The following is a 67,925-nucleotide window of genomic DNA, read 5'->3' as shown; positions in this document are numbered from 1 at the left end:
GGGGTTTTCCAGATAAAGGAGTCTTTCTGTAATTTGGGTTCGTAGACTTTTAAGTCTACTAAAAATCATTTAAACATTAAATAAACCCAATAGGAGTGTTTAACACCAAAAAGGATTAATTATTTTCTTAGTTGGGATCAAGTACAAGGTTGGGCCCCTCCAAAGATATTTTTGCAGGGGGGCCCAGCGAAAGCTTGTTACACCACTGACCACCAATGTTATCACTTTTATCATATAAGAAAAACTCTCAACATATGATATCACACTTGATATCACACTAAGGGGCACATTTACTTACCCATGAACGTTCCGACGGCGTCCGAATGCATTTTTTTTCGTAATGATCGGTATTTTGCGATTTTTCGGAAAGTTGTCGCGACTTTTTCGTAGCCATTCCAAATGTTTCGCAAAATGTCGCGACTTTTTTCGTTGTCGCGTAATTCAGAATTCAGAACTTTCTGGATAATGGCTCCCCTACCTAACTACTGGGCTGGATGGATTTTTAGCAAGTGAGGGAGTACAGGGGTAGGGGAGATAGCTCTCAGTACAAGTGAGGGAATACAGGGGTAGGGGAGATAGCTCTTAGTACAAGTGAGGGAATACAGGGTTATGGGAGATAGCTCTTAGTACAAGTGAGGGAATACAGGGGTATGGGAGATAGCTCTCAGTACAAGTGAGGGAATACAGGGGTATGGGAGATAGCTCTTAGTACAAGTGAGGGAATACAGGGGTAGGGGAGATAGCTCTCAGTACAAGTGAGGGAATACAGGGGTAGGGGAGATAGCTCTCAGTACAAGTGAGGGAATACAGGGGTAGCTCTCAGTACAAGTGAGGGAATACAGGGGTAGGGGAGATAGCTCTCAGTACAAGTGAGGGAATACAGGGGTAGGGGAGATAGCTCTCAGTACAAGTGAGGGAATACAGGGGTAGGGGGGATAGCTCTCAGTACAAGTGAGGGAATACAGGGGTAGGGGGGATAGCTCTCAGTACAAGTGAGGGAATACAGGGTTATGGGAGATAGCTCTCAGTACAAGTGAGGGAATACAGGGGTAGGGGAGATAGCTCTCAGTACAAGTGAGGGAATACAGGGGTAGGGGAGATAGCTCTCAGTACAAGTGAGGGAATACAGGGGTAGGGGAGATAGCTCTCAGTACAAGTGAGGGAATACAGGGGTAGGGGGGATAGCTCTCAGTACAAGTGAGGGAATACAGGGGTAGGGGGGATAGCTCTCAGTACAAGTGAGGGAATACAGGGGTAGGGGAGATAGCTCTCAGTACAAGTGAGGGAATACAGGGGTAGGGGAGATAGCTCTCAGTACAAGTGAGGGAATACAGGGGTAGGGGTATGGGAGATAGCTCTCAGTACAAGTGAGGGAATACAGGGGTAGGGGAGATAGCTCTCAGTACAAGTGAGGGAATACAGGGGTAGGGGAGATAGCTCTCAGTACAAGTTGATCCAGGGACTGGTCCGATTGCCATCTTGGAGTCAGGAAGGAATTTTTTCCCATCTGCGGAAAATTAGAGAGGCTTCAGATGGGGTTTTTTGCCTTCCTCTGGATCAACTAGTAGTTAGGCAGGTTATATATAGGCATTAAGGTTGGACGTATGTATTTTTTCAACCTAACTTACTATGTTACTGAGTGTTACTGAGCATTAATCGTTCTTTGTGAGATTAGGGGAGAACGAAATGTAAATTAAAAGAGTAGCTGGGGAGTGAGTACAAGGGGAAAAGACTGACTAGAAAAATGTTACACAGGCAAGAGAATTTGAGATTTAACATTAAGACAGGTTACATGTAGAGCATTAGTGATGAGTGAATCTGTCCCATTTCACTTCACCGAAAAATTAGCAAAACTGCGAAATAAATTTGCAAGATGGCAAATAATTTGCTTAACTCAACTTTTTTTATTTGCATGACTTTTTTGACGTGTGCAACTTTTTTTTTTTTTTTTTACCAGCTCCCAGTAGGTATCAGAATAGCACTCAACAGTAAGAAATTCAAGTCAATAGTAAGAAATCCAAGTCTGGCTTGGGACTCCTCCAGTTACATGGGAGTAGGAGAAACAATAGGTTAGCTGAAAGCAATTCTAATGTGTAGCGCTGGCTCCTTCTGAAAGCTCAGACTCAGGCACAATGCACTGCACACCAATATTACTAATTATTATTAATATCCCATATATCTGGAGGAGTCCCAAGCTGGACTTGTATTTCTTACTATTGAGTGCTATTCTGATACCTACTGGGAGCTGCTATCTTGCTCCCTTCCCATTGTTCTGCTGATCGGCTGCTGGGAGGGGGGCGATATCACTCCAACTTGCAGCGCAGCAGTAAAGTGTGACTGAAATTTATAATCGCGCAGGTAGCATGACTGTGGCAACCTGGGAAATGAAGAATATGGCTAGCCCCATGTGAAATTTCAAAATTAAACCAAAAAATAATCTGCATTGAAATCTGAAGTTTTATTAACTGATGGGTTTGTGCTTTTCATAATCAGATTTTTTTAATAAATCAGTATCCATTTGTACTTCTTTAATTTGCGAATTATTTTGTTTGTAGAATAAAAACCACGAAAATGACACAAATATGAATTTTGATCAATTGGCCTTTCTATGAATGAAATATATTTATGAATGAAAAAGAAATGCTTCTCATAGGACTGATATATATATATCAAGTTTGCAATTTTATTTTTTGACAATTACTTTTTTCCCTTTGTTCAGGTTTTCTCTTTTCATAACCGCTTTTTTTCCTTGATTACAATTTTTAAAAAGTTAAAATGACAAAAAAAACCCTATATTTGCATGAATTGATTTATGTGTGCTGCAGAATGTCAGAGGAATACAAGTAAAGTACAATAATAATGATAAAAGAACCTTTCATACAGAATTATAATACAAACCTAAAGATGGGAAACATTAGTTTGTATCCACTAGATGTCACTAACAGGCTGCCTATAGCATCCATAGAGGCGGTATATGAAATACACAGTTCATTGTGTATTTAGAGAGGACTTATAAATGCCTATGAAATTAAGAACGAAGTACAAACTACAAGATATACAACAAAATTAAAAGGACTATAGGGAAGCAGGGATATAATTTTTTTCTCAGCAAAAAATAAAAATGTTCTCTAGTGGTCTGTAGAGCCTTGATACCAGGTTTTATAATGGGCCCTTGATCAGTTCTGTCCATAAATGACCCAACCACTTACTGATGTTCTTCCTTCTGTTTCTCTTAACTTGTGGGGGTGCAAGTTTATTTTATATTACTGAGGTGCTTGTCCCCATGTTTGTACTATTACAGGTAAACAAATTATTACGCACAATGCTTGGGACCATGGAATTTCTGGGATTTAGTCTGCCAAAAACCACTTAAACATTAAACAAACCCAGGAAATCTAGTTACATTTACTAAAATATGGTCCATATGGCTGGCTATGGATGATAACCCTTTAAAACAGGATTAGGTCCATATTACTTTGCAAATTAATTTGTTTAGCATGAATTATATGACCTTTATTTATAGTTGAACAGGTGACCAGCACTTACTACATGCTGATTGGCTGCTACGGGTTGCTAGACCAGGTTCCAACTTTGGGACTTTTATTTCACTACTGCAGTATTTACATTTATATTGGTGGATGATGCCAAAGGGAAAGGTCCCCCGCAGTTATTATTATTTCCTCTTGTTTAACCCCTATTAAACTGCTTATAGTGATGATACAGGGCCAATTCCAATTCAGCCTTTGGGGAATCTTCTGACCCCTGAACTGCTTTTGGCAATTGTACATAAAACCTACTTTCCATGGAATGTTTATCTTTAGTATGTACATTTTATTTTAGCTGGGAGCCACTGCTTGTTTTGCTTTTCCTGAAGCGCCCTTTCATCTAACGCTTTACAAAAATAAAACCAGAAATTAACATTATAGTCATGGATTTAAAGAAAGATACTCACTATGGCTGAATGGGTAAGGAAGGTATGCCAATATCTTGGCACTGTGGCTGAATGGGTAAGGAAGGTATGCCAATATCTTGGCACTGTGGCTGAATGGGTAAGGAAGGTATGCCAATATCTTGCCCCTATGGCTGAATGGGTAAGGAAGGTATGCCAATATCTTGGCACTGTGGCTGAATGGGTAAGGAAGTTATGCCAATATCCTGGCACTATGGTTCAATGGGTAAGGACAGTATGCCAATATCTTGCCACTATGGCTGAATGAGTATGGTATGCCAATATCATGGCACTATGGCTGAATGAGTATGGTATGCCAATATCTTGGCACTATGGCTGAATGAGTATGGTATGCCAATATCTTGCCACTATGGTTGAATGACTACCACACTGATAATTTTTTTATATCTGTAAAGTTGATATGAGCCAAAAGTGTCCCTGAACCACTGCCCTAAAGTGTTTATAAAATAATACACAGACTGTCATATTGAATTCTTACTTAGATGACAGAAGTAGAGGTGTTGAACACCCAACCATCCTGCAAACCATGGACAAAAGAGGTTATACAGGTATGGGATCTGTCAAAGATGTGGTAACAACCAATACCAGACGCACAGTTCTCAGTATTGTCTGGCTAAGGCCATTATTGGTGACCATGTGACATTGAAATATTTTGGACTAAGGTAATGGCAGGGAAATATTGAGATTTGTTTCTCTGTGATGTAAATAACATTTTCTAATTAGTCATTAGATGTCTCTTCTCTACTTTAAGAAGAATTTCTTCTTCTTTTAAAAACTTCTCCCTTCTCTCAGGCCGTTTAGATGAACTGGCGGTGCTGTTGTTTTCAATTAATTACTTTAGCGGCATACAAATTGCCAATAAATCAAAATTAAGGAAAAAAACAATTTTCATTTAGGACTTAGTGATAGCTGAAGAATATGACATGGGCAAGCCCTTGGACATTGCCTTGGTTGCCCATTATTTAGCTATCTGGTTGCTAGGGTCCAAATTAACCTAGAAACCATGCACTGATTTGAATGGGAGACTGGATTATGAATAGAAGAGGGCCTGAAGAGAAATATAAGTAATCAAAAATGGCAATAACAATATAAAATTGTAGCCTCACAGAGAGCAGCAAAGCCCTTTGATTTTTTGAGCGCTAGGCATCAACTAGTCTTAGTGGGCAAACCCCTAAGTTCACTCATAGCTTGTACTGCACAGATGTAAAACAAAACATATAACAGAAGAGTTCGCTTATACTGAAACCAATTATTCAATTTCACACGTGTGTTTATTGCCCCATTACATCAAACTATTTGCACAGCCAAGGCAAACTCAGCCTCTGGATAGCTTTCATTTCCCTTTGAGGCACTGATGAGCTGTTAAGGTCATGAAAGGGTTTTGCATGTAAATCCAATCTTGCTACATATACTAGAAAGCTAAATCAATATACACATAAGGCGCAAGCCTCTTATCATTCCCCGGTGTTTTGCAGGTGATTCACTCAGCTCATTTAGAAATTAAACCATATTCCAATTTCCTGTACCAGTTCCATTGCTGTTTGCTTATTGCTACACCAGGAAATCTGCACCCTCTTGTGCCTCTCTTTGTCTGAAAGTGGTTAAACCACCTTGTAAAAATAGGACATTCATATCCCAGACTATAAATCAGTATTAGTTGTTGACCTTCCATGATACAGATAATGAATGTTCTTGTTTACTAACTTCCAAATGTTCTGTTACAGTTACTATCACAATTATTATTTTTATAGCCCTATTTTTTCCCATATATTTTAGCATGGGGTGAGGTGATCAAATCACAAAAAGAGCTATGGTTCTACTGAACCAGCCCAATAAAGGAGGAGATTGCGATGTTACTTTGAGTAGAACAATATGGAAGGAGTGCCCATGGCCAGCCTGTGACTGCATAGGGTGTAACTTGCCCTGTTTCGGGACATTATGACAAGGGGCACATCTATTTGTAGCATGTACTAGACTGTAGGTATCTCTAAAACCCAAAATGCAAAGGTCTATTTGACCACTACAATATTCCTCAAGGGAAAAAATTGCAGATGACATTCATTAGGAAACCATTAAATCAATATTCAGTATTGCAGAAGGTACTATAAAGTGAGAAGCATCATCCCCCCCCCCCATGTACTCTTACCTTCCAATTTGTGCCTGTATGTTACCCAACCACTTAGATTGTAAGCTCTACGGGGCAGGGACCTCCTTCCTACTGTGTCTCATACCACATGGCACTTATTCCCTATGCATTTATATATATTTTTTGTATTTATTTATTTATTTATTATAACACTTGTCCTCCCTGTGTGTAATTTTGTAAGATTGTACAGCGCTGCGTACCCTTGTGGCACTTTATAAATAAAGTTATACATACATACATGTACCATATCCTGCATCAGCCTTCCTGCCATTATTGATACCACAAACCAAGTCTTCACCCCATTTTCCCTTACTATACCCCACTACCCCATCCAAACTATTTTCCACAGATACTCATTGCACCCCTCCCCCCATGTTTAGTATAAAACCCTCTAGCCATGCTCTCCCCCCAAGCAACTAAACCATCATTGAGGTGCAGCCCATCCCTGGCAAAGAGCCTGTAGCCAACTGAAAAAAAGAGCCCAGTTCTCCAGTAACCCAAAGCCTTTATCCTTGCACCAATCTCACAGCCATGCATAAATCTCCTGCTGTCTTTTTAATGTTTCTTATGGCACAGGTAATATCTCTGATATAATTACCTTGGAAGTTCTAGCCCTCTTCTACTTTTTAAAAATCATTCTTATGGGCTTCCCCCCTACTCTAACTTTGTTATTGGTACCTATATGTACCTAGACTGGCAGGTCTTCCCCAGACCCTCCCAATAATCTGTAACAGAAAGTTAAGTATGTAGGGTTCTTGCAACATATTACCCTATCCACCTTCTTAATATCTTTATCCCCCTATAACTATAACCTGCCTTCCCATCCTAGTACTCTTCCACCCACTTATATTAGAGGTGCTGCCACCCAGGGTCAGGCCTGGATTTGTGGAGAGGCCACAAAGGCCCTGGCCTAGGGTGGCAGAAACTTAGTGGCGGCATGCCGCCCTGGCGCAACTAAATTTTGAAATTTTGCTCCCATACGGAGCAATGGGGACCTCGGGGAAACGGGGGCGGCCTCGGGGCTGATTTACAGTTTCCTATTGGTTCTCTGCCCAATCGCTGATCAAACTTTACTATTGGTCCTCTGTCCTGGTCCCACCTCCCAAACCCATTAAGTTCTTCTATACAGCAGGTACAGTTTTAGCTAGAAGGAAGAGGACCTACCAGTCTAGTTTTTCTGGTGCAATTTCCATTAAAATGAACAGACTGGCCATGACCAATTGATTCTTTAGAATCAATCCTGAGTGGTAAGTCTATGATGTAGGCTTTTTAACTGAGACTCCATTTACTATCAGGTCTCTTCAAGTCAAGTCAAGTCAAGTCAATAACAGCCCTAGCTGATCCATTTTTGTGTCCCGTACTTTATCCTGGGAAACCTGCAAAATGTGAACGAGGGCTTTCTTCATCCCTGGTATAATCACTGAGTCCCAGACATGCTCTTTTCCGATTGTACGAAGGTACGCCTTGAATTCGTTACTGTGCCACATGTTCTCTTCAGGCAGGTCAGGGTTCCGATTTGGTGCATTCTCTAAGGTACTCTGTAAGGCATTGTTACACACATGGATGGAGCTGGAAAGACAAACACAATAGGACAGCGATAAAACAATGAGCACCCAGGTTCTATTAACTGACCAACATCTTAATTAAAGAGGACCTGTCACCCAGACATAAACAGCTGTATAGTAAAAAGCCCTTTTCAAATTAAACTTGTAACCCAAAGTTATTTTTTTATTAATACATCCATACCCATTATAGAAGCATTTAAAAGTCCCAGCTGCTAATCATATATTGCCTGACCCGCCTCTATGATTAGGCATAGAGGTGGGGCAGACAGTTAATTTCACTTTCAGCTCAGAACTTCTTAGATGTCATTGCACTTCTCACATCCCCCCCCCCCCCTCCTCACCATCTAATTGTGTAACCAGTGCATGGATATGGGCCTCGGGTCCCCCCATACTGGCACAGAAACAAGATTTTGTCAGGATACACCGCTTGCCTTAATAACAGTGTCCACAAAATGGAGCCTGCCTGTTTTCTGCAATGGTGAATTCCAGTGCTGAAGGAAATAAGTTTAAAAAAAATTTATATAGTGTAATTGAAGTTTATTTTGCTTGACAAACACAATAGAAAACAATTTGTAATTATTCCTTAGGGTGAGAGGTCCCCTTTAAATGAGATAAATAGAATGCAAGACATTACACCATCTACATACTGGTCTAAACTATCCAACGAGAAGGGTTATGAATATATTTGTTCTTGTAGAACCAGATGGTTAAGGGGTTCCAGTCCATTATGAAGAAATGCTGTTGGAGGTCAATTTTGGTGCCATATACAAGAAGTGGCCTCTCTCCATACCTTTGTACCACCCATTTCTCCTCCATAGCAGGTTTGGAATCACTTTCCACTAACCGGAGTATGCTTTCCAGGTAATTTCTGTAATGTATACCTGTAGTAACATGTAATTTAATATTACTTTCTATGACAACCATTTCTGTTCTGTGTTTTTATCAGAAAACAAAATGCCCCAATCTATGTTCTTTAGTCCTGCACTTAAGGAGCTTGTTTTTTGCAAATTTTGCACATTTGCTATATGTTCTGGGTCCCAGCAAAGCATGATTTCTGGTTGGCTCCTCAACCACGTCACATAAAATTGTCATGTGAAAAGTTTGTAAACCTGTTCCCATTAACTTACTTGGCAGCACTGTTGCGAACAGCTCCACTTATAAAGATTCAGCTCTTTTATTTTCCATCATAACATCTTCCTTTACATTGGTTTTTAAATCTCGCTTAACAAACAGATAAACCCCTCTTCACCCCAAAAGTAAACCCCCTATATTTACTGCCCTGCCCCATAATTATGTTCAGGCCTGGATTTATGGAGAGGCCACAAAGGCCCGGCCTAGGGCGGCAGAAACCTGGGGGGCGGCATGCCGCCCCGCCGCACCAAAATTTAAAAATGTGTGTTCCCATACGGAGCAATGGGGACTTCTCCCCACTGCTCCGTATGCTAGTTTGGCCTACGGCGCATGCCCGCTTGGATCCCCAACCCCTACCCCCCACCCCCGCTGTTCGCGCCCCCTAAACACCCCGCCCCCCGTTCGGGCATGCGCACTCCCGCTGTTCACGCACGCATGCGCACTGGGGGGGGGCTTGCGACCGGGGGCGGCCTCGGGGCGGCTGGTTTTGAAATCCAGCCCTGATTATGTTACAGCAATACCAATTTCATCATATTTCTCAGCAACTACAGCTCACATATTTCTCGCAATTGTTAACATACATTTAGTACTAGTACCAACAACTGCATTGAAATGCTCCAATAAACTCCTTGAGCCATTAGTCTATTAATGATATGGAAGAGTTAAGGAAGAACAAACTGATGAAGAACAGCTAATGAAGAATCACCTGATGAGCGCAATTAGCCTAATAAAACAAAAACGCTGCAGTCAGTGGTGACGTTGTTCCTCAGAAAGGTGTAAGTTGTAATTACATTGCTCCGAAGCCAATAGTGAGACACAGAAACTAGTAACCTTGCTTTTTGGTGAACATGAGGGATAAGCTGACCTCGAGGACATGGCAATGACTACAACCAAGAGAAAGCATGCATTACAGCATTAGGATGATATGAAAGGGAAAGGACAGCACAAGTGGCTAGGTGAGAATATAGGACATTTTTTATCATTCCCCATATGCGGTTTCTGTTAAAAATAATACGAGCCAAAGTAAATTGTATACAGGCTTTGGGCACTGCTTAGGTCCTATTTAAAACCATTAATATACCAGTGATGGCTACTTCAATGCATTTTTAAGGTTGTTGTCTAAGTAGGAATGGCCTGCTATTAAAGTGTTGATATGTATGTGCTGAAATGGAAGTAGCTCCTGATAACATAACTTCATAGAAATGTAAAAGGATACCCCATATTTTTGGTTTAAAACAGGAATCCTATACATAAGAGAAGCTGGAAAAATTGTGAGAATATTTTCCAGTTGTGGCTGAGTACTTTCAGGGCATGGTTTTTGAAGGCAGATTTACAGAGAGCAGTCTGGACTATCCGACTAGTGAGCCATAACATTACTGGCCTTTGATGATACCTCTAACGTTCCCGGATAAAGGTGAATTCAGGAAACTGACCTAAGAATCTGCAGTATGGCCATCGCTCTCCTCCGACAGTTTAATACAATATTTGTGTTGTTTTTGTGTATGCATTAGATTAGAGGAACAGAGCTTCCATTTGAAGCAGCGTAGGTGGTTTTTCACGGTGAGGGCAGTGAGGTTGGGGAATGCCCTTCCTAGAGATGGGGTAATGGCAGATTCTGTTAATGCCTTTAAGAGGGGCCTGGATGAGTTCTTGATCAATCAGAATATCCAAGGCTATTGTGATACTAATATCTACAGTTAGTATTACTGGTTGTATATATATAGTTTATGTATGTGAGTGTATAGATTGGTTAGTATAGGTTGTGTGCTGGGTTTACTTGGATGGGTTGAACTTGATGGACAATGGTCTTTTTTCAACCCTATGTAACTATGTAACTATGCATGAACAAATAATTATCCAAACTGGAATTAGGAAGCCAACTCCAATTTGAAGCTATTTGCTCTAAACGTTGGTCATATTATACTTCTCTTCAGGACTAAAGTGCACAGAGCTTTTTGCCACTCGCACTTAATCTCTTCTAGTCCAAGGTCCACTTTTCTCCAGTATTAATGTAAATGATCAGTGCGAAAACATGTATAGTGAGGCAACATCTTCGGGCTACTGTGGGTAGAATTTGGGATGCATATGGTTTCCCACCGTAAAGTCCCAGGGAAGTTTGGACTCTGAGACTTCTTGCTTACGCTTGAGGAGAATATGCATAGGTGACAAAACGTCCAGCCCTAAGGGACAGCAATTAGTACCCACAGTGCACCTGCCCTAACCCAAGGTACTCCTACTGCAAATGTTTGTAGTTCCAGGATGGCGTGGCAGGATGTGGGCGTACCCTTCCATGAATGAATTGCAAAGAGCTCTAGAGCCCTTTGTTTAATATTTGCTTGGGGCAAGAATTGATAACAGGGCTGCCTTGTGGATATAGGCACCGCACTCTGCTCCTTGAACCAGGCCCAAACATTAAAGGAGAAGGAAAGTCATTTTGGCATTTTACTACAGGTATAGGACCCGTTATCCAGAATGTTTGGGACCAAGGGTATTCTGGATAAGAAGTCTTTACGTAATTTGGATCTCCATACCATAAGTCTTCTAAAAAATCAATAAAACATTAATTAACCCCCATATGATTGTTTTGCATCCAATAAGGATTATTTATATCTTAGTTGGGATCAGTTACAAGGTACTGTTTTATTTCTACAGAGAAAAAGGAAATCAGTTTTAAAATTCTGAATAATTTGATTAAAATGGAGTCTATGGGAGACAGACTTTCTGTAATTTGGAGCTTTCTGGATAATGGGTTTCCGGATAAGGGGTCCGATACCTGTATCAATAGATTTGCCACATTAGTGCCACCTAGAACATTATATTTATTCTGCAGAAACCATTACCATACCTGAGTAAACAGCTTTAGAAGCTTTCTCTGTTTGCTTAAAACAGCAGCTGCCATTTTAAGTTGCTTCCTTCCTGCAGTCTAGCTGTTCTAGCTGAGATCACACATTCCTAAGGGAGAGGGGAGGGAGTTCTTAGCATTCTGGTGGGAGGGGGAGCAGGAGATGGGAGAGAGGAGAGAACTGTGCAGACTCTGGCCCCGGAGGGAGGAAGTCAGACACTGGAACATCATGTTTACAAAAAAAGAGACAAGAAATCCTGTTTCTTTTGATAGAGGACTCAGTGCAGCATTACTGTAAGTGCTTCTGGCTGTATTTACGTACCTTTCTGATAAAGCTTACTTTAAAGGAACAGTTATAAAAGTACTCTAAAATATTACAATATAATGTACTGTTGCCCTGTGCTGGTAAAACCAGCGTGTTTGCCTTAGAAAGACTACTATAGTTTACATAAATGAGCTGCTGTAGCCACAGGGGCATTACTGGCTAAAAAAAAGCATCAAGCTTAAGGGAACAAAGTTTTTGGCCAGACTGCAGTAAAAACCACTTTCTGTATATGGCAGGATCCCTTGGGGGGTACAGGCCCCCTGAAGGCCCTGCACCCCCAAATCTGACCCTGTAGTAAAGTGCAAATATTTCTGTGCTTAGACTGGACTAGACTTAGATTATTCCAGCCTATTGTATCCTTGGGCTGCCCCAGTCCTAAATGAAAGCTGTAAGCTCAGTGCAGCCTCTGAACCAGAAGGAACATGTCTTTAAAGTATAATTGACCTTTTTATAATAAAAAATGCTGTATCACTTTGCTGCACTGTATAATGGCAGAACTACAATGTACGTAAACCTCATTTATTATAATGGCATATACCACCTGAGGGCACAAGCTTGCATTTGTCAACTTAGCATTGATTAAAGCACAGATAATGCTGTGAGCAACTCTGCTGGAGACACAGTACACGTTGAAGGGATTTAACCCTCCTGTTGCACTAGCATTTAAGGCAGTGCTGTCCAACTGGCGGCCCGCGGGCCGACCCCCCTCTGTGTGGTCCCCCACCTGTCTGGCTGCTTTGATGGCTTATTCTTGTGTAAACTTTAAATGGTATCAGTACTGAGATTAACTGACCCCCTGCATGGTTCTCACCTCAGATTCAGGCTGTAATCCCCCTGTATTGTTTAAATATGTAATCCCCTGTGTTGTTCACACCTTTTAATCTCTGCATTGTTCACCCCCTGCAGTGTTCACACCTCAGGTTTAGACTATAATCACCCACATTGTTTCCCTGTTCACACCTCAGTAGAAATAGCAGTAGAAATCCACAAATAATCCCTGCACACTACAAAAAGAACATATACTGAGGTGGTACTGCAATTAAAAAATGTTTTAATATATAGTTTAATATATAGTTATTGTGCAGACTGTAGGAGCAGTGCCAGCATTGCGTCACTGTATGCTGCCTGTGTGTGCCATACACACAAGCAGCATAGGGCAAGCAGAGTATGGCACACACAGGCAGCATAGGGCAGGGAGAATATGGCACACACAGGCAGGGTATGGCAGGCAGAGTATGGCACACAGGCAGCATAGGGCAGGCAGAGTGTGGCACACACAGGCAGGGTAGGGCATGCAGAGTATGGCACACACAGGCAGCATAGGGCAGGCAGAGTATGGTACCTGCTGCAAACGTGATTTTATCGGTTATCCAGTATCCTGTTATCCAGAATCTTCTGAAAATTGCTCCAAAACTGGAATTTTGCTCAGTTTAGGAGTAAATGGTAGGTTCTTGGCTCACTCCTTGCTACTATCTTTTGGACCCCTGCCCTACTGAGCGACTACTATATATCACTAATATATAACTGATAACAGACAATATTGACTATACAATCTTAGTTGGGATCAAGTACAGGTACTGTTTTATTATTACAGAGAAAAGGGAATCATTTAACCATTAAATAAACCCAATAGGGCTGTTCTGCCCCCAATAAGGGGTAATTATATCTTAGTTGGGATCAAGTACAGGTACTGTTTTATTATTACAGAGAAAAGGGAATCATTTAACCATTAAATAAACCCAATAGGGCTGTTCTGACCCAATAAGGGGTAATTATATCTTAGTTGGGATCGAGTACAGGTACTGTTTTATTATTACAGAGAAAAGGGAATCATTTAACCATGAAATAAACCCAATAGGGCTGTTCTGCCCCCAATAAGGGGTAATTATATCTTAGTTGGGATCAAGTACAGGTACTGTTTTATTATTACAGAGAAAAAGGAAATCATTTTTAAAAATTAGAATTATTTGTTTATAATGGAGTCTATGAGAGACGGCCTTTCCATAATTCGGAACTGTCTGGATAATGGGTTTCTGGATAAGGGATCCTATAGCTGTATCACAATTTTAGACTTCAGCCTGCAGCCATGCTCAGAGGCACTGGGGCCATTATGAGTGATCTAATAACACTATTTTGTTTTCTATAATTTTTATTGTTTTATAGCAACTAAATAAACATTTCACATTACATAAATTGAGTTGCATATTCCTATAACAGTTAGGTAATGTTATTGCGTTAATACAAATTGTCATTTATATTGAGATAATGTTGTTTTTTTTCTTATCTGTGATGCTTTATATCAGCTCCAAGAATAGCATTTGTATTTATATACTGTATTTCAATAAAACTAAAAGAAAAGGAAATTAATAAAAAAAAATTAAGTAAATACAGAGGAATATATTGTTAAACATAATTCAAATTAAGAATCAAGATATCCATGGTTGCCATATTTTAAGGAATAATGGGTATTTATCTAGTGCGATACTTGTCAGCTTTTCATTTATGAATATCCAGTCAATTTTGGGCTTAAGTAGGTTATCATTTTTAGAAAAGGATTTCCAAGATCTTGCTAGAACTTGCCTTGCAGCCAGAAATATCTGGTTAATTAATCTTCTTTGTATATTTGTCAGGCCTTGTAATAACACTATTTATTAAAATAAATCTGTTCTGTTCAGACAGGCAGCTGTACGTTGTACCCCACACCTTAGAGTAGCAGGGGCCTTGCTAGGATTCAAGAGCACATGGTACAGGCCCAAGCCATATACTGTGCAGAATATATACAACAATCACTCACTATCCCATTCCCCGTTTCTCTATTTCTCTCCCTTCTGCCTTTCGTTTCATTATTTTTTTTATTTTCCCATGTCTTTCTCTCTACCTTTGTGATCTAACAGTTAAATCCCCATTTTGCCCCATCTTTCTCTCCTTTATTCCATGTTTTTACAACAATCCCTCTCCACCTGTGACTCCCCATTTGTTTCTCTTCTTCTCTCTAATTTATTTTCCAGTCTCCCCTTATTGTTACAGATACTTTTTTCCTTCTTGACCTTCTTTTCTGCTTCTTCACTTTAACTTTGCTTTCTGCTCTCCAACTTCTTTTTCATTCTTTTTTTATGATGCTCCCCTTTCCTCATCTCTACTTCTCTTCCCTCCTTCCCTTTTTCTTATAATCTTCTTTCCCACCACTCCCTCTTTTCATCTTCTCTCCACCCCTTTCCTGCCATGTCATTCTCTTAGTTCCCTTTTTGATTGTCCTGCCTTTATCCTCCATGCCTCCTCTCTTATACCTTTTATGCCCCTATGTCCTATCTTACCCCATTCATTTTGCTTTTTCCCTTTCTTTTCTGGTTTCATTTCCCTAAATTTCAATGTTCGCCCATTCTCTAATAAACTCTTCTGTTAATTTCTTCCGCTCACTTTCCCTTGTCTCTCCATTCCATATTTGCTCTATCACTTTGCTAATAGCATTATCTTTGCTCATGCTGCCACTCCTTTCTGTTCTCTCATTTTCCAAAGTCCTTCCTTTTCTGACCCTGTTTTCTCTTTTAGCTTTCCTCCTATTCTACTTGATTTGTCCATTCTCCTTTTGCTCACTTTCATGTTTGCTCTCCTCCCCTGCACTCCAGACATCCCTTTACGTTCCCCTTCTCTGCTAACTTTGTACAGCCTATAGTGAAATATGTATTTAAGACTATGAAAATCATAGGCATTTAGAGCATCCTGGCAATAAAGCCCCTGCCCATGAATTGATCACTTCTCATTCCCCCTTCTCCTACTTCATCTCCCTAGGAAGATTTTTCCTTTAAGACCCACAGGCACACAACAAGCACACGTCAAACTGCCCCAGGCAACCAAAATAAGCAAACAGGCTGACCAGGAAATGACTGCCTTTATATCCATCCTCAGACTGAATAGTGTTTTGATGACTGAGATAAACCTTGATGGAAAGCAGGCAGAATTCAGGCTTATTAACCCCCCACTCCTAATGACGCAGACACTGAGCTTGAGGGCCAAATCTAGAAGGTTTGTAATTAAATGTTTATTGGACAGTCCATCTCCATCCTGTCTGCTATAAGATATAGACAAGCCTCTCCATGGTGAACAATATTGCAGCCAGGTGATCACAAGGTAAGGTCTATGGTTGTGTCTTTCTCTTTCGCTGGGTTTTGTAGCACATACAGGGCACCAAATACAAAGGGGTGGCATTCTGCCCAGCACAGCAAGTTACAGATTAAATCATTATTATTGATTTGTTTATATCATAGTCATTTTACTAGTTTGCTGGATTTATTTGCATGCTTAAATTCCTCAATAGGCTCTTAAATATGCTATTAACTAATTGTTTCTGATGTGCTGACACTGATGGGATGCTAATTCATTTTTGTAGGGGAGGCATGATACAAAATAAAATATTATCCTATGATTAAAAAATGGACTGTATAAGAATAAGTTTATATAAGGAATGGATATAGCTTTCATCCAGACAAGGGGGGTGTTTTGTGATATTAATCAGGAATGTTTAGTCTAGGACCTTCCTTCAGATGTCCCTGGGAGGTAGAGAGTTGTGTATACTAAACATACCACTTGGATCTAGATCTTTGGAGCACTTTAACAAGATTGTTCATCATTCCCATCAGTCCCTGCCCCAGTGGAGCTTACATTCAAAGGTCCCTATCACATTCACTAGGCTCAGATTTAACAGTAGCCAATTAACCTGTCTGTATGTTTTTGGAGCATAGGAGGAAACACATAAAAACTTCAAGTACCCTGATCAGAATTGCAAGACCCCAGTGCTGCAAGGCAGTAGTACTAACCACTGAGCCACTAAACATCCCCCACAGGATCCCCTCTGATGCTGGGGGCCATTTCTGCCATACCCTAAAACTACCTATGTTTTTCTCTACTGGATCTTTTCAGCAGACGGAGGATGCTGGGATTACTAACCTATAATTGAAACAGCTCCAGAGCTGTAAATCTGTCACACCCTTGTTAGTCAATAAATGTGCCAATGTCCCACAATGAAGCCTTCTTCCCTGACAGCTGGCTTGGTTCGTAATCTTCATCTCTTTTCAAATAATCATCTGATAAAGCTCTCTCTCTGTATTGCAAGAGCAAACAAGGGAACAGACACTGTTTATTTTGTCCCTGGTTGAATAACAACCGCTTCTCTTAGTTAATACACCTGTTACTATACCTAAATAACATCCTCCTCTTCTTCTTATTCAACTTTTTGCTACTATCCAATTTTGAATTTCAGCAGCTCCAATTAAATTTAGCAACCAAATAGGAGTATGAACAGGAGAGATGATTAATAATAAGTAATGATGACAGTAAAATTGTAGCCTCACAGAGCAATAGTTTTTCAGCTGTTGGGGTCAGTGACCCCCCCAATTTGAAAAATAGAAAAGTCCGAAGACAAATATTTCAAAAACTATAAAAAAATGGAAAGTTTAAGGTAAACCACCCCTGTAACCTTGTATTGAAAACTTTATTTTAAACTGAGAAATGTTATAGCATCGTGTTAATATTTGTGTGATTATGAATATCTTAAGCAATGCTTTCAACCTTTATTGTTTGCCTTTTGTTGCTCTAGAAAGACACAATGGCTGTGTAGTTAGATAAGGTTGTGTTTTCCTGTTCCTGTGTTACCTCCAAGGAATTTGTATGTTCTCCCCATGTCTGTTTGTCTCCTCTCACACTCCAAAAACATACAGGCAGGTTAATTGGCTCCTGGAAAATGACCCATAGTTTGAATGTGATAAAGAACTTGGATTGTAAGCTCCACTGGGGCAGGAGCGACTGTGAAGCATGAATAATCTCTGTAAAGCAAAGTATAAATATACAAAATATATTTACTGTGTATATGAAGGATGATTGATGAGCCCCTAGCAGGACAGATCTTGTGTACAAAGAATTCATCTTTCTAAACCAATGATATGCTTTTTGTCTGAAAATGCTCATGTAGGGGAGTCATCATTTATCCTGATATCTCCATCCAGGTGTATCTCTAGCTGCTGGCTGAGTCTCTTGGGGGTATAGCTAGAGGTTGTTTTATTAGCTATGGAATGTGGGAAATCCCTACTAACCAAGGGATGTCAGTGGAGATGTTTGTATGGTGAGAAGAGTCTAAGGCAGTGATCCCCAACCAGTGGCTCGCAGGCAACATGTTGTTCCCCAACCCCTAGGATGTTGCTCCCAGTGGCCTCAAAGTAGGGTCAGACTGGGCCGCCAGGGCACCGGGAAATTATCCCCAGTGGCCCAGACCCGGCCCCTGACAGTGCTCCCCCAGCTGGCGGTGTCCCTCCCCTGACGCGTCACTTACGCATGCTCAGGGGAGGAAGTCAAGTGGGGGCCCCTGTGGGGGATGCAGCCAGGGCACCCGGGGGGTGCGGGGTCCCTGGGGCAGCAGCCCAGGTGGGCCCTGCACCCCCCCGTCTGACCCTGCCTCAGAGCAGGTGCTCAGTTTTGAATTCCTGGCTTGGGGCAAGTTTTGGTTGCATACAAACCAAGTATAATGCCAAACAGAGCCTCCTGTAGGCTGCCAGTCCACATAGGGGCTATTAAGCAGCCAATTATAGCTCTTATTGGCACCCCCAGGAACCTTTTTCATGCTTTTGTAGTCCCCAACACGTTTTCCATTTAAATGTAGCTCACAGGTATAAAAGGTTGGGGGATCCCTGAAAAGGCGGCCTTGGTAGAAATGCGAGCTTATTCAAAAAGAAAATGTCAGAGGAACACAGGAAGGAGGGACCTATGAACAGGATAGCTAATGTGAGGGCTAGCTTCTACGTGTAATTAAATATGGGAAAGAGAGTTAGATTAAGGGTAGCTCGGTAGAGTTGTCACAAGCTCCACCAGGGTTAGAAGAAATGGTGGGACCTCAGAGTATGGATTCAACTGGACAGAATCAGGGTAGAACGTACGCTCTTGAAGCACCACTGTAAGGACTTTGTACTTATGCGCTGAGCCATCTGGGTGAGGACAACTGTTAACTGTAACTATTACCCTGTCTGCGTCTGTATTATCCAAAAAGTATGTGAAGAACCACTGGCCACCTAATTATTAACAGCAATAAGCATATGTGTGAGCATCAGCATAGAAAGCCTTCCCTCCCAACACCAGAATGAGGATCCAGTTGAGGCAACATTATCATTAAATCTCCGGCTTTATTGATCACTTCTTCAGCTAAAGTAAAGGAAATAGTACTTGCAAGTGAGAGCAGTTACATTATGCCATGGTAGGATGCACTGATTAAAACATTCACTAAAAACCTGATAGAAAAAACATTTAACAAATAATAGGAGATGTAGGATAAACATATAGGGGGTTATACATAAGCTTTGCACAGCACATAATAATTCACATGTGGTTGTTTTGTGGATTTTCCCCCTAAATGCTTAAATATTTGCTTTGCTGTGCCCGTCTCCTTTATTGTTTTGGGAATCACGGTGAGATGGATGTGTGCGTGAGCGTGGTTGCTGTGCGCAGTCATTGTGCATAAATAGAGGGTTGACTATTATTTTGCCAATATAAATTAAATGGATAAGTCAACCCAAAATATCCTTTTTTGCCTAATAAAAGAAAACATAATTCTAAGCAACTTTGCAATATACATTCATGGCATATTTGTACAGGTATGGGACCCATTATCCAGAATGCACGAGACCTGGGGTTTTCCGGATAAGGGATCTTTCTGTAATTCGGATGTCCTGCCTTAAGTCTATTAAAAAAATAATTTAAACAGTAATTAAACCCAATAGGATTGTTTTGTCTCCAATAAGGATTCATGATATCTTAGTTGGGATCAAGTACAGGTACTGTTTTATTATTACAGAGAAAAGGGAATCATTTAACCATTAAATAAACCCAATAGGACTGTTCTGCCCCCAATAAGGGGTAATTATATCTTAGTTGGGATCAAGTACAAGGTACAGTTTTATTATTACAGAGAAAAAGGAAATCATTTTTAAAAATGTGAAGTATTTGATTAAAATGGAGTCTATGGGAGACGGGCTTTCCATAATTCGGAGCTTTCTGGATACTGGGTTTCCGGCTAAGGGGTCCGATACCTGTAATGGTTTTTGACTTATTTGTATATATAATTGCTATTAGAAGTAGTGTTTGCCTGTCCTTGTTCCTTTTTTTCATGCTTGTGTTCCTCTCCAAATTTTTTATGTTTAAAATGTGGTTCAAGGTTAAAAAAGGTTGGGGACCCCTGGTCTAGAGACCTACCAAGGAATTTATTTGTTGAAAAGACAATTTTGCTGGTTCCTATTTGTGTTGTGTTGCTTGTTTGGATTCTTCTGGGTCATTGTGATCACACTTTGCTCAAACTCATTGTGTACATAACTGCAGTATACAACAAAATATATTTTTCTTAACAAAACTTTATTTTACTATATTCATTTTAAACAATTTCAGTAGGCGGTTAAACTTTAGTGCTATATGTGTAGTTCTAGAATGTTTGGCATGCCTAAAGTTCCATTACCCTGTTGTATGATGACGGAACAAGTAAAGGGGATTCTTTCATGATTTTTATGTTGTACTTTTTATTTCTAAATTACACAGTTTACATAGCAAATAATTCACTCTACCATTTACAATTTTATTCTTGAACCAACAAATGTATTTTTAGCTGTAATATTGGTGTGTAGGTGCCATCTCAGTGCATTGTGCCTGAGTCTGAGCTTTCAGAAGGAGCCAGCGCACATTAGAACTGCTTTCAGGTAACCTATGGTTTCCCCTACTCCCATGTAACTGGAGGAGTCCCAAGCCAGACTTGGATTACTTACTATTGAGTGGTATTTTGATACCTACTGGGAGCTGCTTTCTTGTTCCCTTCCCATTGTTCTGCTGATCGGCTGCTGGGGGGGTGGGGAATATCATTCCAACTTGCAGCTCAGCAATAAAGTGTGACTAAAGTTTATCAGAGCACAGGTCACATGGCTGTGGCACCCTGGGAAATGAAGAATGTGACATTTCAAAATTAAATATAAAAAAAAAACAATTTGCGCTTTTCAAAAACAGATTACAATGCAGGATTCTGCTGGAGTAACTCTATTAACTGATGGGTTTTGAGAAAAAAAACTTTGCAGGAATGGGGGGGACACTATTTCACAGAAAATAGGGTCATATAATAATCCTAATGTATTTAAAATTCCTATAAGTTCCACTGAGCAGCTGTATCCCAGTCCCCAGTGCTTTCCAAGGTAGAAGCAGGGACTTGTGATAAAAAAAAAACTTAAGGTACTACATCCTCATATAGGAGTAAAACAGCACTAATATTAGTAACTTGTCAAAGAGATTACACACAGATCAGGCAAACCCTAGTGGGCGTACTGGAATGAACAAAATATAGAGGGTGATCATGTTGCTTTATTTCATATATTTTAGGCTTCCCTTGTCACCATGATGGAATGTGCTCCCTGTAAATGGCTGAAGGAGAAGAGGGAATCCCGGCAGCTAGTCCTTGTGGTGGTTTGTGTGGCTCTGCTCTTGGATAATATGCTTTTCACAGTTGTGGGTATGTTAAAGTTAAATATATACTATCATTCGCTATTCTCTCTTTTTTATTAACTGCCATTTCATTTTCTTTTTTGACGTGCAGACAGTACAGCTAGAAATAAAACCTTTGGGCTATGACACATGGGGAGATTTGTTGCCAGCGGGAAATCTGCCCTACCCCTTTACTAAAGTGTGGATTGCCGACTGCCAGTTTAAGAACCATGACTTTTAAGCCATACCTCAAACCAATTGATCCAGGGTCAGTTATGTCCAATAAAAATGAATATTGTAAACTCAGGACAGCCCATATAAAACCCAATAGGTGATCTTGAACTAAATATTCCACACTATTCTAATAGCATAAAGGTAACAAAACACTGGTCACAACTGTGTATCCTGACAACTGGGAAAGAAATGGGATTCTATAGACTCTGCTACTAAAAATACAAGGACTTATGTACGAGCCTACAGTAAATTACAAATCACGTCAGAATCCCATGACTAGTTAAAGGCACAAGGCCACAGGTCAAGTGATTTTCTACCGGTTATGGAGCTCTGAGTTGACTTCTAATATCCCTGTGTTTTTATCTTGTATTATTTCTTATAATAGTCAAGATCCAATGAGTCAAACATCCCTAAGAACTGCTGATATCACTCAGTAGTATTAATAAGGATATATTTTACAGAATACTGATGGGTCTTGTGTGTAATTAAGTAATTATTTACAGAGGAAATAAACACCAAGCAGATAATTCAATTCTTCATGAAGCCCATTAATATCATGAGGAACATACCTCCCAAAAGTGGCTATTTTTGTGGAACAGTCCTTAGTCATTGACCTGGAAGGAGTGTTAGTTGGAGTTTGGTGTGCATCAGGTTATGGCAAGGATAGGTCTTATAACCCATAGCAACCAATCATCAGGAAACATTTACTGCAAAAGGTTACTATATCATTGCATCTTTTATTAAATCTTGTTAGAATGGAGGCTAACACACATGGGAGTCTTTATTTGATTTTTATGTCTCCCACAGTTCCAATTATCCCAAGTTTTCTTTATGAAAAAGAGCTTAAAAATGCAAGCGTCACCACAACAGAACTGCACTCCCCAATCTCTGCCTACAACTCCTCTGTCTTGTTCAATGCGTCACTGCACGACAGTCCCACCAACTCTAGCAACAAGTGCGAAAAGAAAAAACACACCTTACACAGTGAAAATGTACAAGTGGGTCTCCTCTTTGCATCCAAAGCCATCGTACAGCTCCTAGTGAACCCTTTAGTGGGCTTGATCACAAACAGGTAAGCTTTTACATGACTAGCAAAGAAACATTTAATTTTCAGTACCACAGAACTGGAATTCTCACGCAAAGCTATTATTTCTCTTCAGGTTTGGTTTTGATGCTCCATTGTTTGCCGGCTTTGTCATCCTGTTCCTCTCCACTCTCAGTAAGTATTTCTCTTAGTACTAATACTAAGCAACTTTTGACAGTAATGGGCTGGTTATTGTCATACCTCATGTTTGAGGGTTGGGCTATATTACTTATACTGACACACTGAGAGCCATATAAATGCTTTGGAGGTACCACATGCTTTGGGCTACTCCAGGTTCACTTTACAGAAGTTCAATCTATCTGTCATTGTAATGAGCTGTAGGAGTTGCATTTTGTTTTTGAGTGCACCCTATTTTAGCAATCACTGCGTACATTTGTGGTGCTTTATAAATAAAAACATACTTTGCAATATAATATATAGTGCACATTATTATAGAAATGGGAGGGCACAGATGTTAACATCCCAGAAGAACCATGCCACCAATCAGCCCTGGCTATGCCCTGTAACATTCTGATGACAACCCATTGTTACCTTACCATGTCCATTTAGAAACAGATCCAGATCCTTGATTTTCCATCGGATTGGGGCTCGTTGATGCGGTCCTCAGTCCGACGGTGCCTATGCCTACCATTGTAATTCGATCATATGGGCATATTGGTAGAAGATCCTGGTAGAATCTTCCCGTGTAATCAATCAACAAACGTTTTCAGTGAAATAAACAACCATTTATTGGCTCAAAATTAAACAAACAATTCAAAAAAAGCAAACATACTATACCAAACAATGGATAGGTGCATCCCAGTGTCTCATGGTACCCACTCTCCTAACGTGTTTTGCACCATTGGGTGCTTCATCAGAGGACTATCCATTGTTTGGTATAGTATGTTTGCTTTTTTTGAATTGTTTGTTTAATTTTGAGCCAATAAATGGTTGTTTATTTCACTGAAAACGTTTGTTGATTGATTACACGGGAAGATTCTACCAGGATCTTCTACCAATATGCCCATATGATCGAATTACAATGGTAGGCATAGGCACCGTCGGACTGAGGACCGCATCAACGAGCCCCAATCCGATGGAAAATCAAGGATCTGGATCTGTTTCTAAATGGACATGGTAAGGTAACAATGGGTTGTCATCAGAATGTTACAGGGCATAGCCAGGGCTGATTGGTGGCATGGTTCTTCTGGGATGTTAACATCTGTGCCCTCCCATTTCTATAATAATGTGCACTATATATTATATTGCAAAGTATGTTTTTATTTATAAAGCACCACAAATGTACGCAGTGATTGCTAAAATAGGGTGCACTCAAAAACAAAATGCAACTCCTACAGCTCATTACAATGACAGATTGATTACATATATATTCAGGACCTGTGGGACCTTCAGGACCAGTGGGATATAACTTACAGATTCTCTTTGTTAATCTATTGGTAATATTAATTGTAGAATCTTCCTGTGTATGGCCACCTTAAGAGTCTTTTCAAGGGCATCTGCTGCTTTTGGTCATCCTTGCTATAACCAACCATATCCAACTGCACAAACGGCCAGTTATAGGCTGCCATTAATTACTGGGATCCCACTGCTAACATTGAACCAATGCTAACACTATAATGAAGGAGCTCAGATACTTGTTGGTGTTTAGAAACACAAATGACATTTTGGCCACTACACTAAATAGTCCCATTGATTCATCTGTTGTAAGCTATTATATAGCGACAATGCAACATTGGCAGTAATCATACATACTGTATGTGCTTTATTCATCTGATCGACCTGACAATCTATTTCAATATACCTTACTGTTCTCTTTTTCAGTGTTCGCCTTCTCTGGGTCATATGCACTTCTGTTTGTGGCTCGGTCAATACAGGGCATTGGATCTTCCTTCTCTTCTGTTGCAGGTTACAATTCCTTTATAGAATGTGTCTGATAATATTGTGCTCAGAACAGGGAATTATCAGCTCTGGCACAGTTTTATAGAATACCTCTTTAAAGGCTATAAGAAACCTCAGAACTTTTCCCTGAACTTTTCCCACTTATGGCCTTGACCTGATGACTTCCCCAGATGATGTCAAATCACATGGCACTTCTAGGCCACTTTTTCTCTGTTTCTTGATTGACGATAATAACAGAATAGGAGTGGTATGGGAAAGGTTATGATAAGCTAGGCAATAATAATTTACAAAGTCTCTTGTCTGTTCTATTCCCCAGTGAGGTTTACAATATCTCAAAAAGGTCTTACAAAGGTTTCTAACACACAACACTGGGGTCATTTTTTTTTATTCAGGAGCCGGTTAACCTGTTTATATGGTTTTTAAAGCATGTATGGGAACCCAAAAAAGAACAGTGCAGATTTTGTGCCTAGTTTAGAATTTAAATCAGGATCCCAGTGCTGACAGAGAGACACTTTTTACATATTAAGATGTACAGAACCTTCCACACTGACAGCAAACCATGAGGGTAGGGTAGCAGCATTGTAGACACTTGGAGCCTGGTCTAGTAACTTATAGCAACCTATCAGGTATGTATTTTAATGTTTCCTTCTGCACAGATCAAAGCAATTGCTTGTTTACTGTAAGTAAAAAGGTGTCTAAATTGAAACAAGTACCCATTCCCCCCATCATTTAAGAAATTTCCTATAATTTATTTACTCATCAATGCATATTTTCCTTCAGGTCTGGGCCTACTGGCAAGTGTATATATGGATGACTTTGAAAGAGGACAAGCTATGGGAATTGCATTGACAGGTCTGGCAGTGGGGGTGCTTGGTAAGTACCACCTTGAGCATTCTCATAAGACATTTGGCATAGGTAGTGGTGTCTTTTCTACCATGTACATGTGATTTCACATTTGTTTGGCTTTGTACTAGAAAGCCATATATTATGGGTTTTTTATGAGAAAATAAAAAGACTACAAACTCCATTTTGAAATTGGTTTTAAAATCTATATCAGCAACATAGAGGAACTCTGTTACTCCCAGTACTGGCTGTAAAGAAGTAAATATTACATATTAAACTTGTCTACATATTCATGTATGAAAAAATCTTTTTATATTTGCCAACTGCCCCTATTCCCCTTTCACGTGTTGTGTAAATGCAAATGGTATCAATAGAGATAGTGGACCCATGGAATTGCTGGCGGCTGGCATACTGATCGGAATAACTCTGGCAGAAAGGTTAAAAGTATTTACATGCACTGTTATTCATGCAGGTATACTTGCCCTGGGCTTTTACTTTCCTCCAGTCTATGTTTGGAGAAGATACATTACTCAGCTAAAGCAGTAAAGTCAGTCTACTTCATAACAGGTGAAAGATTAGGGGACTTTAAAATTAAACTTTGAGATCCATATAGAAGGCCAAAGGGGGTGGTTTGTCAGTTTCTCCTCTGGTGGAGGTAATGCATGCCCAATAAGAGGGAGTGAGCCAGAAAGTACTTCCTAGTCTGGTGGAGGCATTCTAATGGGCAACAATATCCTGTGTGGAAGCCGATCAGACCAAAGGAAAAGTAACTTTTGATAGGTAGAACTACCTTTCTTACCTGACTTGCAGTTAATTGTTTCTTGGTGACTGAAATAGATTACTCAACCTGTATTGTTGTATTGACTTCTACTCAGTTAATATGTACTTACAAGGCTGTGGGTTGAGTAGCAGAACATTTGCAGTGTGCTCTATAGTAGTTGTTCCAGCAGGCATGTACCCCCAGATCTAAACAGGTGCAATAAGAGTGTCAATTTTCTAGTCTACCCAAGAGAATCTTAGGTTTGCCTCATACCAAAAGATAAATACAGCTGTGAATAAAATCTTAGGAGAAAGAATCACCTTCGCTAGAGGTCACTTCAGTATTGTAATATAAAAAACTAGTCGCTTTTTAAGTACTAACTCCACTACTTATTCACAGTGGCGCTTAAATGCTTGTCTACACAAACCCTATCTATCTCGGGATACTTTCAGATCTGGCCTGCATGCTGGCTAAGTATCATTAAAAGGTTTCCTACCCTCACCTAATCTTTCTTGCGGAATCTCACTGGACTCAAATCCACCCTCCCTTAAGGTGGCCATACACGCACCGATATTATCGTACGAAACCTCGTTTCGTACGATAATCGGTGCGTGTATGGCATGTCAGCGAGCCGACCGATATCGCAGGAAGCTGCTGAAATCGGTCGGCTCGCCGATCGGCCAAGTTAGAAAATTTTGATCGGGCGCCATAGAAGGCGCCTGACCAAAATTCTCCCTTCAGAGCTGAATCGGCAGAAGGAGGTAGAAATCCTATTGTTTCTACCTCCTTACCTGCCGATTCAGCCCTGAATGGTGTGTGGCGGATCTGACGATGTTTCGTGCGACCGACGGTCGTACGAAACATCGTGAGATCGCCACGTGTATGGCCAGCTTTAGGGGATGAAAAAGATAGAAGTAGAAGATTATAAAGCATATAGTGGAAGTGAATAAAAATAAATCAGACAAAAATCAAAATATAGTGCAGTATGTTTTAAAACAAAAAGGGAACCATAAAGTGCACTTATAAATAATGTGAGTGGTTTTTTATAGGCAAAGTGATGAGTGTTCTCCACCACCCCAGTTTAATGAGTCAAAACACTCACCAGACTCCACAAAACAGCACACTAACCAGAATCTACAGTTGTTGATAGAAGTGGTGGGCGTGTCCTCATAAGGTTATATAATAAGAGAGAGCAAAAAATAGCATAATAACATTTATTGTGATAAAAGACCTGCACACAACAGGCTACTTGTATCACACCACAATCTTGTAAGTAGCCTGTTTTGTCCAGGTTTTTTATCACAAGAAACGTTATTATGCTTTTTTTTGCTCCCTCTTATTATATAACCTTGCGAGGATACACCCACCACTTCTAACAACTGCAGATTCTGGTTAGCGTGCTGTTTTGCGGAGTCTGGTGAGTGTTTTGGCTCATCACACTGAGAAGGTGGAGGACACTCATCACTTTGCCTATAAAAAAACACTCACATTATTTATAAGTGCTTTTTATGGTTTTCTTTTTGTTTTACAAAAGCAACATTTTCTACAACAACATAGAAGACGTACTTTTCACAGACTACCAAGACCACTAAGAGCACTAAATACTTATTGTTTTATTTTTTAGAATTAGAGGACTACCTTGTCTTATAGACTGTGATCCTAAAGATGACAGAGGACACCTAAAAAAACTTTTCATAGTGGGGCAACTAGAAGCATTTCCAAAATGTTTGCCAGTACAAAAAGCGCACATCCTGCCAGGTACATCCCCCTAACATTTCTAGGGACGTAAAGGAAAAACACAGTTCAGGGGATGTCATTTTAACCTATCCAATAAATCTTGACTGAGCTGACCTCAAATGAGATACTGTGCGAAGAACATTTCCATGTGCAAAAGCTCTGCAAGAACCATTTCACCAAAAGACAGGATACATGGGCACAGCAGAGTTCTCTGGGTGTTTCAGAATAACATATCTGGCCGTATTGAGAATGGCTCATAAAGACACATAGGCAAATATATTCCAAATACACATACAATGCAAGAGCCCTGGGCTTCCAGTAAACATACAGACACCCCAAGAAAGGTGGCCCACAAAAGGACTTTGAAAGTAATAATTTATTCATACCTTTCTTAGAAATGTTAATACGACTGGATGTTTAAGGAACCATTTCCATAAAAATAATTAAACACTTACTATCTGCAGCCGGGGCTCCTTTTGGTTCAGTTATGTATGAATTTGTTGGAAGGTCTTCTCCATTCCTGGTCCTTGCTGCGTTGGCTTTGTTGGACGGAGGTAAGCTAGGCATAAGTGTATAAATAGAACATTACTATAACTGAGGGGTTCATGTACAAACATAGGTGCAGTTGCAAGTACAAGTTAGAATTTAACCTCTCATTACACTTCTGCAAGTAAGCACCGTTGTAAGTAAATAAAGCCTTGAGGGTGGACTGTGCAAAACTGTGAATCCAAATATTTTCCTATAAAACTATGCCTAAGTGGGCACAGTTATTTAAAAGATATGGATTTTGGCCTTACAGATAAAGGGTAACCAAGAGAGAAAAACATCTGTTGGGCCAAAGAATGTTTATATAATAGAAGATCACTGTAAAACAGTGCTGTACAACAAACATGTAATGGGCCAGTTATATGACATACAATATTGGTTAAAAAGATGTCATCTATTGAAGTCTAAGAAGCTTCCGAGCAGACTGGGGGCCATAAAAATCCTTTGAAGGGCCTCCAATTGGACAGCCCTGCTGTAAAATCTAAATACTCTTAATACTTTCATTTGGAGGACTTAAGTGTCCAGGAAAGCCCCTGTTGCATCAATAATAGGTCTGCCCTTAGAAGGGAATGCTACTGCACAGGTTGATCCAGCCATGCAATGGTCTCCGTGTCACCCAATGACTAGTGATGAGCGAATCTGTCCCGCTTCATTTCGCAGGAAACATTGTGAAACTCTGGAAAAATTTGCGACATGTTGCAAAATTGTTGTTCTTTTTTTAATGCCGCGCACAACAATTTTTTTTACGTGCAGTGAGTTTTTCCACCCCAAATTTTTGCACCCACTGAAATTTGCTGCCAATCCATGCGTGGCGAAAAACTTCTCTTATCACTACCTATGATATTGCAATCAATGCATTAAAGATGTAGCAAGTATTTGAGAAAAAAAATGTATATACGTATATATATATAAATATAAATATTAACTGGCTGTCTTTTTGCCATCAGCTCTACAGCTGTGTATTCTAAGACCTTCCAAATTCTCTCCAACAGTAAGTAAAACGTTTAGCAGGTTCCAGTCATAAGAAAGACCTCTTACAGGTAAAAACAAAAGCAAAAATATTTGCTCTATTCTTCTACAGACCGCTGCCCCAACGCCTTACCATGAACTACTCCGAGATCCGTATATTTTAGTGGCTGCAGGTACGATACTGTTATTATAATGGGGTTATACTGAATTACATACTAATAGCAACTGAATAAACCTCATTGTGACAATGTGATACCCCTTATTAAAATAGGTCCCTTAGACCTAAGTATATTTCCCATATGTTTTCAGTGGTTTTAACTTTATGCCTTCATTATGCAAAAAAAGAAAAACTAAAACATACTGTGTTACTATGCTCTTATAGCATGTCTTTGGATTGCTAATATGGCCGTTGGCATGCTGGAGCCCACCTTGCCTATATGGATGATGGAAACTATGTGTTCCCCAGACTGGCAGCTTGGTAAGTAGGAAAGGTAAAAATAATAACAGTGATGTGCAAGAAAAATTGGTCAATATACTATATAGGTAGGGGGCCTGTTATACAGAAGGCTCACAACCTGGGTTTTCTGAATAATGGACCATTCTGTAATGTATCCCCATACCATAAATCTACTAAAAAATAATTTAAACATTAAAGAACCCCACTAGGATTGTTTTGCTCCCAATAAGGATAAGGTACTGTTTTTTTATTACAGAGAAAAAGAAATCACTTTTAGAAAATTGAATTATCTGATAAAAATTGAGTCCATAGAACAGTGTTTTTCAACCTTTTTTGGGCAAAGGCACACTTGTTTCATGAAAAAAATCACGAGGCACACCACCATTAGAAAATGTTAAAAAATTTAACTCTGTGCCCAGCAGCAGTGCCCCCCTAGTACATTGGTGCCAAGAGCAGTGCCCCCCTAGTACATTGGTGCCCAGCAGCAGTGCCCCCCTAGTACATTGGTGCCAAGAGCAGTGCCCCCCTAGTACATTGGTGCCCAGCAGCAGTGCCCCCCTAGTACATTGGTGCCAAGAGCAGTGCCCCCCTAGTACATTGGTGCCCAGCAGCAGTGCCCCCCTAGTACATTGGTGCCAAGAGCAGTGCCCCCCTAGTACATTGGTGCCCAGCAGCAGTGCCCCCCAGTACATTGGTGCCAAGAGCCAGCCCCCCTAGTACATTGGTGCCCAGCAGCAGTGCCCCCATAAGTCAGTGTGCCCCGTGGCCCCCCCTAATACATTGGTGCCCAGCAGCATTTTACTTCTGCTCTTCGGCGGCTTCTCCGGTGGCTTCAGCAGCATCTTCGTATCCCACAGGCGCGCCGCCTCTGCACTTCTGCCTACACACGACCGCACACAGGCCCTTTTATAACGTTGCGCCCCGTGCGTACTGACGTCACCCGTACACACGGGGCGCAACCAATGACAGGGCCCGGATTTTATTAAAGGGGGCTACTAAGAAAAACTGTAGCATTGCCGGGCCCCCTTTGAAAGTAAAAATTGCGGCCCTGCCTACGGCACACCAGTCAACATCTCTACTAGTGTGCCGCGGAACAGCGGTTGAAAAACGCTGCCATAGACGATGGTCATCCCATAATTCAGAGCTTTCTGGATAACAGGTTTCCGGATAATGGATTCATACCTGTATTGGTTTATATATCTATTTCTTTAAACAGTGAGCATATTATATACATCAGTGCAAGACTTTATACTTTTCAGACTTAAAACTGATGGTAAAGCAGCCTTTGGCCCTATTTTCGAGAAAAGGATCCATTTTTTATACAAGGGCTAAAGAGAAAAAAGAGATGTAACATTAAGATACCACTGTAAATCAAAGCTTTTTATTAGTTTGTACTTAAGTTAATCTAATGAGAGAAGCAGTACCCTACCAAAGGAAGGACTCTCGCTCCCTGGAGGGGACTAACATCATTATCAGGTGGGAGTGGTCATTGTAGCGTCCACAGTCCAAACATTTAACCATTTCATCTGATGTTTTCTGCTGTACAATTGCTGGACACTGAGTTCTGTAATAGTAGAAAAGCATATGTATCATATGGCAAGAAAGCATATGTACCTACAATTTAAACTATATAAGTGTCATTTACAGTTATAATGGATAGGTGCAAAGTGCAAAAATTGGCACAAAGAATCATGTTTATTGCAGTTTGCCACAACTGTTTACTACTCTCTGACAAGTGATTACAGCATGGTGGCCTAGAAGCCATCATTTTGTGGGCTAAACTTGCGTCTATCCATTTTAAAGTGACCCTTATAACATTCTGTTTGCATCAGCAGTTATAAATATAGTTGTAATGCAATTGCTCACATTTGTTCTCTGTTTCCTGCAGGGATAGCCTTTTTGCCGGCAAGTGTGGCGTACCTCATTTGTACAAATCTTTTCGGGATTTTATCACACAAGATGGGTCGGTGAGAACAACTTATCCTGCTTTTTATTTAATGTCCTATAAGTTGAAATAAAGTTGCTCTCTCGGAGCAGTTTTCTTGGTTACAGTGCTCTTTCTCCTCTTCAGGTGGCTGTGCTCAATGCTGGGAATGATCGTGGTGGGAGGCGGGCTTCTGTGTGTAAGTGTCACTCGTAATGTGTAGGTAACTCACACAATCATGGGACATACAAAACCATAGCTACAGTATGTGTCCTGGTACATGTTGCAAAAAGACAGAAACATGCAGGGTAACTTAAAGAAGGTATTCATTTGCGTTTTATTCACAGTAAGGTTTTTTTTTTTCCTTTTACAAAATAAGCATTAATGGCAAATAACATGCAATAAACAAAGTCCATTCCTCTGTAACCATAACAGTCTGGTTTACTGGCAGTCTGCAGTTATAGAAAACATGCTCTTTAATACTGCTCCAATCAGTATTAGGGCAAAGTTATCCAGGAAAATTATAAAGAGTAACTCACAATCCTATGTTTTTTTCTCGACTCGCCAAAATACTGCACAAGCTCCTTCTCCATTTCCCACTTCTTGGACAGAGCTCACTCCTCACCCAATCTGACTTTCCCTTCACAGCTACTTTTTTTACAAAGTCTAAAACATGGCTACCAAATAAGGTCCATCATCTGCTCATTTAGAGACAGGAGCAAAATAAGCAGTGGGCCTTTTGGAATGATCTAAACATTTAACACTTGGGCCCACGTGCAGTTTGGTCATGAACTACACCCAGGACCAGATGCAGTCACAGGCTTGATAGAATTTGTTTTCAGAGCATGAACCATTCCAGTTTCAATAGAAGGTGGTTATTTTCCTTTTTACACAAGGTGAGTGGGATTTACGAGTCATTCAGGCCCTGTAATGGCAAGTGTTCCTCCCATGGCAGTGTCTTCCTCGCATCTTCACTAAACTTTCTAATCCAGCACAAGGTAGGGAACAGAGCTAGATCCTCAACACAAGTGATTTTTAGATGACCACAAAAGGGTGCTCTAGCACTTCGACTTGCGGTGATACTAAATGACCCCTGTAGAACTGTATATCAGCAGAAATTACTAACAGTCCACTAGCAGAAAACAAGAAAGATCATAGAAGAAGAAAGTATTCGTATGATACTAATTGTCCTATCATTATTATTATTTAGTTTGCTTTCCCCATTCTTTTCTTTGCACAAGGTTCCATTAGCTAGAAACATCTATGGACTGATTGGACCCAATGCTGCTATTGGGATTGCCCTTGGAATGGTGGATTCCTCCATAATGCCTATCATGGGGTATCTAGTAGACCTGCGCCATACCTCAGTCTACGGTGGCATATATGCCATCTGTGACACTGCTCTTTGTTTAGGATTTGCTGTGGGTAAGAAATTCCTTTGTCTATTTAGCAGTCAGACATATCTTTATGTCTCTTCAATTGCAAATATTAATTATTTTATTATAAGAGAACCTACATGATTTTACTATTAATGCTCAGCAAATCATGCTCTGCAGATGTAGTAATCTTTACTTATTACAAAGTATCGGAGTTGCCATTCTACTTGGTGGTAAAAATGTAAGAAACAATGGTTTCAAGCAGTGGTGTAAGAAAACGGGGTTGCAGACCATTTATCTGCAGGTGGGGTCAGAGAAAGGACTTGAAAAGAACACTTAAAAGAATACTTACAAATGTGGGTTTCTTTCCCTCTGGGCCCATGTCCATGAAGTGAGATTTACAGTACAAGGGCAGATGGGAGGGGGGCAGTAGAAGGAAGATCATGACATACAACCCAAAACAGAGGCAAAACATTTTTTGGGGTGGACAAAACACACATGAAGATCTATTAACATATAGCGGTCTACCTTCTAGGCCCAATTGTACTAGCTCGATGTTGCTCCTGATCTGAATATGATACTACATAAGTCCTTGCCTCATTGTTTTCCATTCTTTCTCCTTAGGACCCTCCTTAGCAGGAGTAATTGCATCCAATATTGGCTTCTCCTGGTTAATGGTGATCATCGGAATAATAAACATTTTGTTCTCTCCACTTTGCATTCTGCTACGCAATCCACCAGCGAAGGAAGAGAAAGTGGTAAGGTTCCATAGATTCCTTGGGCAGACCCAGTATCGATATATTCTTCCTATCAATATCAATATATATGTCAACCTTCCAAATAAAAGCAGTGTCTTTGCCATATTCTTTTATCTACTTCGAGTACAGTTTTAAGAGGCTGGCTTCTCCTAATGGATCACATGCTAGAGGCCTTGGTTCAAATGCCTATGGCAACTACTTTTAACTACATTAAAGGCCTTGGCATTCTGCATACATATTGAGCTTATAGTGGCTGCTTTAAATGCCTCTTCCCATGGAAGAAACAAGCCAATTGACTGCAGCTACATGTAATAAATGAACCCTATAGAACTCTTTTTAGCTGTAAAACTTGTTCAGTCCTTTTTCTGCCAATAGTGTAGGAGCTATACTACTGTAACATAGGGTCAACAACGTAGATGCTACTATCCTTGGCTATAGAAAAGGCAAAGGAAAAACATGCAGATGAGCTTAGTGTTGCATTGTGAGATCTTTGTGGTGTAAAGAGGAAGGTTTATCTTACAGACTGTTCTATGTTTCAGGCCATTTTAACCCAAGAGTGTGCAATGCAGACAAAGACATACATGACTCAGACCAACGGGCCGGACCTAATCCTTTCAGACCATAGTGATGATGAATATAACTCAACAGTCAGCAGGAAAAAAGGGACCTCACACTGACCTTCAATGCACATCACATGGATTGTAGAGGTCATCAGACTATCATCAGAATGCTCTACTTCATTTCTCACTTGTGACAAACTGAAGCCTTGGAGAGCATCGCTCCATTAACTGCATCAGGACAGTTACCATTAAAGAACTGATCCCTGCCCAAACTTAAACCCTGCCGGTGGTAATCTGCAACATCTTTAATAAATTTATCTTAAAGGTACTGAAAATGAATTGAATGCATTACAGCAACCATCAGTGGTCATTGGTCTACATTTAGGAAATACGCAGTTCATTATACAGTGCGGTCTGATAAATCGTCCCCTTAATGTTCTTCCTTAACTTCCTAAAGAAATGTATGGAACTTGTCTGCAAGACTTGGATGTGTGTTATTGTATACTGTTTTATAATAATGTGATTTATTTGTTCCTGTGTTTATGTTACAACATTTACATGTATAAAGTGCCAAATGCTATACATTAGGTATATAATATTAGCAGTAGAGCTAACTATCTCATCATCCAAGCTTCAGTAATCACAATGTCACAATATTAAAGTCAAAGCACTTTGCTGGATTTGGGGACGCTTCTCCATACCCCAGCGACCATGTAAGATCAGGACCACAAGGCAGTCAGGACTTAAAAGTAGCAAGTTGGAACTAGGGAACAAGTAGATTAGGCAAAGTCTGGTAGCAAGTTCAAACATCAAGCACAGTGCAGGTAGCAATCAGAATGGACAGCAACAATCAAGGAGTCGGTCCCCGTAATATCGGACAATAAGCAGTAAAATAGCACAGTCTAGCCCTACAATTTGGAACAATGCACAGGTCAGAATGGGATTTATATTTAAATCTGGCACCAGTACCAGGTGGCTTCTGATTGGAAAGGCTTCCATAGAGAAATAGCTAGTGGGCTGCCAGTTTAGCTCTAAACCTTGGATTACTGCAGGGGCTGGCAGAAAGAAAAGAGACTTTTATCAAAATAGATCTCATTTTAACTGCAAAAGTGCCCAGGAGCAAACTTTCTGGATATTTTTTTTAAAGCCTTTAGTCCTCTAATAAATGAAAAAAAAACACAGTGAATTTACCAGACTATTATATTATTTACTGCAATTTAATGATGAATGCAGATGCATAGCCCAGAGGTTCCTATTGCAGGGGTCCCCAACCTTTCTTACTCATGAGCCACAGTCAAATGTAAAAAGACTCGGAGAGCAACACAAGCACCATAAAAGTTCATGGAGGAGCCAAATAAGGGCTAAGATTGGCTTACAGGGGGCTTTATTTAGTTGTAAATTTTTATTCAACCAAAACTTGTAACCAAGTCAGAAATTCAAAAATAACTACCTGGTTTGGGGGCACTGAGAGCAACATCCAAGGGGTTGGGGAGCAACATGTTGCCCCCGAGCCACTGGTTGGGGATCACTGTCCTATTGTATAACATTCTCGCTGCTAGAAACCAGTTTGCACAGTTCTGGCAGAAGAATAGAGACTGCAACATTGTTCTATTACAGGCAGAAGGTAGGCCCATAAAACATAGCAGCAATGAGTTCATGGAAAGCATCATGCGCCGAATTACTCTTATACATTTATTTGACTTCATGCAATGACTGAGAATGACTTCATCTCAGAAACTACTACATATCTTATATCTACAAAAATCCCACTTGGTCTTTTGGCAGAATACATTTTTGGTTCTCAGGCTGCTTTTGATATTGCAGTTCTATGAGGAAAAACATCATGTTGCACCATATATGTATTTTTCATTTGGAAGCCAGCCATGATTGCTCTGTGTGCTGCCACGTCTAAGCATTTTGGTGATGGGTAAGCTTGAAACCCTACATTTTCACATCCTGTGCTTGCCCATCTCTACTCTTGTATGATAAACACTAAAAAGTCTTAGGGAATGTCATAAAAAGTTAGAAAGTTGGAATCTTGCCTAGCAACTTACAGCAACCAATCCACAGGTAGGGTTTTCTGGACAGCAATTTTGAAAGCAAACATCTGATTGGTTGCTGAGTTACTATACCTGTAAAAATGTTTCACCTTTTATTTTCTTACCCTGATTTTTACTTTAAACGTTTTCGACATTAGTCAGTTCTTCAATCTTTGTCACGTGCTGCCATACAAACATGCATCCCACTCTCTTGAATAGTGATCCCCAACCAGTGGCTAGGGGGCAACATGCTGCCCACCAACCCCTTGGATGTTGCTCTCAGTGCCCCCAAACCAGGTAGTTATTTTTGAATTCCTGACTTGGGGGCAAGTTTTGGTTGAATAAAAACAAGATTTCCTACCAAATAAAGCCCCTGTAAGCTGATAGTGTGCATAGAGGCTCCTAATAGCCAATCTTAGCCCTTATTTGGCACCTCCATGAACTTTTATGGTGCTTGTGTTGCTCCCCAAGTCTTTTTACATTTGACTGTGGCTCATTAATAAGAAAGATTGTGGACCCCTGCTCTTGAATGACAGGGTGGAGAGGTCAGTCTTATATCTACTGGTCTAAAAATGTTGCAATGTCATAGCAAAAATGAGCAATACACGCCACCCTTTGTGAGATGCACCTAATCAATATAAGTGTTTGGTAAACTACAGGTTCCTCCACAACAGATCTACTCTGGTGCTAAATGTGATTTATATTAAAGGGTAAGTAAAGCCCAAAGTATATACAGCTTATTTTTTACACATTGGATAACATAGGGATGTTGTTTCACTTTCCACAGGCAGCAGCCCCAAGGCTCTTCTCTCACAAAAATGTGTGTTTAATTATAACAGAGGCAGCTATGAAGGACTGTTGGGTCCATTGTGCTCAGAATAATGAGAAAAGAGATGTCAAATGTGAGTCCTAGCTCATGTGCGACAATTTTTTTTTTACTCCAAATGGAGTTTCTTGTACCAATGGAGGTCCATGGGAGTTTTTGGCCGATGGTGAAATGCGGAATTTTCCTGCAATTCTATGCCAGTGAAAAGAAATTCACTCATCACTACTTGTAGCATGATAATTGCAACTTTTCTGTATTGTCTCAAAGAAACTCCAAAACCATAAAGCAAAAAAAGATCTTCCAATTGTAAAAGGGACATCTGCCATTGACTACTGCATGATCTTGACATGTTTTAGCTGGAGTATTTAAGCATTCGGAATTGTAGCGGTTTTATCGCATAATAAATCGCAACCCATTTGCAATTTTTTCTGTGACAAAATGGAAATTTTCCGTAACAAAAAGCCAAACCCCACAAAAATTGTGCCTAAGTAAATGCCCCCTTATTGTTGCTAGACGGACAAGTCACAAGTTAACCCATAAATGCCTGAAATCTATAAATGTACACTTTTTTTGTTACTAGCCCTTTAAGGTATTGCCCTTGTTCAACTATAACTCAGAGGTCATTTGTGACCACATGCGTAGCTGCAGTGACGCAAATCTCCCAGCAGTCAGTTGCGCAAAAACTACCATTCAATAAAGGTATAGTTGGGTCCTGCGCCAATCTATCCTTCATACCTTCTCTGCATAGATGCGCCAAAGAAGATAGGAAGCACACATTACACACTCAAAATGGCAGAAATTACACCAACCATATTGTTTTAAGACAACTGCATCCAATTCATAATTGTGTTAATGTTGACATTTCTGCCGCAGTTGCATCAGGCGCAACTCTCTAGTGACTGCAATGGTGCCGTAAACGTTCATGCTGGAATAAAGCATGGTAAAAATACTGAATTGTGAATTTAGAAAAAAAAAAAAAAACAACAACATAGCGATTGCAAATAATCCCTCTTATACGTAGTGAACCACCGGTGGGGATAGGGTTTTTTTTAAATCATGTAGTTCTGGAACCCTACAGCCTGAGAAGCACATGAAGGAAGAAGTCTGCACAGAGGCAGTAACTTAATGGTCATACTAAACCTAAACCAAAGCAAAGTAAATAATGTATAATAACTTCTACCCTTATTTCTCTAATAGGGCAACAGTTGATAATTATTACTTCATCTCCTTTTTATGTATTCCTACAGCAGCCACTCAGGTTGGTTAAGCCAGAATGATAGAATGGACATTATGATTCAGGCAGTGAATAGTGAAGCGTTGCTTCCTCCTCCTGCCAATATACTGAGTGCTATTATATTGATGTTTCTCTCTGATAGTGTTCAGCCCCCCAGCTGTATGGCTTGGCTCATGTTTAATGGTGACAATAAACAGACAATATTGGATTTAGAGGGTTGATGGATTCCACGCTACCAAGCAGCACACAGGGGCTGAATCCCAGATATCAATCACCTGCTGGGACAACTACTGAATCTTCTTTTATTAGACAGGAATCAGCAGCAGAGATCCCATTTCAGATAACATTACTGTACAAGCCCACAGGCTTTTATCTTGTTAGGCATTTGCAAACCACTCATGTTTGGTCTACATATACCATGGTCAGTACATAAAGTTACCCCTATTCACCCCCAATAGCCTGGTTCTCTTCTTTATTAAAAAGTACTTTTTGGGATAAACAGCTTTACCTAGAAAAGAAGAGCTACATACCACTGTGCATAATTAACATATAATGTAATTATGATTTAGGCAACACCAAGGCCTCATCCTGGAACTGGATAAAGCACTATGGGGCCCTTTTACTGTTGTTGTCTTTAGCGCAAAAACCCCTATCTTAATATATTTTTCCAACACTTAAAGCCCAAGCTTCATTTATTTACAAGAAAGACCTTAACAATTGTGATTACAGGTATGGGATCCGTTATCCGGAAACCCATTATCCTTAAAGTTTTGAATTACGGGAAGGCAGTCTCCCATAGACTTCATTATAAGAAAATAATTCAAATTTTTCAAAATGATTTCCTTTTTTTCTCTAATAATAAAACAGTACCTGTACTTGATCCCAACTAAGATATAATTACCACTTATTGGGGGCAGAACAGCCCTATTGGGTTTATTTAATGGTTAAATGATTCCCTTTTCTCTGTAATAATAAAACAGTACCTGTACTTGATCCCAACTAAGATATAATTACCCCTTATTGGGGGCAGAACAGCCCTATTGGGTTTATTTAATGGTTAAATGATTCCCTTTTCTCTGTAATAATAAAACAGTACCTGTACTTGATCCAAACTAAGATATAATTACCCCTTATTGGGGCAGAACAGCCCTATTGGGTTTATTTAATGGTTAAATGATTCCCTTTTCTCTGTAATAATAAAACAGTACCTGTACTTGATCCCAACTAAGATATAACTACCCCTTATTGGGGACAGAACAGCCCTATTGGGTTTATTTAATGGTTAAATGATTCCCTTTTCTCTGTAATAATAAAACAGTACCTGTACTTGATCCCAACTAAGATATAATTACCCCTTATTGGGGGCAGAACAGCCCTGTTGGGTTTATTTAATGGTTAAATGATTCCCTTTTCTCTGTAATAATAAAACAGTACCTGTACTTGATCCCAACTAAGATATAATTAATCCTTATTGGGGGCAGAACAGCCCTATTGGGTTTATTTCATGGTTAAATGATTCCCTTTTCTCTGTAATAATAAAACAGTACCTGTACTTGATCCCAACTAAGATACAATTAATTGTTATTGTAAGCAAAACACTACTGTGGGGTTTACTTAATGTTTAAATAATCTTTTAGTAGTCCTAAGGTATGGAGATACAAATTACAGAAAGATCCCTTATCCGGAAAATCCCAGGTCCCGGGCATTCTGGATAATGGGTCCCATACCCGTACTTGTTTTATATATATTTTTGCAACATGTATCAATTTGCCTACTAGCTACAGGATTTTAAACTTAACCTTGTTTTCTAGCACAGCACTCCCATTCTATTTGCCTGTATGTGTTGACATTTGAATTTATCTTTTGTATCAAGTCCCTGTGTGTGCAGCACTCTTTCTATTATATATATATATATACTGTATATATATATAAAATATATATAAATAGTCCAAGGGTGCAAAGCATGGTATGGGACCCATTATCCAGAATGCTCGGGACCTGGGGGTTTTCCGGATAAGGGGTCTTTCTATTATTCAGATCTCCTACCTTAAGTCTACTAAAAAAATATTTAAATAGTAATTAAACCCAATAGGATTGTTTTGCCTCCAATAAGGATTAATTATATCTTAGTTGGGATCAAGTACAGGTACTGTTTTATTATTACAGAGAAAAGGGAATCATTTAACCATTAAATAAACCCAATAGGGCTGTTCTGCCCCCAATAAGGGGTAATTATATCTTAGTTGGGATCAAGTACAGGTACTGTTTTATTATTACAGAGAAAAAGGAATTTATTTATAAAAAATGTAAATTATTTGACTAAAATTAAGTCTATGTGAGATGGCCTTTCTGTAATTTGGAACTTTCTGGATAACGGGTTTCCTGGATAAGGGGACCAATACCTGTACCAAAAAAAATGCACTGGAACAAGGACAGCACTCCTGGGATTTAAAAAAAATTGTGAACAAAATGTAAATCAAAAATAGAAAGGTTTATTACTTGACGTTTCGGTCTCACACAGAAACCTTCGTCTGGAGTGAAAAACACTATATACATACATATAGAGAGATAGAAGTATATTCATTAAATAACATAAATGGGAAAAACCTTAATTTGGTAGGCAATGAGTAATATAAGGTGCTGGTTTCACTTTGGGCTAAAATTGAATACTGTCTGCTCCTATCCAGGGTCGGACTGGGCCGCCGGGACACCGGGAAAAATCCCGGTGGGCCCCGGCCCTAGTGGGCCCCAGCGGCCCAGTCCGACCTTTGCCGGCGCTCCCCGCTACTGACTGTTCCTCCCCGACGCGTTCAATTTATACACGCTCGGGGAGGACGTCAGGCGGGGGCCCTGCGGGGGGGTTAGGGGGGCCCCTGGGGGGGGTTAGGGGACGCGGCTGGGGCCCTGCACCCCCCAGTCCGACCCTGCTCCTATCAGTTCGCTGTCTACATTTCCAATGAGAGTTGGGCTTGTCCTAACAGTCCCTGCCAGAAGCACAGTAGGAGGAGGAGAACCAATCACAGCCCTGCACTCACACAAGCACAGACAGGCTTCAGTTCCCTATCAGGTCAGGCCACAGTGCAGTGAATATAGAGCGGCCGGCCCCCCTGCACCTCCAGAAAGTATCTTAATAAAAAATTCCGCCCATGACTTAGCCTGTGTTTTAGATTTCAGCCCTCTTGTGTGCTTGAGTTTGACACCCCCGCCCTAAACGGTGAAAAATCTGCCCCATTTCACATAAAAATACTTCCACTGTATAAAGAAACGCTACACACTCAAAATAGCTTTTAGATAATTGAAGTCATTAAAATGGTCATTTTTCACACTAAATTAGGAAAACTTTGCCCTTATTCGCACAAAAATACTGTTATCTTCCAAAACCACTATGAAAAAGAAGGCGACCTAGCTCATCCCCATTCTATTCTCCTAGGGGTGACGCTTTCCAAGCCTCATTTGTAAACAATGAGGCCCCAGTTTCACATAAACACCAGCCCTAGGGCGTCAGAACTCAATTAATTTCCCCCAGAGTCCTCTCCCCTAAACTAAATCATCTCTGTATTGTTCTGTAAATCTAAATCCCTCCGCGCCTCATCACTCCCCAATTGAAGGGAAGGGCTGCGTCACGCTACGTCTGTACGTATGTACGCGGTGACGTCACAGCACCGCGGGATGAGAGTTGAGATGGCCGCGTTAGCTCTCAGGCAAAAGTTTAGGCGCTAGAATGAAGGGCGCTGCGGGATTTTGAAACAGCTGTGCTGTGTTAGTCAGTCGGTGCAGCCGGGCGGTATGTCCGAGTCCCGGGCCCTGGCCAGAGAGCGTCTCAAGGGCCTGATAGAAGGCGGGACGTGTAACTCACTGACAGACGCGCTGAAAGAGATTTGGGACGGGGAGCCTGAGTTTGGGGTATTCAGAGATGCCCTGGCCTTACTCAGAGCGCGGCTTAGGAAGTACGGGACTTCTATTGAACTGGGGCTATTGCCTGTGCAGGTTTATTGCGGCCCGTTAGCGCATCATAGTAAATAAAAACATCTCTTGTGGTTTGCCAGGCGAATATATATTTTAGAGCAGAAGGTAGTGCTTCTTACTAGCCCCTGCCTGAGGGAGCTCCTGGTGTTGCAGCCATGTCACTTGGAGCATACACATAATAAGCAAGGCTCCCCTCTCTCATTATGCCCATGTGTGTGACAGGAGTCGTGGCAGAGACTCCCCCTCCTACATCACATAGTGCACATAATGTGGTACTCGCTCCTTATGTACAAGTCTGTGGCACAACATGGCTGCCCACCCCGGTAGCTACCTCCTGCTATTGTTTCCCCCAGAGTGTGGACTTTATTAGCCTGTACCTCTGGTGGGAGAAGCAATTTAAGGCTGTTATCTGCCCTTTAATCATCCTAGTAATGAGTGGTTTTAGGGTGAAGACACACAGAGCTACTAGTAGCAGCTACTTGTCACAGCTACTAAAATAGACAATTCTGGTCATTGCTGATAATTGTCTCTATGTGTGTTTTAGCAGAGGCAATTCTCAGTATTGTCTATGGCAGGGGATTTTCTTGCATTTAGGGCTCTGGCACACAAGGAGATTTGTCGCTTGCGTTTTTTCCCCCTGGCGCTTTGGCGACAAGTCGCCACGACAATACCCACAAAGAGATTTCATGCGAGTTGAGCTCCAGGCGATCTGCTACCCATGGTACACTCAACAGTTAACCCCCCCTAATGTTTACTCAAGTCGCTCAGAAAAGGGTCTGTGTGCGATTTGAAACAGGAGATTTGAAGTAGCCTCATATGTTTTGACGCTGGCGATTTCCATTGATTTAGCATTAGCGTCTTGTCGCCAAATCGCTCTTTTAAAAATCGGCGGCGACAAATCTCCTCATGTGCCAGAGCCCTTAGTAGTCATAAAAAAGTAGCTGCTACTAGTAGCTCCATGTGTCTTCACCCTTAGAGCACAAGCAAATCTACTTGGCCGGTAGCCCCACAACCATTGGCTGAAGCGTATGCGTGCCAGTTGTTTACACACTCTCTTGCAGTTGCACCCCCTCCTAGTTAAACTAGGATTGCCATTGTTTTTTTACTATTGTACAAGCATTTGGGTCACGGGTGTCACATGTGGAGTATAGGCAGGTCTGGTCTTATAAGGGGTAATCTGTCAACTGAGATGCATAGGGTATTACATATTTACCAGCAATTACATTGCTGGTAAATTTGTAATTTTGGACCCGGCCCTAGCTGGTGATTTACCAGCTGAGCCAGTCAAATACCTGCGGTTGATAACCCTAACTTGAACCCTTGCCAGGTCCCTCTGCTTCCTGCTCGGAATTCTGTTTCTGTGTGATTTAGTGTTGTACTGTCAGTATTCTCCTGTGGCACACATGGTTATCGCCCCATATTCCCTTTGTCATCAAACAACAAACATGAAGGAACATGGGGAACACCTGTTAGGGGAAGTGGTTTCATTAACAAAGAATTCCCCTGTTTTAGAGACACGTGGGAGTCGTACCCCGAAGATAAAGCCATCTTCTCGTGGATGTTGCACCAGGTAACGCGGCCCTGGCTCTCTGAGTTCCTCAGCCAAGTCCTGCCACCCTCTCTCTTGTTCTCTGACGATTATAGGGTGGAGAATAAGGTGCTGGGTGTAACCTGCCTCCATCACATCATCAGGAACGTGGTAAGTGCTACGGTGACCAAGGGAGTAGGAACAGAATCATGCATGGAGAGCAGGAGGAACATTGTGTCTGTTCAGTACATGTCCAGGTCATAATATATGTAGTAACTAGTAGTGGTGAGTTTAACGGACAAGTGAACCAATTCAATAGAGTTCCAGTTTGTTAGGGAGTGCTCCAGTGAGCAAGATCACTTAATTTCTTTTTCTGTCCTGTGCCGTTGCACCTCTTTCATTAAATGCCATTCCCCTGGGGTACATGGTTAGGCCGTGCCATATTTCTTCATCAGGTAATATTTGCACGGTATGGCAAAAAGTACTACGCAAGCGCCCACCCCAACCTGTTCAAGAAATAGAAATACCTAGGCGGTGAAGAATGTTGTTGGGACCATGCTCCCCAGCCACTATTTTAAAATATAAAAAAAGATCACCAGCCCCTGGCAGAAGGGAAGTATTTTTGCTAACAGTACTTTACAAATTGGCACCCCCCCTCCCCCCCAGTAATTTAAGTTTTCCTTTTTTTATCTTGAAATTCTGTCACCACTCATCTGAAGAAGCCACTTAGCCTTAACCTGGAGAAATCCAGTGGGTTTACAGCAGCAGTAGGAGGGGGTTGGGGGCTGTGGGATGGTGGTGGCCAAGGCAGTGGGCCACAGGTAACCCTGTAGAACACTTTTAGACATATCACTTTTACCTTTTCTTTCTTTTCAGCCAGCTGCAGAATTACAGCAGTACAACCAGGCACAGGTTATGTACCATGCCCTAAAGAATCATCTGTATACAGCTGAAGCTGAAGTTATTGAGGTAAAGAAAGAACAGCCACATGCAGCAAATGAATAGCTGTAGAGTTGGTAGTGCTCTCATGTTTATTCAAAGTGTTGCGCAACACTAGGCAATAACTCACTTTACAGTAAGTGTGACTAGAAGAATCATCTAGGCAATCATATATTTTTGTACTGGAGAACCAAACTATAGCAAATCAGATGTCTCTTTGGAAATACAAGGACACATGCAAGTCCATTAGTCCAATATACATTTCTGAAAAATGCCTTTTTCCCTAAATTTCCACAAGCTTGTAACCTCTAGTTACCCCACTACTCCCTCAAAACATTGGCAGGATCTCAAAAGAAAATCTTTTCCTCTCTCTACACTAGGTTGTCCTCCCCTGCCTGCTTGATCTTCTTCCTGTCCTGCAAATTCCACCTCCAGCACTTGGGGAATACCAGAAAGATAAGCAGAATCCTACCGATGAAATTCTACAACTGGTCCTCACTCACATGGAAATGGAGCACAAGATTGTGCTGCGAAGGGTGTACGCTCGCAACCTACCAGCACTGCAGCAGATGTGAGTGTGTGGCCTGATTAAATCTAATAGAACAGATATTTTAGGCACCTCACACAGACACATAGGGCACTATTGGTGATGCAGCTGTTACAGGCGCACCGCTGGTTAATATCGTGCATGCTTATATTTGGAGTGCCAGTTGTACCTTCTGGAGATTTCTAATAGAGGTATAACAGTACTATTCACAAACAAGATAGAAAATGCGTGCTTGAATTGATAGGCCATGTAAACTTTATGTTCATGTGGGGAGTGACACATGCTGAGAGGCTGGTTTCATTCAAGCTATTACAGCAATGCCATTCTACAAGGAATATAGAAGAGAAGAACTTTTGCTGGTATCCTTTACTGTGTGCTCCACCTAGTGGCAGAATCTATTACATAATTATTAACCTTATGTGCTGTGAAGAACCTGCTGTTTCACAAAATGGTGATGCTTGCCCTTTTTTAGGCTGGGAGTTAGAGTTGCCCGCCATATGAAAAGACTGCTGAGTGTGATAGTTGGTTACCTAGAAGTGTATGATGAGCCGGAAGAGACTGCCAGACTCTGCATCCTGGAGACATTACAGGGAACCATTAAACTTGTATGGCCCAGGTGAGTCTTCCCTGCCTAAACTGGGCATACACACTGCCATGTCGCTAATACAGAGATAAGGGCCATGACACACAATGCTTTTTAAAGGAGCAGTAAAAGACTCCTCTTTGTTTTTTTTAAGGCATGTGGCTACTACTCCAAATTCAGGTGACAGGCCCTGTGTATCCTTTCTCTTTTTTTTCATTATTTTTATTGAATTTTATTTTGCATTTAAAAAAAGGAAAAAAAGAACAACATAACAATTTTGTATGTTACAGTTGACCTTGGTAATGACAGGTCCTTGAATGGCAGTTCCATTCTTATACATTGCTATCTTTAAAAAGATGTCGGTACCTTTGCATATTCTACTGTACTGACAACTGTATATTGTTGTTAGCTGATGTTTTAACTAATAAACTATTTCCCACTGTGTACCCTTTCTTAGTTATAGATTTTGCTGTGCACAGCTCTGTCATTTTCACTTGTCTCTTCTATTCCCAGAATGCCTTGCAGACTGACACTTCTACTTAAGGCCCTTCTAAAGCTCATCTCTGATGTCTCCTGTGATCCTGGTCAGACCCCAAAATCAGTGAGAGAGGCCCTGCTCCATAGTGCTACTGAGTGCCTCATACTACTGGACAGATGCTGCAATGGGCAGGTTAAGGTGGGATATGTTATGAGCTTACAACATAACTTTGTTTCTCTAATTCCATCGCTGCCCTACACCAGTGCTGTTCTTATATCCCCAGTAGACAATACATAGCCATTGAAGTGGTATTGACCATTTTTCTCTTTAGTATAAAAGTACACATAATTCATTCTGTATGCACAATGACATGGTATTACTGATTATTTTAATATCTCTGTTTAGGCTGCCCTGGAAGGACTCCCCTCCCTCTGTAATGATTCCCTCCTGCTACAGTGTATAAAGCAAGTGCAAGAGGCCACGTGACACTGCCGTCCAGAGGTCGAATGCCATTTCAGCCAAAATCTCCGGGCCTGGAGTCCCTCGCTTATTTGTTATATGTGGCCAAGGAAGGGGGAGTTTCAGACTGAGTTTGTAGTTGGGTTATCAGAAAATGGTAGAATGGCTACAGATTGCAGCCTTCTGCCAGAAGCACTGTGGGCATTTCCCAAACTAAAGAAGATAAATGGTGGAATATAAGAAAGGGACAGCCTTAGTGAGGTTGTTCCTGTCTTTGCCTCTTTGGGCTATCAGTTTTACCCATCCATTTCACTGAGCATTGGAATTCTAACTTAAAAAGTAAAGCAGTTTCATGGAAATGACAGATATGGGGATGGCAAGTCTGATCAGTTAATGGGTGTCAGTATTGCTTTAAATGAAAACTTTGCACCCAAATGCCTATCCCCCAAAACACCAGCAGCAAACCTGAAACTGATCACTTAAGCAATTCACATACTGATGAAACAGTATTTTCTGTGATGATGATGTCTAATATACTTGGAGACTGGCTGGTTTGTCAGTTGGACAATTTTCCAATGAGGAAGTGAAAAGGAGACTCAGCTCTTGTTAAAGTTGTGAGGCTGCTGGTACAGAATCTGTTTGTTCAGCTTGTAGCCTGTCATTCAGATACTAAACAGTATGGGCCAATTAATGGCCACCTTTAAGCTCTTCGGCCCATTTCTAATTGAGCCTACAAAGACTAAAACATTGTAGCAAGTTAATTGAACTGAAGTGGTGGAATAAACCTTGTTATTCATAACCAGATCTGTGTTTAGCTCTTGCCTTATTCCTGCTTCACTGTGTTTGTTTTATTTTCAATCATGCTATAATGTAGCAATTGGTGACATACCACTGTGTGAAAAATTCTGTACCCACCAAACCCAATTTTATCACTCATTCAGTATGATCCTAAGTAATGTACATGATCCTTTCTGAAACACTCTGCTTAACAAGGGGCTGTGTCCTCAAATTTTCCAGGATTGGTAATCAGTACCTATAATTGCACAACTTTTATCTCTGTACAGAGGTCATTGGCACTTTCCTGTAAAGCCATAAGAAATAAAAAAGGAACATTATGGAAAGTTATAAGGAGCTTGCAGCCAGCTTGCTTGTAAGACAATATTGGCTTAGGCAAAATTAAAACTGCATGCAGAGCCAGCAGTGCCTTGGCACAATCTTAAAATAATCCTGTTTTACTACTAAAATTTATAATTCTTTCCTACTCCATAAATACCTAAAAATAGATAACTATCTTGGCAACAAGTACATTTTTGGTTTTGGCTCCCCCTAGTGGTTCAAAATGTGTTCAGGCATTCTTGGCTCAAAAGGTTACAAATGTATGAGAATGCAAGGGCTCATTTATTACTATATGTATATATGATAGCTTCTCATGCCCTGTACTTACTGTCAGAGCTCTCCAGTGTCCCCCTGTTTGTGCTATAAATAGGTGCACTCCAGGGGATTCCCTTGTGCACCCCATTTCTAGGTTCAAGGCGCACCTTTGTGCTCCTTAGCTCATCATAGAATCAAAGTGTTGTGTCACCTTACTAGTCAATATAGCAATTAAGCATCCACCCCCCAACATCTTTTGCTCACAGTTGCAGGGAACCTATGCACTAAAATATCATTCTGGAAACCAACAAAAAGTTTGGTAATCTGAGCAGTCATTTTAATTTGCATGGACTCAACCACTCTGTATTGGTCACTTTCCTGATCTAGGTATCTAAAAACCACTGAACTCTCTATAAAACAGCACCTAGAGGCAGGAATGTCAAACTTACAGCAAAAGTGGGTTAAAGAGCCACATTCACGTGTGATATCATTAAGAACATAACCCCATATGTTACAAGCCCTGATATATCAAAACCGTTATTTTTGTTGGTTCCTTCCTCCAAACCCCAGTAATTCTGATGGCGAGTGCAGGGCACAATGAGGGGCTGTTCTTACAGTTCATCTTTGAATTACAAAACAGTGGGCCGGGTGGGGAATAGGGGTTTATTTAGAAAAGAGAGTTCTGAACAGTTGCAAGCGCCTCAGGTGGTGGATTTATGTCACTTTGGCTTTATGCTGTGGCTCTGTTTCTTGTTCGTACTCTATCTCCACATGCTGGCGTTTCCTGATTAATTGTCCTTTCACTGGGGCTTTGCCTTTTGACTTTGCTTTGGGGGCCTTTTCTTCTTCTTCCTCAGATGACTCTTCCTCACCGGAAGACTTTTCCTCTTCACTGCTGGCCCCAAGTTTATCCATGTCCTGTACAGAGAAGGGCAGATTTAGCACACAGGCATTATTCAGAGACAACCAGCAAAGTGACATTCAGGAACTATCATTTGTATAAGTTACAAGTCTATTAATCCCCAAGCCCCACCCCCAATAAGTGGTTTACTGCCACCATCCCATTTTCTCTATTCTGCAGGATATACCTCAAAATCACTCAGGTCACTTTCATCAACATCTTCATCTTCCACAAACTCCCTCTTGCCGCTCTCCTGCGAGATTAAACGTCAGTGTTATTAATACAGCAAATGCAATGGATTCTACATGCTTTTTAGCTCTGCGTTATCTATTCTATGGGCTGATTTACCCAAATGTGAGTTTAGAGCTTAATACATAAAAACTTACCCATGTTCTATTCTTTTCTATAGGATTTTTGGAAGCAAATCTATCAATGGGTGAAAGGGTTCCCCATTTGATAAATAAACTTCCAAAAACCCCACAGGAATGAATAGAACATCAGTGAGTTTTAGGTATTAAGCTCTAAACTGACATTTTGATAAATCTAACCGTACGTATTCATGTTCCGCAGCATCCTTACTTCATCATCTTCCTCCTCTTCTTCCTCAGATGACTCAGAGGCACTTGCATCTTCCTGTTGTTCCAGTGCTTTATCAAAAGCTTGAATGGGGAAGTTATAGATATCTCCATACTGTGGGAGAGAGGGAAAGCACATTAGTAAAGCCAGTGACACACACAGCTACACAGTAGGAGGCTTAGAAAAGGACACATTGACTTTCTGGCTTTCTTACTTCCAGTGTTCCCAACAGGACACCCAGGCAGATGCTGCTGCCCCCTCTGTACGCTGTATATGTAACGCTGTATCATAATTGGGATGTCCCAATGGGTCCCTAACTCACCAGTACGTGGGGAATCAAGACTCAAGGCCACTTAGGTTGAAGGCCTATTTGCTCCTACTTACATCTTGAAGCCAAACTTAAAATGTAATTGTGATAAAATTTAAGGTGCACTAGATATTTGTGGAGCTATGGGTGAAAGGGTGCTTTGATATGCATGTTACCTTGTTATGAGCTAAAGGGACCTGAATAAACGTTGGAACTCAAAGGGGTGCTCAAGCTGAAAATGTCCAACAACCACTGGCATAGGGTGTCCCCTGCTGTACATTATATATGTGATAAGATGTTCCTCCGTTATATTATAATTATATTACATTATAAGGAGGATTCCACTACTGCATAATATATATCATACAAGGAATCCAATTACTGCACATTATGTATATGACACTGGGCGTCCCACTACTGTACATTATATATGGCACAGTGCACGCTCCTACTGTATATTATTTATGGTATACTGTATGCTATATATCAAATAGGGTATTCCACGTCTGCATATTATATATCATATAGGGCAGTGATCCCCAACCAGTGACTCGCGAGCAACATGTTGCTCACCAACCTGTTGCTCTCAGTGACCCCAAACCAGGTATTTTTGAATTTCTGACTTGGATTTAGATTTACTACCAAATAAAGCCCCCTGTAAGCTGCTAGTGTGCATAGAGGCTGCCTAATAGCCAATCTTAGCCCTTATTTGGAACCTCCATGAGCTTTTATGGTGCTTGTGTTGCTCTCCAAGTCCTTTTACATTTGACTGTGGCTCATAAGTAAGGGTTGGGAACCCCTTAAAGAGGGTATCCTCCTACTGTACATGTGAAATATGGTATCCTGCTACTGTACATTATACAATGCATAGGGCATGCCCCTACTGTACATTATATATGGGACAGACTATCCCAATACTGTACATTATACATTGAATAGGGTATTCCACTACTGCATATTATATATAATATAGGGAATCCAACTACTGTACATTATTTATGGTGTCCTACTGCTGTATATTGTATATGGCATTGGGTGTCCTACTACTGTACATTATATATGGCACAGCTTGCCCCTACTGTATATTTTATATAGGATAGGTTAACCCTCTACTGAATAACACATTACATCCTTTACATTATATATAGGATAGCAGATCCCCTGCTTTATATAAGGTAAGTAGTATTTAATGCCTTCCCATACACTTCCTAAACTCTTGAGATAACTTAAATCTCTTAGCAAACAGCTACAGTCTTCCATCCCTGATATCCTGTTCCGCCCACTCACCGCTCCCTGTTTGAGACGCTCCAGTAATTCCTTCTCTATCGCATTGTCCAGCTGGGCAGCCACCAGGGCCTTTTCCTGCATGAGCAAAAAGAGCAATACAGTTAGAGAGTCACGGCACCTCTAGGACACCTATCCAGGCATCCTGAATTGTCCGGCACAGAACAATCAAGCCGAAATAATGAATTACCTCTCTCCGCTTTTCTCTCCTCTCCACCTTCCTGCTTAGGGGAACCAGCTTGCGCCTGCATGATTAAAAGAAATGGGACTAATTAAGAACCGAGATGACTAGGTGCTCATTTTAACTGTCAGTTTTATTGCCTATGAACCCTTTATACAGATTACTAGTAAATGCTACTGGCTAATTGTTGCTATGGGTTACTAGACAAGGTACAACATTGTTCCATTTTATGACATTTGCCCAATAAGTATTAAAAACTAGCCAATTGGGAACTTACTGCCTCTTGAGTGTGAGCTTGCGGATGCGGATCAAGTACTGGGTGATTTTGGTGAACCTTTGCTTGCACTTGTGCCTGATAAAGCGCGGCCAATAGATCAGGCTCTCGTCGATCTGTTCCAGCGCCTGCTCGTAATTCTTACTCAGTCGTACCTGCATTAAAAGCACCCCTGCTTGTTACATTCCTCTTGGCCATGGAGCAGCCATATTGTTTGTTACAGGACTTACCCTCTCCCACATCCGAGCTGGAAAGGCTGCTCTCTCTATGGTCTTCATATACAAATAGCAGATGCCTGTGGGCAAGGGACAGTTTGAATAGGAGAGAAGGATTAATAACATTATTGGTCACAGGCGTTAGTCTGCACTACTACTGTGTACATAAGGCACCCAATAATACTCACTGCCCTCTGTATATAAATGCAGAATTATGTATAGGGCTCATTGGGAACAAGAAAAGTCTCATATATGAAGAAAGACGGGCCAACCTGGGGTTGTTTACGCTGCAAAAGAGGCTCCTTAGGGGGATATGGCCACTAAGTATGATTATATAAGGGGGCCTTATAATAAACTCTCTGCTCCCTTATTAACCAGCAGATCTCTGCAGAAGACATGAGGGCATCCATTGCTATAAAAGGAACAAATGAATGGAAAATTGCTTTGCATGTTCTTCTAAGCACTTTTGACAATTTACGTAATTTTCTGCTTTTCAAGATATTAGCAGTTTTTACTCTATTAATATAATGAATTTAGCGCCACCTGATGTTCCTTTATCAATGACAGGCTAAAGTCGGCAGAAGAAGAAGTTAGTAAGAAGCGATCACAATATTTCCTCCTATCCCTTATATATATTTTCTGCTGACTGTCCCCTGTCCTCCGCAGTGAACAACAGGTGGCGCTGTTGTTTTAAATTTATTATATAAGCAGTGTAAAAACTGCTAATAGTTAAAAACGAGAGAAAAAAAAAGGTATGAACTGCAAAAGTGCTCAGATCACTCAGCAATTTTACATGATTTTGTTGCAATTTTATTTTGTTTACCTTTTCTTTTAAGTTTAAAAAGAGTTGGTTACAGTGAGAGTTGCTACAGGCAGATGCAGTAGATTGTCAGTGACACCCCTGATCATTCACTATGATATTCTGCAAGTAACACTGCAACTATCACACACAAAACAGAAACACTGCCTTATTCTATTAAACACATCCCTGCCTTTAGCCCAGTGCAGCAGTACCGGATACACACCGAGCTGGGACAGTACCCAACATGCATGGATTCTGGTCACTGTCTCGTACCTTTCTCCTCTTTGATGGTGGCATACTGGCTGTTGGCTAGGGGGCAGGCTGAGCGATTGCACAGCCCAGTTATGTTGTATTCATTGCGGCAGAAGTTCTGTGTCTTTGTTCTGAAAAAAATAAATAAAATTAAAGGGGAACTTCACCCAAACACAACTTAAGCTTTTTTTGAACAGTAAACATAATTCCAATCAACTTTGCATTATATTTCAATTAAAAAATGTGCAGCCTTTTCATAATTGGTATGGAACAGTTCCATAAGCCCTGCCCCTTTTCCCCTGCTGATCTGGCTGACTACTTTGAGACTCAAATGTAACAGTAGTCAACTGCCCTCAGCCTGCATCCTCCAAATCCCACAATTCCCCGCACACGTCAATAAGGAAAGGAACATCACTGTGGGTTATGTAGATCCTGTCTGTAAGCTGTGGAGAAGTTTTTGCAATTTGTAACATCAATGTTTTAGTCCCTCCTCCCCTACCATGATTTTTTTTTTTTTTTTTTAAATTTGACAATTTTTATTATTTCTTCATTACAATAGACATAACAATCACCTAACATGGGTATAGCCTTTCCGAAAGTTGGTCGCCTTGTAAATCTAGCCTTCAGGCCATACAACCCCCTACCATGATTTCAAATGATGCAGAAAGACAGAAACTGTTTTGCAGCTGGATTTCAGCACATAAAATGTTATTTATTCATACTTTTTAAAGGAACAGATTATAGTGATAGGTATATTTGGGGATTTGGGGTTTCGCTGTTGTGTGGGGCTCTTTAACAAATTTGGGTTCAGAAGCTCAAGTTCCCTTTTGAGCACTGATTCAGACAGAATTCCCAAAAACAAGATTACAATGTATTATGACGAGGACCAGGGGCTGAAAACAGATGAATTATCAATAAGGTCGCTCTGGGCCTATTTAACTTGCAATGCCCTATTTAACCTCCCATGTGTTTTTTTTTTTTTTTTGCAAGGTAAAATATGAGCATCAATATGACAATATGTCAATTGGTGTAAAGTGCAATCTGAGCACTTCTACAATTTACAGCAGCTCCCAGTTTGAAGTTGTAGCAGCTATTGGACCGCTAGGGTCCAATTTACCCTGGACACCAGGCAGTGGTTGGTTAGGACCCTCCCATTCATGATATTCGAATAAAAGTAATAAAGAAATCAATGTAAATTACAAATGTACTCAAGAAAGCACTCTGAGCAATTTTACTTTAATTAAAATGGGATTCCGTTCCCATCAATGCATACATATAGCCCCCATACTGCTCTATGTGGTATGCACTGACAGAATACTGTGCACAGTAACATTAATATAACTGGCAATCTGTGGGTTCAGGCAAATGCCAGAGGGGCTGCTGTAAGATGCCATAGACACTCACTATTTAGTGGGCACAGACTGCCAGTTTGGGCCTGTTTAGATATCTTGATGTTGCCATTCAATGCCAAGGTCACTTACTTTATTTTGAATGAACAGAACTGCTTGTTCCCAACCACATCCCAGATAACCTGGAAGAGAAAGAGAATATTCTGTTAGTTGGAGGCTGATTGCTTATTAATCATGCTTTTGCTACATTGTTTTAAAAGTCAGAGCCAACACTACAGCAACAGACTCAGTTCAGACAGACAGTTTACAAGCTGGGTAGGTTATTTATATAAATGTAAACAAAAAGCTTGTGCTGTTTGTTCATTTCTGCAAACAAATGATTTAAAGGCATTGCCGACACACTGAAGTGCTTCTTCCCCTTTGCAAAGATATTTATATAAATGGACACAGTTGTGCCCAGGGCAGCAGAGAAGACAGAGTATAGGGGCACATTGTACCAGGGAAGGTACTTATTAAAAGGCAAATCAAGTGGTAAGGTGTTGTGTACGATCACAAGTACAGCTGCAGTCTCCCTAAATTGGGGAGTCAGTAGTGTTAAAAACCCACTTATTATAGGTACTTGGGTCAGCCGTCTTTCCCAAATTAAGTACAGTTGTGCCTACTAGCACTGCAGAACTTTGGATCTACTTGCACCTCCGACATAGGTAGTAGTTCCAGGGTTCCCACAGAGGTTAGCGTCAATCACTGGGGCACTGGGGACTCAGCACCGGACTTTAAGTGCAACACAGATCAAATGGAATTGCACTCGAAGTGCAACTGCGCAATACTGGTATTTCTTCTGGTGCACCAGTCTGGCACAACAGACCCCTCCTAGGGAGGTCTGCCTTTCATACCACAATGGTGCTGTAAATAATGGTAAGGAGTACAGCAACTACCCTGAGCCTGGGGCACTGGCAGGGGCGCTTCTGCCATTAGGCGAGTTGAGAAAGTGTGCATAGAGGCTCCTAATAGCCAATCACAGCCCTTATTTGGCTCCTCCATGAACTTTTATGGTGCTTGTGTTGCTCCCTGAGTCTTTTTACATTTGACTGTGGCTCATGAGTAAGGAAGGTTGGGGACCCCTGCTCTTGTGCCTCCTAATGACTGTGTATCACTGGGTAATACAGGCTTCCAAAGAGGTTCTGCAGCAGCTTAAATCTTATATTTGTATTTTCTTTAGCTGCCACGAACTATATACAAATATTAATAAAACGATATGCCTGTATAACACAGATATTCAATATGAACCTCCCTAGCCAGAATACGACGCTAAAGCTAAACTTAAGCTCCAATGCCCCGATCCCTTAAATAACTACGATCGCACACAGACTGGTCCGGTTGGCTCTAATGTGCCGCTAAGCTACTCACATCATCGTGCTGCATCCCGGCGGCTGCTTAGATCACGTGTCTCACCCCAGAGCCGGTAACGCGTGTAGCGCCTCAGTGCGCGGCCATCAGTCGGGGAAACCTCGCGAGAACGGTAACTTCCGCACCTTCAGCCTTGCCCGGAGACTGCCCCTATCAAACATGGCCGCCGCGGCCTCAGACACAGGGCCTGGCCGGCTCCAGGTTACAGAGCGCTGGTTGGTAGATGCGAGTGCATACATTGTACATAATTAGCCGCTGTTTTTGAAATATTTTCGTCACTTTTGTAAAACTGTTATTGAGTACTAAAAGAAATTGTAGTTTTGTTTCAAAATTTACAGCTGTCCTGAGATGAGAATATAATTGGTCGCTATGAGGTGCATAGCATGTGGCTAGAGTCCGGTCCCTGAAATGTGCGTTTAATCTCCGATCCTTCTGGTTCTTACATGTGATGAGTGGGTTATCACACGGCTGTGTGAGATGTGCCTTCCCGACTTGTTACGACTCGGCATAGTACCCATCTGATCAAGAACCTGAGATAAATGGAAAGTTATAAAAGGAAAGAAATATAATTGTTCTTTGAGAAGGAATGTAGTCGAAGTGTATTGTGGTTGGATGTGATTTATTTTCTGGCTACAGTTGTTGTTGGTACCGATTTGTGTTTCAAAAGCCTGGTCTCACCAGTGAGCTTTAATGTGATAGGCTGATAATCACCCTGACAGTAAGCTGCCCCCAAAAACTGTGTTTAAGGAATATGTGCATTTTTATAAATGTATGTCGTTCTACTAAAAACTACCAAAATGCAAATCTGGGCTAAAGTGGCTAAATAAAGTGCCACGAATATAAGCCCCGCCCACTGCGCAACAGGGTCACACTGACTGATGCCCAGCAACACACCCGTTATTGCCCCTACTTCAAAATATATATATATTTACATATGGGACATTAAAGTATTTAGTGATCCCAGCATTTTATGGCGCTGTCGCCCCAGCATTCCATATCTCATTATCCTGGCCCCCAGCCTGTGACACTGTGTGAATGCAGAAATGTTTGGCCCACTGCCCCATGGTTCATGACAGGAGGGGTCATTTTTGTATGACTAAATCACTAAGGGGTGCAGGAGTGTGGCCCTTAATGTTCATGTAGCCTGCACTTGCACCCCAGGGAATGCTGCAGGAGCAGAGAGCAGCATCACAAAGTCACAACTGCCAACATTTCACAGTGGTTTAAGCCATCATTTTGGCCCCTATACACAGGCCAATTAGAAACCTGCTCAGGCAGGCTGCATAGAACCCCGGTGTCAGATGGGGCTACCACACTCACCCCCTACACAAACCTCTCTCTCCCGCTGCATGAACGTCTCCCCTAACGCCCCGCCGCAATATCCCTACCATGTACCCCCTCTCTCACCCTAGGCCTGCAGATCTCAGCCATCAGGCAAGGTGGGCCTGCAGATCCCGGGCCAGGAGGGGGCCATGGGGGCCTGCAGGTCCTGGCCAGCAGGGTTGGCGGGCCCTGGCGGCCCAGACCCGACCCTTGCCGACTGTACTCCCCTGAAGGGTTAAACTTATGCTCGCTTAGGGGAGGATGTTGGGTAGGGGAAACTGCGAGGGGGGAGGTTAGGGAGGCTTAGCGGGGGCCCCTGTAGGGGGGGTAAGAGAGGCTCAGCGGGGGCCCCTGCAGGGGGTTAGGGGGTGCAGGGGATGCGGCCGGTGGGGGTACCTACCGGGCCCCTGGGGCGGCAGCCCTGGTGGGTCTTTGCACCCCCAGTCTGACCCTGCTGGCCAACAGGGAGGTATGAATGCAGCAGTCCTGCCCCACCATGTAACTTCTCTTTCCTTCTGGGCCCACAGATCTCAGCAAATGGAGGGGTGGTCCCAGAGATCCCAATCAGCAGTCCAACCCTCAGAGCATATGATGCCAATGGTTCTTTGAACTATAGGCATGGGATTCCTTATCTGGGAAACCTGTTATCCAGAAATCTCTGAATTATGGAGAAAGACTCCATTTTAAACAGATAATTCAAATCGTTGCATGGGTAAGAAAGGTAACTTCCCCAACAGCCTTTCCAGGGAAATGTCCCTATTAAACATGTCTAACGTGGCCTCAAAAGCAGGGCCTGGCCGGCTCCCGGTCAGAGAGCGCTGGTTGGTAGATGGGAGTGCATACATTGTGCATAATTAGCCGCTGCTTTTGAAATATTTTCGTCACTTTTGTAAAACTTTGAGAACTATGAGAATTTATGGATTTATTTCAAAATCTACAACAGCTCTGAGATAATTGAAAAATTTGTCGCTATGAGGTACATAGTATGTAGCTAGAGTCCGGCCCCTGTAGCGCAATGGGAGCATTGATCCTTCTGGTTCCTACATGTGATGAGTGGATTTTCACATGGCTGTGTGAGATGTGCATCCCGAACTGTTACGACTTGGCACAGTACCCATCTGATCTGGAACCTGAAATTAGTTCAAGTTAAAGAAAAAATATGTTTGTTAGAAAAATGTTATGTTTTGTTAAAAATAATAGTATTCAGCCTGTATTTGGGATAATATGGATTTGATAATTGCTGTCTGTTTTGGTGATGAACTGTGTTTACAAAAGCTGCACCCCAGAAAGCAGTGTTGTTTAGTCTGACAGGCCCCAAATGCCCCTGACAGTAAGCTGACCCCAGGGCACTGTGTGTATATGGAATATGTGCATTATTACAAATTTAAATTGGTTAATTATGTCTTTCTACTAAAAAGGGCAAAACTGCAAATCAGTGAGCTAAGAAATAAAGTGCCACAAATCTAAGCCCTGCCCGCTGTACAATAGGGTCACACCCACTGATGCCCAGCAACACACCCGTTATTGCCCCTACTTCAAAAGCAAAAATATGTATATGTTCATATAGACAGTGATCCCAGCATTATTATAGTGCTGTCGCCCCAGCATTGCATATCATATTGTCCTGGCCCCCAGCATCTATAGCACAGTGGCACCAGAATTGTATGACATGCTGTGACCCCAGAAATGTTTGACCTATTGCCCTCACATTTCATGATAGCAGGGGGTCTTTTTGTATGACTAAAGCACTAAGGGTGCAAGAGTGTGGCCCTTAATGTTCATGTAGTGAGCACTTGCACCCAGGGAATGCTGCAGAAACAGCGGCCAAGGCAAGCAGTAAGGACAGGGACCCATTGTGGGCTTTATCTCATGATGCTCCCAACTTAGAAGAGAAGCCTATGTGCCATTAACTTCGCAAATGACCACTACAGTTTTTTCATTTCCCAGCATTTTACAGTGACTCAAGCCATCATTTTGGCCCTAATTACAGGCCAGTCAGAAGCCTGCTGAGACAGGAGTGACTGACTCAGCAGCAATTGTCTAGACCATAGCAAGTTTTATTAATTGGGGCTTTATGTGCTGCACAAAGCCAAACTGGGGTGTCCTGGACCCACTGGCGCCACCACCTTAAGGTGGTCACTATGAGGTACATAGGGCCTGGCTAAAGTTTTGTCCCTGTAGTGCAATGAAATTACTGATCCTTTTGGGTTTATGTGATGAGTGGGGGAGGGGCTGATAATGTTGTACTTACATATTTGTGTACTTTCATTCTGTAATAGAGAGACTTTGGTTTAAAATGTTATTTCTTTTGTAATTAAAAGGCGTTTGTCTTAATAATGAAATAAAAAAATCACACCTGTGTGTGACATGTGCCTTTCCAAACATATCCCATGACCCAAGAACTTGATGATCTGAGAATTCACTGACATCCCTGCATTGAGTTCCCTGGTGTGCAGACAGGTCTGTGATCCTTCTAGTTCCTGCAAATGATGTATGGGGTTTCACCTTGTGTGTAACATGTACTTTCCCAAATTGTTATCACTTGGCACAGAACCCTTCTGACCAAGGGCTGACATTAGTTCATGTATTAGGTATTGTACTGAATAACAGATTAATGTGTTTTGACTTTATTTTGGTTTGCTTGCTACTGTTTTGGACAGCTTGATATCTATAGTATGCCAATGCCTGATATATACAGTATATGGATTTACAGAGTATGTTGGGCCCACAACATTACTAAACTGTGTTTTTGAAGCACCTCACCCAACCCAGTGCTCCTCAGACTGCAAGGTTAAAAATGCCCCTAACAGTAAGCCTACCCCAGACACCATATATAAGTATAAGTCATTACTGACTGTTAGGAAATGTCTGTAAATTGCCTCAAAGCTAATACATGTTCTTGGGTACAAAGAGCAAATATATGAACAGTTTGATGCCCAACATAGGACTACTAAAGTATGTGCAGACTCTGATTTGTGGGCAGACTATAAAGGCCTGGGACTTTGGCGGCAAATATCAGGGGGGGGCGACATGCTGACCACTAAGGACTGGACAGGTGACATTTGAATCCCCAGCCCCTAGTGGCGGCAGGCGGGACCAGCAGGTGGGTTAGATTGGGTGCAAATGGCAGGGGGGTACAAGTAGTGAGAGGGTGCAACCAGAAGTGAAGCCTAGGGGCAAAAAAATGAAAATCCATCCCTGAGTATGTGACATGTAGAGGCCCCAAAATAAAAAATAAAATAATAAATAATAAAAGAAGTTCTTACAAATAGTCATAGCTGACTCTTTGACCATTACAGAAACAACACATTGGTTGCATACAATGAACTTTCCTGCCTCGCCCCCCAATGCTGCATTTAATTTATTCCCCTATATCAGTCAAAGTTGGGTAGGGTGGGCCGGGCACGAATATCTAAGTAATTGTGGCTTGTCGTTCCATGATGGAGAGGACGAGTTAGCTTTGTCACGGGTCGACAATTTGTCACCCAGCTATCACTAGTGATTGTGTCTTTCAATAAAGATCTACCAAATTGCAAATCTGAGCAGTGTCTGAAGTGAGCTTAAAAAAACACCCACGATTGACTGCCAACATGAATGCATTTCATAGCATAGATGCCCTCGTCATTTCATTGGTCTTGGACCCATCAGTATGTCTGAGAGTGGCCCTAGCATATATAGCATGGTGGTGCCAGAATTTTACGATACAGTGTTAACCCAGAAACCTTTGAAATAGTTCAGGAAACACAGATCAGAGACCTGGGGCAATATTCAGTGCAGTATGTCCTTATAACCAGCAGGTGGCAGCATCCCTGACTGCACTAGGCTAAGTGCTTAATACCCAAATCAATTCCCAGTCTGTATTCAGTATATATGGGAGTAAGACAGCAGGTATATGTAGTGCCGTACAAAATTGTACATCTTTTTCCTAGTCAGTATGGGTGGGAATGGTGTCTTTTTGAGCACAGCAATGGTTTCTTTGCAAAAAATGTCATTAGCATGTGTTCCTCAAGTACAAGTCATGTTCATGTATAGCTAAACACGCAGGGCTATGGAGTCAACCTTTTATGGAAAAAAAAACAGCATTCCTATACATTTACCTTTCTTTCCTATTATTAACATTAGGATCCTGGTTTCTTCCCTATTAATAACATGAGCACCCAATATGCAAGGGGCAGTACCCAGTCTTTTTCCGATGTGCTTCACCAGCTTCAACTCCTCTGACGTTATCTTTTATAGATTTCCTGTGATGTCAGAAATGGGTGGGCCGGTCACGCGTATATAAATGGTGGCGGTACTGTAGGACATATGGGATGTGGGCTGAAATGGCATCATTTCTGCAGAAGTAACATCCATTTATTAATTCCCAGGCTCCTTTGCATCTGTGCCACCCATACTTAGCACCTTGCCTTTTATGAATTTAAGTAATTTATAATGCATTTTTGAGAGTTCACTGGTTATATCTTCTATTTCACTCTATATAGGGTTGCCACCTTGATTACCAGCCAAGGTCAGGGCTGGTATTACCTGGAATTACCTGCTGTTCCTCCCCGGTCCGCCCCTAACAGGTCAGCCCTGTACTGTCTAATAGCTCTCTCCCACCCCTGCCCAACTCACCAAGATTTCTAAAGCACTAACCCCCCAGTATGTCCTGTGCTGCCCCTATCACATCATTGCTGTGCCCCTTTTAAGCCACAACCCCACCCTTTCACGCTGTTTCCCTTCCCATTTTACATTATAACCTCGCCTCTAGCTAAAGCATGAGGGTCAGAGGGAGAGATTTCAGCTTATTAGTAGAAGGAAGAGGGTTGATGGTTCCTTAGTTGTAACAACTTGTTTTATGATTAACCCCCTTACTGCTCTTAAGATCATAGGGCTTTTTACTATGTTTATAATAACCCTATGATCTCAACAGCAGTAAATGGGTTAATCTGAATTATAACAGGTTTTAGCAACCAGTGACAACTAAGGAGCCAACAACCCTCTTCCTTATGCTGAAAAGCTGCAAACATTATTTCTTTAGAAGTTTTTGTCCTTATGACAAACTTTCCTTAACACTGACAGATGCAGTGTGCCTAACAGAGTCATATAAATAATAGTGTTTATTTGGGGTCTTATCTGTTATTGGTTTGTTACCTTAAGACAAATAGCTGCAGATTCTTCAGAAGTTGGCAGGCTAGCATATTGATTAAGAGAGCTGCAACTGCTTTGTCCTTATTTACTAATACTATAACTCCTCTGGCTAGACACTAGACCCTCCTTCTCTGTTCGGCTTTGGCATAAGCAAAAGGTGGCAACCCTTGTTGATGTTCAGTTTACTGTTGGTGTGTTGAGGAAATGGGCTTTTGTCTGCTTTAAAATCTATACTGCTTAAAGAATGTTTGCTTTGGCGTTTACTGTTCTTGAGTAATTATGGATTGGCCTTCATTAGAGATGGTGAGTGCTGACTTACTCTTTACCTGCTTTCTGTCTCAGCATGGCAAGGAGGAGTCCAGCCTCACTGCTCTACCCTTTCTAATAATATGGCTATTCTTCTTTTTACAATTGTATCTAATGCCTTATGTTTTTATGTTTTGTGGACAGTATCCTCCCGTGGCCTGAAGGAGTCCTCACAGCAACTGTATGATATGGGGAGCTCCATAAGGAAATTATTTATTAGCTGTAACTCACTGTATAGGGGTTGTCTCCTATATTCTTGTAGTAGTTCAATTTCATCAAAAGCAAATTTACCAGAGCAGGGACAAGAGGGGAGGTACCCACATCCACTGTCTCCTCTACCCCATCAGTCACTGCCTAAACCACCCTACCATTGCTTGCCATTACCAGGCTGCTCCCGTACCTGGAAACTATGCTACAATTTTTTTTCTGGGAATTGCACCCCACCTACCCAGTTCCATTTAAAGCCACATACAAATGTTGCCTACCCCTAGTTCAAGCCCTGCAATTAACCAGCTTATATATTTGTTTTTACCCTCCACTCTGGTGTCCTGTTGCCTCCAACATAAAACTCCCTCTTACCCCTGCACTTCCTGTAAAGTATAAGCTTTACACTGGGTCTCTTCCCTTTGTATCAGTGTAAATGTATTGACATCTCTTTCTGTTTCCCTCCAGGGTAGGTTGGCACCTTATGATGCCACCTGAGATTTCAAGTAAATACAAAGAGCATAGTCTTCAAAAATAGATTTTTTTTTATTTTTACAAATTACATCATCATCGTTATTACATTGTCCCAGTATCATTGCCATACTGTTACCTTTCTTCCAGCCATTGACCAACTCTCTCTTTAACTATCAACATAAAGCTTCAAATCCATACAGTACAGTACAGTAACACAACAACACTATATGTTCCTGTCTTGTATGGACAGAAGTATTTCCAGGGCTGTTTTACTTGTGATGAGGCCCAGGCAAAACAAAATATAACAGCTCCATCCGGCTACAGCCTGTGGTACCTCGGCTGCCACTAAATCAGTTTTTCATACTTCTGCACAAAGGGGAAACTACTTTGCTATAATTTGAAATATCTTGGTACATACTGCAGAACACTAATGGGATACTATACACATTGCTGACCAATTAGCCCTCTGATCCACTGTATCCACCACAAAGCTTCATGGAGAGGCACCCATCAAACTAAGTGACAAGAGAAAAGCTGAACAAAAGCTCAGACCTGGGGGAAAAATGTGTAATTTTATGAAAAACTATGGGTTATATATAATGACATAGTACCTGAGAAAAACTCTTGATTTTCGTTTAAGCCTGTAGGTCAAGCACAGGCATGTTGTTTGACTTCTGACAAGAGCTTGTGTCATCATTTCATCCCATTTAAGTGCTCGCAGGCACTACAAGCTTTGTGTTAGGCTGAGTTGTTTAAGGTCAAGCCTTTATATACTGGACTATGTAAAAATACTGTATGTGGTTAATGCACATGTCTACAGATGAACTGAAATGCCTTGTGCAGATTCCTTGCAGTTGACATCATGGCTATAGGTTTAACATGAAGCATTGTACGGCTCTCATACACAGCGCTCAGTCAGCATATTATATTTAGCATGCTGACTGCTCACTTTCATTTACACCCAGGGGGGGCCAATAATCAGCACAGAGGGAGGCCAATATTCAGCTACAATCCAGCACTCCTTAAATAAACTAAACCATGGGGGATGTTTGTAAAAGGTTATTAAGATATTTAGACAGGAATCATAATAATCTGTGACATGTCCTGAGTGGGAAAGGGATCTGTAGCATGGTGGATTTTCTATTGATTTTATTATGATTTACAATATATACATCTGCTTTAATATATGAATCAAATCTTAGGTTTGAGTCAAATAAAAGCAGAAGATTTTGGGACAGCTATTGTCCAGTGTTAAGGGCTCTGGCACACGGAGAGACATTATACCTTAAGGGCTCAGGACACGGGGAGATTAGTCGCCCGCGACAAATCACCCTGTTCGCGGGTGACTAATCTCCCCATATTGTCATCCCACTGGCGAAAATGTAAATCACCGGTGGGATGGCATACGCAGCGGCGCGATTTCAGTGAAATTGTGGAAGTTTCCTCTCAAGGCAACTTCCGTGATTTCACTGAAATCGCACCGCGGCGTATGCCATCCCACTGGTGATTTACATTTTCGCCGGTGGGATGGCATTTCGGGGAGATTAGTCGCCCTCGAACAGGGAGATTTGTCGCGGGCGACTAATCTCCCCGTGTGCCAGAGCCCTTAAGGTACAATGTCTTTGTTCTATGTATATTGCTGGGTAAACAGTAAACACAGGTATTGTTACCCAGCAAATATCCTGGAATAAACAAACAGACAGCATATAGACAATACACTCTATGTACAACTTATTTGAGAAACAAATAAAAAAAAACCACAAAGCTAATAAATTGTATTGTTAGAGGTTTTGTTCATCACAAAAGTTTGCATACAATATTGCACAAGTCAGCACTTGGTGTTGGGGGGTTTGCTAAGAAAGGGAGCCTCCACCATGTGTCAGTAGCTTCGCCTAGGACTCCTGAACGAGTGCCGGGACATTTGGATCATCGCTTGGTTATTGGGAACCTGAAGGTCTATAGTAGGGAGAGATGGTGCCTATAGTAGCAGTGGGATAATAGCCTCTGGGAAGGGACTGGGGCTGTGGGATAGCAGGTATAGTAGGGAGAGATGGTGCCTATAGTAGCAGTGGGGGGATAATAGCCTCTGGGAAGGGACTGGGGCTGTGGGATAGCAGGTATAGTAGGGAGAGATGGTGCCTATAGTAGCAGTGGGATAATATCCTCTGGGAAGGGACTGGGGCTGTGGGATAGCAGGTATAGTAGGGAGAGATGGTGCCTATAGTAGCAGTGGGGGGATAATAGCCTCTGGGAAGGGACTGTGGCTGTGGGATAGCAGGTATAGTAGGGAGAGATGGTGCCTATAGTAGCAGTGGGGGGATAATAGCCTCTGGGAAGGGACTGGGGCTGTGGGATAGCAGATATAGTAGGGAGAGATGGTGCCTATAGTAGCAGTGGGGGGATAATAGCCTCTGGGAAGGGACTGTGGCTGTGGGATAGCAGGTATAGTAGGGAGAGATGGTGCCTATAGTAGCAGTGGGGGGATAATAGCCTCTGGGAAGGGACTGGGGCTGTGGGATAGCAGGTATAGTAGGGAGAGATGGTGCCAATAGTAGCAGTGGGATAATAGCCTCTGGGAAGGGACTGGGGCTGTGGGATTGCAGGTATAGTAGGGAGAGATAGTGCCTATAGTAGCAGTGAGGATAATACCATCTACACTGAGACTGTGGGCAATAATATTGAGAAAAACAGCTATATGTTGAGTTTCAACATATAGTGACTGATAAATACTTATTGTAAAGTGCTGAAATTGAAATGTGTTGGTACAATGTAAATAAGAGATAATAATTATATATATCCCTGTGTGTATCAATATTCAAACCTTTTCACCCTTCCTATGTTAGTTATGTTCTAAAAGGAAAACATGGGATATTGTAGTTTATAGCTTTACCACTAGATGGCACCGATGGTATCAAACAAAATTTCCAAACAAATGTTAAACATTTTGGAATCCCCAAAGTGTTTTTTGACATCCATGACCTACATTGGCCACTTGATTGATTGTTTGGAATTAGAAGGTTCCATCATTTTAGGGGCAATGTACATACATATACATTTCACTTGTGTTATATATGGAGTTTCTCAAGACACACAACTGTTTTTATCAAAGGAAATGTGTCATATTTGTGTACTTGTTTAACCCTGGAATCTAAGCACTATTGCATAACCACACTTTGGCCAATCATTGCTGAACTACAAATCCCAGCATACTTTAATATACTCAATGGTTAATGCATTGTGGGATGTGTAGTCCAGCAAACTGAAGGGATTTAGAAATATTATTTATTTCCGGATGCTTTTCTGTTCCGCAGTGACTGTCTCTGATACTTCATACATTACAATGCTGTCAGCCGGTCTGTCACATATCCCACACAGTATTTTGATTTGTACGCTCCCCTTTATCTTATAGGCTGCTAATTGCTTCCTACTGCCCTCTTATACATATATGCCGAGAGCTGCCATGCTAGAATCCATTCCCAGAAAAAGTGATTCCACACCAGCATTCCTTGTTCTTGGAATACATCCCAAGTAAAAATACCATATCTTTAATACATGGGAATAGGCCAACAGGGGTGTCTACAAGCCTGAATGCCTAGAAATAACTGTAGTCCCCTGCCTCGAGCTGCCAGTATTCCCCCATCAGATGAAAAAGCCATTGCTGAGGCATAGAAATAAGGATCACTGCTTGTCTAGAATCAAATCAAACCAGCAAACCACTGGAATTATCAACAGAACTTTAATGGGGAAGTTTATCTTGCAATAAACTTTTCATGTGATCAGTGTATCTACATGTTGAAAGAGCAGATGATGATACAAGGGTTCGTTTTGCTATAAAAATAGGTTAAGCTCTTAAACTGTACTCAGCACCCCCCCCCCTGTCAAATCTTGATGGGACCTTGATAAAAGCATTTCCTATACCCCCTGAAAGCATCCCTGTCAGTATACAGTATATTGTGAGTGCAGCACAGAGCATCTGCTGTATATCAGCAGAAAAGAAGGAGGCACTACTGGAGGAGGCCTATATCTTTCTTGCTCAAGGGCTGTGTTGGTATTGGGTACAGAAACCGAAAAGCTTTAGCTCTCCTTTAGTCATGTTTTGATCAGAAAATTCTGTACCGGCCATGGCAAAAAGGGTTTCCAAAAGGGTCTGTGGCATTCCATTTGGCATTTCTATTTCTGCCAGTTGAGATTTAGCCTGATGTACCATTACCATAGCAAGCAGATTTGGAGAAGAGCCTATAAGACACTTAAAAGATGCCCTAAAGAGGTCCAAGATGGGGAGCCACTGGTCCGGCTCATTACTGCTATAGGGCTGCTGAACCTTTGGG

At 41.3% G+C, this 67,925-nt stretch overlaps 3 protein-coding genes, 3 non-coding genes and 1 pseudogene across 7 annotated transcripts; 5 read left to right on the top strand and 2 right to left on the bottom strand.

Annotated features, from left to right (window-relative positions):
- Positions 1–7,432: 7,432 nt before the first annotated feature.
- On the bottom strand, positions 7,433–8,605 carry LOC116409557 (annotated as a pseudogene).
- Positions 8,606–9,588: 983 nt separating this feature from the next.
- Positions 9,589–35,122, top strand: LOC100487393 (chromaffin granule amine transporter). Of its 2 annotated transcripts, none has more exons than XM_031899299.1 (15): positions 9,589–9,768; positions 21,373–21,502; positions 22,516–22,780; positions 22,869–22,927; positions 24,635–24,718; positions 25,493–25,585; positions 28,517–28,606; positions 29,546–29,589; positions 29,680–29,740; positions 29,950–30,045; positions 31,913–31,991; positions 32,096–32,147; positions 33,190–33,373; positions 33,949–34,082; positions 34,622–35,122. In XM_031899299.1, the coding sequence occupies exons 2-15, from the start codon at positions 21,388–21,390 to the stop codon at positions 34,757–34,759; spliced, it is 1,494 nt and encodes a 497-aa protein (XP_031755159.1). In that variant the 5' UTR covers positions 9,589–9,768; positions 21,373–21,387; the 3' UTR covers positions 34,760–35,122. The 2 variants fall into 2 exon arrangements, with proteins under 2 accessions (XP_031755159.1, XP_002932741.2); XM_002932695.4 differs by lacking the exon at positions 9,589–9,768 and adding an exon at positions 15,886–16,107.
- Positions 35,123–42,387: 7,265 nt separating this feature from the next.
- Positions 42,388–48,045, top strand: tti2 (TELO2 interacting protein 2). Its single transcript, XM_002932694.5, has 7 exons — positions 42,388–42,688; positions 44,220–44,406; positions 45,112–45,204; positions 45,555–45,745; positions 46,194–46,337; positions 46,818–46,980; positions 47,188–48,045. Exons 1-7 carry the CDS (start codon positions 42,528–42,530, stop codon positions 47,266–47,268), a joined length of 1,020 nt encoding a protein of 339 aa, XP_002932740.1. The 5' UTR covers positions 42,388–42,527; the 3' UTR covers positions 47,269–48,045.
- Positions 48,046–48,927: 882 nt separating this feature from the next.
- On the bottom strand, positions 48,928–56,240 carry mak16 (MAK16 homolog). The gene is made up of 10 exons (NM_203596.1): positions 56,161–56,240; positions 54,886–54,935; positions 53,426–53,535; positions 52,366–52,430; positions 52,139–52,290; positions 51,871–51,925; positions 51,684–51,758; positions 50,093–50,203; positions 49,701–49,766; positions 48,928–49,530 (listed from the first exon to the last, which is right to left on the bottom strand). Exons 1-10 carry the CDS (start codon positions 56,173–56,175, stop codon positions 49,327–49,329), a joined length of 903 nt encoding a protein of 300 aa, NP_988927.1. The 5' UTR covers positions 56,176–56,240; the 3' UTR covers positions 48,928–49,326.
- A 346-nt stretch (positions 56,241–56,586) lies between these two features.
- LOC116409866 lies at positions 56,587–56,684 on the top strand. The gene has a single exon (XR_004222124.1). It is a non-coding gene; the product is annotated as a small nucleolar RNA U13 (small nucleolar RNA).
- Positions 56,685–58,510: 1,826 nt separating this feature from the next.
- Positions 58,511–58,607, top strand: LOC116409867. The gene has a single exon (XR_004222125.1). It is a non-coding gene; the product is annotated as a small nucleolar RNA U13 (small nucleolar RNA).
- A 1,343-nt stretch (positions 58,608–59,950) lies between these two features.
- On the top strand, positions 59,951–60,047 carry LOC116409868. The gene has a single exon (XR_004222126.1). It is a non-coding gene; the product is annotated as a small nucleolar RNA U13 (small nucleolar RNA).
- The last annotated feature ends 7,878 nt before the right edge of the window (positions 60,048–67,925 follow it).

The sequence above is a fragment of the Xenopus tropicalis genome, chromosome 3, assembly GCF_000004195.4.
Source record: "Xenopus tropicalis strain Nigerian chromosome 3, UCB_Xtro_10.0, whole genome shotgun sequence".
Taxonomy (NCBI): domain Eukaryota; kingdom Metazoa; phylum Chordata; class Amphibia; order Anura; family Pipidae; genus Xenopus; species Xenopus tropicalis.
Note: the sequence above shows the minus strand (reverse complement) of the source record. Positions and strands in the feature narration are given on the sequence as shown.

Coding starts and splice junctions, on each gene's coding strand:
- LOC100487393 (XM_031899299.1), top strand. CDS start 21,388: ATGATGGAATGTGCTCCCTGTAAATGGCTGAAGGAGAAGAGGGAATCC. Junction 22,781..22,868: donor GTGGGCTTGATCACAAACAG/GTAAGCTTTTAC, acceptor ATTTCTCTTCAG/GTTTGGTTTTGATGCTCCAT. Junction 25,586..28,516: donor TCTGGCAGTGGGGGTGCTTG/GTAAGTACCACC, acceptor TACTATCTGCAG/CCGGGGCTCCTTTTGGTTCA.
- tti2 (XM_002932694.5), top strand. CDS start 42,528: ATGTCCGAGTCCCGGGCCCTGGCCAGAGAGCGTCTCAAGGGCCTGATA. Junction 45,205..45,554: donor CTGAAGCTGAAGTTATTGAG/GTAAAGAAAGAA, acceptor TCTCTACACTAG/GTTGTCCTCCCCTGCCTGCT. Junction 46,338..46,817: donor ATTAAACTTGTATGGCCCAG/GTGAGTCTTCCC, acceptor TTCTATTCCCAG/AATGCCTTGCAGACTGACAC.
- mak16 (NM_203596.1), bottom strand. Junction 52,431..53,425: donor CACCATCAAAGAGGAGAAAG/GTACGAGACAGT, acceptor CCTTGCCCACAG/GCATCTGCTATTTGTATATG. Junction 51,759..51,870: donor GGAGAGAAAAGCGGAGAGAG/GTAATTCATTAT, acceptor TTGCTCATGCAG/GAAAAGGCCCTGGTGGCTGC.